This window comes from Humulus lupulus, chromosome 8 (assembly GCF_963169125.1).
Source record: "Humulus lupulus chromosome 8, drHumLupu1.1, whole genome shotgun sequence".
In the NCBI taxonomy this organism is placed as follows: Eukaryota; Viridiplantae; Streptophyta; class Magnoliopsida; order Rosales; family Cannabaceae; genus Humulus; species Humulus lupulus.
The window spans coordinates 57,987,045-58,059,133 of NC_084800.1; the positions used below are offsets into that span (position 1 = coordinate 57,987,045).

At 35.9% G+C, this 72,089-nt stretch overlaps 2 protein-coding genes and 1 long non-coding RNA gene across 7 annotated transcripts in view; all 3 read left to right on the top strand.

Moving 5' to 3' along the window:
* Positions 1-19,721: 19,721 nt before the first annotated feature.
* On the top strand, positions 19,722-21,091 carry LOC133793816 (uncharacterized). The gene is made up of 2 exons (XR_009874963.1): positions 19,722-19,779; positions 20,936-21,091. It is a non-coding gene; the product is annotated as an uncharacterized LOC133793816 (long non-coding RNA).
* A 39,158-nt stretch (positions 21,092-60,249) lies between these two features.
* Positions 60,250-64,290, top strand: LOC133797387 (protein NTM1-like 9). 2 transcript variants are annotated; one of them, XM_062235268.1, is made up of 5 exons: positions 60,250-60,524; positions 60,642-60,898; positions 61,254-61,367; positions 61,459-61,698; positions 64,065-64,290. In XM_062235268.1, the coding sequence occupies exons 1-5, from the start codon at positions 60,347-60,349 to the stop codon at positions 64,101-64,103; spliced, it is 828 nt and encodes a 275-aa protein (XP_062091252.1). In that variant the 5' UTR covers positions 60,250-60,346; the 3' UTR covers positions 64,104-64,290. The 2 variants fall into 2 exon arrangements, with proteins under 2 accessions (XP_062091252.1, XP_062091251.1); XM_062235267.1 differs by lacking the exon at positions 64,065-64,290 and adding an exon at positions 62,348-63,115.
* A 2,393-nt stretch (positions 64,291-66,683) lies between these two features.
* Positions 66,684-72,089, top strand: part of LOC133797388 (NAC domain-containing protein 77-like) — a 14,353-nt gene continuing 8,947 nt past the window's right edge. For all 4 annotated transcript variants that reach the window (XR_009875637.1, XM_062235269.1, XM_062235271.1 and 1 more), the window contains exons 1-3: positions 66,684-67,017; positions 67,121-67,368; positions 71,931-72,089. The exon at positions 71,931-72,089 is cut by the window's right edge and continues 36 nt beyond it. Coding sequence is in view for 3 of the 4 variants with exons in the window: in XM_062235269.1 (XP_062091253.1) it covers positions 66,978-67,017; positions 67,121-67,368; positions 71,931-72,089 (447 nt within the window). In the remaining variant the exon portion in view is untranslated. The remainder of the gene's footprint in view (positions 67,018-67,120; positions 67,369-71,930) is intronic.

The following is a 72,089-nucleotide window of genomic DNA, read 5'->3' on the forward strand; positions in this document are numbered from 1 at the left end:
GACTGTACTATAAATAGACTTTCTTCAATTTTAGGGAAAACATTGTCCAATAAGTCATTTATTATTGAGTAGTTTGTGATATTTTATATATTTTTATTTGCTCTACATTTGTATTTTACTTATTTGGTTATTGAAAATCGTACTGAGAGAAGAACACTTAGCCAACGTTTTTAATAAAATAATAAAAGCTTTTTTTTTTTGTCACGCAATCTTTCACTTGTGAAAATAAAACTTGAAAAAAAGAAAACTAAAGTGCCAAGTTATATGTACGTATCTTATGTAATAAGGGAGCAAAGGAGCAAAAACTAAGTGGGAAGCACTAGTGAATAGAGTGATAAAAGTGACTTAAAGGTTCAGTTATAGTGATTTGATTTACAAAAGTGAACCAAGTAAAAGTCTCGTTCATAATTTTGATCGAATCTCTCCCACTTATTTTCCAAGAAATTCAATGCATTAACTTCGTTGAATCGAATCTGTATCTGAAGAGAAAAAGACAAGACATGGGGCCCTCCGAGTCCGAGTCGCAACATGTTATCACATTTGTGTTTAGTCATTATTATTATATATACACAACATCAAACTATATACTTGTACAGGATAATTATAGTAGGGAGGTTCCTTTAAGCTCTAATGGTGGTGGAACTCAGTATTTTTTATCTGTGAATTATTTTCGGAGTGATTTTTTTACAGTTCTGAAAACTAAGGTCAAACATCTTGTTGTATGCATGATTACTTTTTTTTATACGCGTGGAAAACAACATGTTTGAACCTAATTTTTGGTACTACAAATTATTCCAAATTTTTTGAAAATTTATAAGATACTCTAAACAACTACAATATACACAGTCATAAAAAAATTGTGCCAAAAACTGTTTATAAATCAAAAACACTGAAAAGCCACACCAATAAAATTTAAAATGAAACTCCTATATGAGAATTATCCTGTTTATACATGCCCTTTCAAGTTTCAAGCATTCCAAAATATTTAATCTATAGTGAATCAATCTAAATTGTTAAATTTTGAAACACTAAATATATATATATATTCAAAAGCGAATGTATCACATATTGATTGGAAAAAGCAATGTGTTAGGATTAATTCCATTCAAAAAGTTATTATGGCAATTATCCATGATGTGATTTTAATTAGAAATAAAAGAAGTTAAAGACAAGATAACTAGAAAAAAGCAAAAAAATAAAAAATAAAAAAGAAGAGAAGAAGAAGATAAACTAATATGTTAATTAGTTGGCTCATATTAAGATGGATTGATGGGATGACACCTATGAAAATGAAACCTAATAAGTGGGGAACATAACTGAATGAAACATAAATGAAGAAGAATAATGATGAAAGATGATTAAAAGGTGAACTAGTTGGAATAAAAATATGGATTTTTGTTTTGGATAATGACAAATTAAATAAGCAGTGTTGGGCCAGGGTTAAAATCTTACACTTGGGCACCAAGTCTCAAAAGAACTCACGAGGAGTTTCTAGAATTCACTAAAATATCACGAATACAAATTCAAATATAATGAAAGAATAATTGTGACTTTTTAAAAAAAAAAATTGTGATTTGTTGAATTTTTTTGTGATAATTTAGTACATATTCTGTATTTTCAATCATATATACTAAGCTGCATCATTATAAATTTTAATAACTAGCATATATGAGCATGTATACTGTTGTAATATTTTATATGGACCGACATAATTATACGTTGCTCACGTAGTGTCGTGATTAGCATGTAAAGATAAACATATAATCGGTATTGCATGCTATTACCATCGGGCCATAATGGGATGGACATAATATACTAACACGCTCGGGGCCCATGGACACACTCTCAATGTCTTTAGGCCAGCCTATTGGGCTAGGACAACTAATTCTCTCATTGGGTTTCTAGGCCCAATAAGCCCATTATGTTTTATAAAAGGGGTTACACCTTTATTATGTGTGTGTGGACAATAGGAGTTTAGAGGAAAATGAGAGAAAGAGAGTAGTGTTCATCTACACCCCAAGCACGTCTTTGATCTTTGATCTTTGATATGTAGGTGGGTGAAATGTGATGAGCATAATCATGGAGAATGATGGTTCATAAACTTGATCACAAATGTATGTAAAACTTCTTTTCTTATTATGTTTGATGCCTTAAATAAGATGATTTCATTGTGCAATATTGAGCATGAATATGTTTGATCAATTCTTGATTATTGTTTGATGCTCAATTAATTTCAACAATTGGTATCAGAGACAAGTTATTTGATTTTAAGGCTCATGAATACTTTATCAAAATTTTGAATGCATTTTCAGATTTTTTTTGGAATTTTATGACGGTTGATTATCCAAAATTCGAAATATATGATTTTAACCAAAATAAATGATGGATTAAGTCTATGTATCAAATATATAATTTGTGGGTGGTGTTTTTTATGGTTATTGGACTTATATTTGGCCATTTTTGGAGTGGTTTTCAAGCTTTTTTTTAGCTGAAAATAGATTTGAATAAAATCAGTTTTCAAGTAGTGTTTTGGCCAAATAATTATTATGGTTCAAAAGACAACGAAATTTGGAGCAAAACCCCTCAAACGGCATAAAAAACGGAGTACCGGAGGTCAAAATCCGACTTGGTCGGAATCTGGGTCCGAAACGGGTCAAGTTCGACCCATCAGGAGGTTGAAGACGATAAAAAACGACGTGTCTTTTTTCAGGCTCATTGTCATTTTTCAGTTTTTATGTCGTTTTCTAGAGGGTATCGTTATTTGGACTTCATGTCGTTTTTGGAGATTGTTGTTGTTTTTATCATTTTTTGTCGTTTTTGGGCTTCAGCAAAAAAAAAAGAAAAAAAAAGCCAGGTGCGTGTAGGGTCCAGTTTTGGACTATTTTTCACCATTTAGTTCTAATTTTGTTTTCCCACTTAATTGTGTGATTATATTTTGGGTTTGGTCAATATTAACAATTAATTGACACATAATCACATAATTAAATTAAATTAAAATTATTATCTCACAATTGATCTTATATAATTTATTTGTAAACATGATTATATTTATTTGAAATTTATGTCTTATGTTTTGTTTTAAAATACTTGGCATTATGTGCAAATATGATTATGTTGTTGTGACGTTAAATGAGTGCTTATGTACTCACCTATCGTGAGTTTAAGCATGTCAATTTGTCATTCATAATAATTGTGAGATTAATACAATTTGAATGTTTATGTGCTTGCCTATCGTGAGTCTAAACATGTCAAATTATGGAGTTTAAAATTATAATCTCACATAAGACCCAATAATCGAGCAATATGTTATACCAAATTTTGTACATATGCCTTATAATTTGTTTTTGAGGATTCATGATTATGAATGAATTATTGTTGGCATATATTTGGTTTATTTACAGAATTATTACCTATTTGATTTATGCTCCTTTTTTTTAATTGATTCTTTGACATTTATGGATGCTTAGTTGGGATTATTTGATGATTATGAGATTATAATATATGACGAACATGTAATTGAATGTTCTATGGATATTCATATCGTGATTGTGATTATCGTCACATTTGTTCTAATCACAATAAATACTAAGATCCATACATGCAATTTAGTCACCCTGTCAATGATTTTATTGTTGGGTAGGATGCTTAGATGGTGAAAGAAACACATTGGATGTCATGAACCGCACAATCTTTTCTACCCTATCGGTAGTGGATTAATGAATTTGGTTGTGACATGTGAAGTGGTTATCCTTACCTGCGTAAGAGTCATATGTTTTGTTAGAACGACTCTAGCATGACATGATCGTTTATGTTGATAGAATTTGGAAAACTGAGAAAACGAGCAAATAGCGCGATCCTTGTTTTCACATGCATAGTGGCACTGCTCATTGATATTTTCTCTTAGCTTCAAACAATCCTAAAATCTCTACCGTTTAGTTATCAGATGAGACAATAATATGTTTTGACATAACAATATCTCATTGTAAAGATGGACTAGGCCTAAAATTAATAAATCTTGAAGTCGCATTGTTTAAATAGATGTCAAGTTACTCCATGATCAGTGGGAGATTGAGAATATTGAGATGGGTGTTAGTTGGCTGTAGTGAGGTATATATGTGTTAATCGATCCTTCTATGACAACTTTATGAGGATGAGATCGCTTAGGAATCTCTTAAGGTATTGAAGTGAAACTTTCACGTGTATTGATAATGATGAGAAATCAATTTTGAGATTGTTCCATACATGATTGTTGAAGGCAACCTCGAGTGTTCTCATGTATACGCATTCCCTATTGTGATATTCATCATGGGCATGCTGGATTGGTAATTGAATAGTCATCCTTATGGTATCAAGGATGTCTTTGCAATCGACAAATCAACATTATGACGCTCAATAGTTGGTTTTAGTGATATCGATTGAACAGGCTGCATGGATGTCAAAATCCTTTATAATGGTAGGAGAAGCTATTTTGTGATTAAGTGTCTAATCAAATAAACACCTACAATTTCCTCTCTCATACATGCAGGTATAATGGTAAAAGGAGTTATTTTGTAATTAGGTGTTAGGTGGACACTGCATCCTCATTCATAGATGTAGAGTGAGTGACGTGTTATGAGGACATGGTTTATACAATACAACTGTGATATTTCGTTTCAGTGTCAAGAGTAGTTTACTCTATTGTGAATTTACTGAACTTATGTGATAAATGTCGCAGTCATATCTTTCTCTCGGAACTTGCGAAGTCTTGTTACTCCATTAATGAAGATGACGTTCCATTTGTAGTGAGAAAGTTGTGGAGTCCTTTATTTGCATCATGACACGCATTTATAGATAACATTTCAATAACTACACTGGCAAGGCTTACCTAACCGTGTGTACTGAGAACATACTTCTTATGTGGATTGTTAGGTGCCAAAGATGTATTTAATCAGTGAGAGTTACCGTTTTCATATATGATAGACATGTTAAGGATTGTTATTTATTGTTGAATACATGCATATTGTGGATCACTCTTTGGCATTATGAGTGCACACTCGTTTGGTAATGATATAATGATGCGAGCCAATGGCTTAGTCTAGATATCATGTTTGGGTGGATCCATATTGGGAGTTATCGCCATGCTTTATGAATATCCAATGTCTCGTTATGTATCATATTTGTATCCTATCGATATGATATGATGCATAATTGGTTTTATAGACATTTGTGGTTCTTGAGATTCTTGTGTATAAACATTATTGTTCAGTGAACACTTGTTGGTTTAATTATGTAGTCAAAGTGGGAGAATGTTAGAATATTTTATATGGACTGACATAATTATACGTTGCTCACGTAGTGTCGTGATTAGCATGTAAGGATAAACATATAATCGGTATTGCATGCTATTACCATCAGGCCATAATGGGATGGACATAATATATTGACACGCTCGGGGCCCATGGACACGCTCTCAACGTCTTTAGGCCAGCCCATTGGGCCAAGGAAACTAATCCTCTCATTGGGTATCTAGGCCCAATAAGCCCATTATAGTTTATAAAAGGGGTTACACCCTTTTATTAAGTGTGTGGACAATGGGAGTTTAGAGGAAAAGGAGAGAAAGAGAGTAGTGTTCATCTACACCCCAAGCACGCCTTTGATCTTTGATGTGTAGATGGGTGAAAACAGTGCACCTGATGCCACGTGTCAAAACATGTATGAGCATGATACAACGTCCTATGAAAGTGTTGGTTTTCTTACCAACACCAATCTCAAACTTCATGCACACAAACACAAGCAACTGTGCAGTAATCTCAAGAACAAATTCACTTAAACTAAATCAAACAATAAGTAAAAGGCAACACCAAAATAGAAGTTCAACTCTCCAATGAAGAAAGTCTAATCCTCTTTCTTGAACTCCTTAGAATTGAATTCAGTTCTTGCACTATCAATCTCGAAAGCCCTAAGTTAAAACACTGAGGCAACTTAGAATTAAGTCCCTCGAATACAACTCTGTACAACACAGAGTAATACAACAATGGTTCTGTCTTTATATCAAATTCTCTCGATTTCTCTCTCTTTCCTTCTGTCTTACAATGATCCCATTTGTCTTACCCTTGCAACAAAGATAAGAGCCTTAAATAAAGGCAAGCCAACTTGAACCAACCGAAATAACAGACTTGTCATAACACGTGCAAGAAAGAACAGTAACTCAACTAACTTAACTGACTAGCTCCAAGACTTGTCATGTGCAAGAACACGTGGCAAGAGTTAAGTGTGAACTGATCCAACGAATTCCACCTCAGATCATACTTAACTCGTGAACATAATTCAATTTAGATGCCACAAGAGTTCACGATCCCTTTCTGATATCCTTAAACAATGCCAATTCTCAATAGAGATTTGCATTAGTTGAACTTGTTCATCGGAAGCTCCTTAATTTACATATGAGAAGGGTTGTCATCAGTAGAGATGATTGACCTAAAACATGTATGTTTTAAATATTTATAAATCGCAAGCGCACGAATCGTTCATATAGAATAGTGATCGTGTAAGCAAGGATGTCGAACCAAATGAGTTGTCTAAAATTGAAATTAAAACTATTTTAAACCAAAATTAATAAATTCTAACCTAGTTCCAAAGATTAATGAGAATTTGTGACAATAAAATCTAATAAGAGACAATAATAAAGAAATTTAAGGCAATAAATAAAAATAAATTAATATTAGAAATCAAGATGGTAAAATAAGATTATTAAGGATTAGAATCCACAAAATATAAGTTCAATAATATTTATAAGTACATTAATTCCCAAGTCTTAGTGATAGTTAAAATAAATCAAACTATCATTTTCCAAATAGATTTATAATTATAAGTACAAATTACTTATAAAAAGATAGGATTTTTCTTCACTTTTTAAAATTATAATTTCAAAGCATTTAGTGTAAATCAATCTAATGATATAACAAATAAATCAATGAACATTATTTATAAGGCAAAACATAATATTTTTGTTCTAAGCATGGATGTGTACAATTTAATGACACATTTTACACAAATGATATTATGTTTTTGCACTAATGAAGAACAAATTGTAAATATGTGCTAACAATCCAAAATACATGATAATTAAGATGAAAAAAGATATTTGAAGAAGAAAATTCCATAAACTTTGTTGCACAAAATGGGAAATCAACATACAAAATAAATACTATCTAGTTACATATTGTTTCATCATCACCTTAATAATCTTAAAAAATTAGAAACTCATAACTAAAATAGCAAATACAAACTAAAAATTACAAACATAAATAGGAAAATTTGGAGGAGAAACCTCCAAATTTTTCCTCTAAAAACTCATAGGAAAAATGACCAAAAAGAAGAAAAAGATGAAGAGAATTGAGAGGTTTTGAAAGTGTAGAACTTATGGTATGGTAACTTCTTCCAAAATATGCCACCCAAATGGTCTTGAAAATTCCCTATTTATAGCCAAAATGAGAATATTAAAATAATCAATTTAAATTAATTAAATTAATAATAATATGACAAATATGGGTAAATTATAGGGTGTAATAATGATGTTTTGGGGTAAAATGTGTATAAAAGTTGGGTAAAAAGTTGGTATTTTTGGCAAAGGGGACAAGTAGATAAAATGTATTTGTTGGGCTAAAAAAATGGGGAAAAGGCAGCTGTTGGGTGGCTGGGCCAGGTGCATGCGGGCTGGTGCCAGGCGTGGCTGGAAGCAGCAGCTGGAGGTGGCATTGGGCCTTGCTTGCTGTTGGACCGAAGCTGCTGGTGGAGGCTTGTGGAGTGCTGGCTGAATGGAGATGAAGGAATGCAGCAGGCGGCTGGGAAATGGCTGGGCTAGGCGCGGGTTGGGCCTGGCAGGGGAGAAACCGTGGGCTGGTTGGCAAAAATGGTGGGCCGGCTGGGTGAATTGGGCCACACGGGCTGGCTGGGAAGTGTGCTTCGGAATGTAGTAGACGGCTGGCATGGAGAAGCTTCTTTGGCTGGGCATGATGGGCTGCTGAAGAGTGGCAGGTGGGCTGGGCCGAATGGAGGACCTGGGCTTCATTTTCCTCCATTTTCTTTCTTCACAAATACTACTTTTGATTTCCTTACTTTTTCCAAAAATACAACATAATTCCTACAACATAAAAATAAATTAAATCACAATCAAATATTTTCAATTATAAATAAAACATATTAATTATTTAAAAATATTTATTATAACTTAATTTAATGTAGCATTTAAGTTCAAAAGAATTATATTTTTAACTTCTAACTTAACAATATTAATTATAAATAATTAAACTACAACATATTATAATAAAATATCTATAAAAACATATAAAAATCTAGAAAATTACAATAAGACTAATAAATACAAAATTACTTAAAAACTTAATAAATTACTTAAAAACTCAATAATTAAGCAACAATTAACACATAAAAAGTGGTAAAATAACTCTATTTTGTAGAGTTATCAAGAAACTTTATCAATTTTCACGAGCCCTTGAGTCACCTTTTCCCTTATAAAGATGTACTTGATGTTAGGGGTGTTCGTGGTGCGGATGGTGTGATTTTTTGCCAATTTATTGGACCACACCGCATATGCGGTTTGAACATTTTTTCAAACCGCAACTTACACCGCATAGACCTCAAACTGCATCGCAAAAATATAGTGCGGGTGCAGTACAGTGTGGGCAGCTTATATCTATCAACATATAATTTAACAATTAAATTTATAATTAATAAAGATTCATAATAAAACTTATAACCAAAGATTGTTTAACAAAACAATAATTATACAACAAACTAATATGCTTTTAGCAAATCAATAAAAAAACAACAAACTAATAACAAAGAAAAAAAAAATGTGATATAGAAGTATATTAAGGAGGAATATGTTTAGGTTGAAGTAAAATATGTGTTAGCATCTTGTGAAGCATAATAATTTTTTAGATATTGTGTATATTATAATATATATAAGTACATGTGTGCATTAAGAATGTAGTAAAATTGAAAAAAAATATAAAAAAAATCAATATATTTAACGGTGTGGTGCGGTACAGTTTGAACCGCATTTATTAAATTAAAAACCACAAACTGCTACGCATTGCGCGGTTTGGCAAAAATGCCAATTGCAACCACACCGTAAAGGGTTCCAAATCGCAAATTGTAGTGCGGTTTGGTGCGGTGTGGGTGGTTTGATGAACACCCCTACTTAATGTCTATGCGTTTGGATCTGTCATGGTACATAGGGTTTTGGCATCAGTGAATGACACTTTGGCTATCCATGTTAATGAAAATAATGCCATTAAATAACCTTAGTTCTTTTAGGATCACTTGGATCCGAAGACACTCTTTTATAGCTTCAGTAGCAGCCATAAACTCAACTTTAATTGTGGATAAAGCAACCACATATTAAAGTTGAGATTTCAAACTTACATAGTTTCCACAAATTAAGAGTTGGAAAGTTGAAGTTGATTTTCTAGAGTCCTTGTCCCCAGCATAGTTCGAGTCACTGAACACTTTAATAGTGACATTTCCACTGCTTTATTTGTAAACCAAACCCTCATTTTTCGTGCCAATTAAGTATCTCAGCAGCCATTTCATTGCTAACCAATGCTCATTCCCTGGATTAGCCATGTACCTGCTCAAACAACTAATATTATGAGCTAGATCAGGCCTTATACACACCATCATGTACATGATCGAACCAACAATAGTGGCATAAGGAATTTTCTCTATTTCTTTCTTCTCTTCCTCTATAGAAGGACATTGCTTGTTTGAAATTTGATACTGAGTAGTCATAGGTTATTTGGTCAGCTTGGATCCTGTCATAGAGAATTTTTCAACCACTTTGTTGATTGATAACACGACTTCCTTTTATTCTGTTCCTCTTAATATCCATGCCCATCATTCTTTTTGCCTTTCCTAAATCTTTCATATCAAATTCGATCCCTAAAACTCTCTTCAAGTTATCAACCTTAGCTTTGTCTTTGCTGATCAGTAACATATCATCTACTTAGAGTGGAAGATATTCTGAGTTCTCAATTTATCCCCTCTGTAGTATAAAAAAGTATCATGTAGACTCTTCATAAAGCCTTGTTTTATCATGAAGCTGTCGAACCTTTTGTTCCACTATCTAGGAGACTGTTTCAACCCATACACAGACTTCTTCAACCTGTAAACAACATCAGTGTCTGAACCCTATTTGTATCCCTTTGGTTGTTCCATAAAATAATCATCTTCAAGCTATCCATGCAAGAAGGCAGTCTTAAAATCTATTTGTTCTAATTCAAGATAATACTGAACTACAATAGATAGCATGATCCTATTGGTCTTGTACTTGACAACAGGGGAAAAGATTTCATTAAAATCTATCGCATCCTTTTGAGTAAAACATTTTGCAACCAGCCTAGCCTTGTATCTTGGTTTATCTTCATTAATTCCTCCATCTTTAACATTGTAAATCCATTTGCTAGAGACAACATAATGCTTCTTAGGCCTAGGGGCAAGAATCCGTGTTTCATTCTTCATGAGTGAGCTTATTTCCTCTTGCATTGCTCTCTTCCATTAACTTGAGCCAGGCCCATTCATAGCATCTTCGAAAGTGTCTGATTCCTTTTTGATAGTCTCCATAGCTGAGTGAAAGGCATAAACTATAATGTCCTCCCAAATGTTGAGACTACGTTTGTTTATGAGTCTTGGCTCTCTCCTTTGTTTATCATGTGCATTGTTTATCATGTGCAAGCTGATAGTTTCCAAGTTTAGTTTCATCTATTTGATTTCCAATAGTTTCTTCACCAATTGCGTCAGTAAGAGGTTCCACCTGAACCAAGTATTCTTCAACATTTGAGATTTCTGTAGAGTCAATGCCTTGTTCCACCTGAACTGAATTTGGATTCACGAGCATATGTTCTTTTCCTATAATCTTGTTAGTTCTACAAGGAAAATCATGTTCATTGAAAATTACGTCTCTACATATAATGATTTTAATCCCACCTTTGGATTTATCCCATAGTCTATATCCCTTGACCCCATGTGGATATCCCAAAAATATGCATTTGTTTGATCTTGGTTCTAACTTTCCTATATTTTGATGTGCAAAGGAAGCACACCCAAAGATCTTAAGGTGAGATAAGTTTGGAGCTCAACCTGTCCATACCTCTTCTGGAGTTTTGAGACTAAGAGCACTGGAAGGACATCTGTTGATTAAGTATGCAGCGGTCATGATAGATTCACCCCAGAATCCTTTTGGCAAACCTGAGCTCAAAAGCATGCATTTTGCTTTCTCCAATAGAGTTCTGTTAATCCTTTCGGCCACCCCATTTTGTTGGGGTGTGCTTCTCACATCCTGTGTCTTGATATACCATTATCTAAACAAAATGTGTCAAATTCAAGATTACGAAATTCTAAACCATTGTCATTCTAAGAAATTTGATTTTTCTACTTGTTTCATTTTCAAAAGGTTCTTCCAGTTTTTAAAAGCTTCTAATGCATCACTTTTATGTTTTAACATGTGTACCCAAACCTTCCTACAATAGTCATCAACAATAGATAGAAAGTATGCACTTCCCCAAAAGTTAAAACTTTTTCATGCCCCTATAAATCAGCATGCAAATATTCTATAATATGTATGCAGCTTTGAAACTCACTCTATGTTGTTTTCCTAGGATGCAATGTTCACAAAATGATAGATCAATGATCTTGTCCTTACCAAACAATTTCCTTTTATTTAGAATTTACAAACTTCTCTCACTAATGTGGCCTAGTCGACAATGCCACAAATCAATTTGTTTTGTTCTCTACTTGCTCATTAGCTATTGAAGCATCACCTCATAATGCTTCTCCTTTTAGGTAGTAAAGACCACCTTGTTTTTCACCCTTTAGAACTACAAGTGAACCTTTAATCCCTGAATTTCCTTTGAATTCATAACCTGCATCATCAAACAAACTTAGAGAAATCAAGTTTCTTGCAAGTTTATGAACATACCTCGCATCTTTGATTTCTCTGATTGTTCCATCATTCATTCTGAACATCACATTTCTTATTCCTTCTATGGGACATGCTTGGCCATTCCCAAACACAACTTTGCCAATTTTTTGATTTCACAAATCTTTGATCCAACTCTTATTATTGGTCATGTGAAATGTGCATCCAGAGTCTATGATCCACTCATTTTTCTGAGATTATTCTATTGAGGTCAAAGCATCTGGGCTTATTTCAATCATGAAGACTTCACCATCTTCACATTGTACAATGTAGTTTGCCAAGCTTTCTTGATCCCTTTGATCTTCTGGTTAGTTCATAGCAGTACTTCTTGATGTGACCGATTTTTCCACAATGATAACATCGTCTATTGGTTTTAGCACTTAGGGGTATGCAAAAATTATCCAATCCAATTAAAATCGACCGATCCAATTAGAACCAACCACCAAAAATTGGATATCCAATTATGATTGGATCGGATTGGTTGTTGGATGATATATGCAAAAATCCAATATAATCGAACCGATCCAATTATATATATATTTTAAAAATATATTTATTTATTTATGATTATGCTTATAATTTATGTTATATTTGTATGGTGTTGTATTATTTTGAACAAATTAGTCATTATATTTATAATATTATGAATTATTTGAACAAATTAAGCTAAATTAATGTTAAAAAATATTGGATGGATCCAATCCCATCAAATACATAACTAAGGGGGCACATCCAATGGATAAAATCGATCCAATCCAATGGATAATTGGATCAGATCGGTTGAGACAAGTTAATTTGATTGGATATATTGTAAAAATTCAACATCCAATGGATAATTGGATCGGATCGGATGGACCTAAAAACATTGGATGTGATCCAATGAACACCCCTAGATCTACCTCTTCTTTTTGTATTGTGATTTCTACCTCTCCCTCCATATGGTTGATTTTCTTTATTCTGAAAGCTTCCTCTAGAATAATAAGCCTCTGAGTTGATCTTTTGCAGTTTTCTCGTTTGCTTTAGAGACAACTCCTTCGAGTAAATTGCTCCAATAATTTCTTCAAGAACTAGAGTATCCTTTGAGTAAATGATGGTGCATTTGAATTGATCATACTAAGGAGGTAGCGAATTAAAAAAGTAGATAACCTTGTCTTCTTCTTCGATCTTCACTTCTAAGCTGCTAAGATCATAATCCAATTTGTTAAATTCATTTAAATTGTCATCTAAAGACTTACCATCATCCATCTTAAAGCCATAGAACTTCTATTTAAGATAGACACAACTAGGGGGACTTTTGGTCATGAACATCTTCTTGAGTTTAGCCCACATTGCAAATGCAAATGTTTCTTTAACAACATTCCCGAGAACCTCATCTTCTAGACACATAATTATGGTGTTCCCAGCTTTCTTAAGGGTGTTTTCCCAATCCTTCTGCTCAGTTCCTTTTGGTTTCTTTGAATCCTCTGATAAAGTATCATCAAAGCAAAGATTTCCTAGATGAGCTTTCATCTTCTCTCGCCATAGGCAGAAATCGTTCTTGCCACTAAACTTCTCGATATCAACTTTGACAGTAGTCATCTTTTGAATCTTTGACGAAGTGCTTCTTCAAATTTTTGTCTCCTTTCTTGTTTGAATCTTGTTCTTGATGTCACCTACTTTGAAATTGATCCATGCTCGAACCTAGCTCTTATACCACTATTTGTTTTCTTACCAACATCAATTTCAAACTTCCTGCACACAAACACAAGCAACAATGCAGTAATTTAAAGAACAAATGCACATAAACTAAATCAAACAATAAGTAAAAGGCATCACCAAAATTATAGAGGTTCTACTCTCCAATGAAGAGAGTCTCTAATCCTCTTTCCTGAACTCCTTAGAATTGAGTTCAGTTCTTGCACTATCAATCTTGAAAGTCTGAACTTAAAACATTGAGGTAACTTAGAATTAAGTCCCTTGAATACTTCTCTGTACAACACAGAGGAATACAACAATGGTTTTCTCTCTATATATCAAATTTCTCAGTTTCTCCCCTCTCCTTCTGTCTTACAATGATCATCTCTTGTGTCTTACCCTTACAACTAAGAGCCTTAAATAAAGGCCATCCAACTCGAACCAGCCAAAATAACAGAAAATAAAGAAAAACAAGAAAGAACAGTAACTCAACTAACTTAAGTCAACTCAAGTCAATCTGTTAGCTTAATGAAAATCACCTGTGCAAATGCTCCATTCCGCTCACGGTTCTTATCGCTCGTTGTGCTTAGACTCAACAATACCAACAGACAACAGCGAGTAACCCAACTCACAAAAATAGAACAAAGTTGGGAGAGAAAGAGAAAGATGAGTGGCAACACACTAATGTGGCCATCAGATATGTCTAGGTGGCACATATTTAGACCGCCCGAGAATGAGCTCATCAAGTACTTAAACCTGAAGACTCAGGGAATGGATTCCAAACTCGATTCTTACATTGCTGAGGTCGATATCTACAAGTGGGAGCCTTCATAACTACCTTGTAAGTGTGTGTGTATATATCTATATTATGCTTCCTTTATCTGTTATGTATATCATTGTTTTGTGTTTTTGGGCTTCTGGGGTTGATCGCAATTAGCTATGTCAAAGATGGAGTCGAATAATGAGGAGTGGCTGTTATTATGTCATCCATATTACAAGAACAACCATAGTGGCAGGTCAAACAGAATGACTAAAACAAGGCGGGCGCTCGAAGAAAACTGACAAGGAACACAAGATTAAAGGTTGCAATGGAAAGAAGAGGATTTTGGTCTTCCACGAAGGCCTTTATCCTGGAAAATGGGTAGATTGGGTCCTCCAGGAGTATTATTCACCTCAACCCAATATTGTCTGTTCTCTCTAGGTTTATTTCATATCTTTTTGTTTGGTTACATGTTTATGTTAGTTGTCTCAGCCACAACTTGTGTAATTTACGACTTTTATGATCTATGTATGTTTTCCCTTGGCATTAAGTAGATTGTGGGATTCTTTTTCCATAAATTGACAATACATGTATACCATGACATTATACTCTCACATTGTTCAAATATGCAGAAGCCGACCTATGTTGTTTGTTGCTTGAAGCGCAAACATCATGAGAATGGCCAACGATGAAGATACTCCAGATTGCTACGAAGGTGAGTCGAGTCCAAGTAGTGATGTGGCTTATGATCCTGGAAACTTATTAGTGTCTACTGATACAACTACAACGGTAAGAAAGAGATGCATACGAGCAATGCAACTATTTCCTACATTTTACAATATAAATTTTTTCATGTAAATCATGAGAAGTGAATCCAAGCCTAAGTGCTTGCTTGTTTATGATTCAAATTCCAGGTAAATTTTCAAGAGACGCCAAAAATTAGTTTCGATGGATTAGTGTAATGCCCTGGTTACCCCAGAACAGTTACGGTGAACGGTGAACTAGAAATTTAACTCGCTACCCAAGTCCTTTGGTTAAAAATGTGCTCCTAAGTGTTATTAACAGGCTAAGGTGGAAAACCAATGAAAAGGAAATGATATATTTTATTTAGAACATAAAACTGTTCATGGGCCCATAAAATCTTTTACAAGTTATTGACAACTCAAAATGGTCATTACTGTTTCAAATTTACAAACCCGCCGACCTAAGCGGCAAAAATAGGGTAAACCCCCTAGTTCCTCTGAGAACTCCTTGGCCATGGTGGTCAAGCGGCCACATATGTACACATCACCATCTAAGCTCTCCACTCAAGGCTGGGTGAGCTTTTCTTTCCCTTTACCTGCACCACATAGCACCCATGAGCCAAAGCCCAGCAAGAAAACACAATATAGCAAACATATAATATCAAATGATGATCATAATAATCATACAGAACTTATAGCTATGAACAGATGAGTGAATATCACTTGAGGTTACAATAACCATGAGTGAGCTTATAGCTCTAATCAAATGAGTGATTCAACACTTGAGGTTCTGGTAAACCATATTGAGTGACTAACAGGTGATAACTCTAGGATTTAGAGTTATTTTTATGATCTTTGAACTTGTTTTTAAGTTGAAAAGAGTAATGAAAGTGTGTTTACTGTGAATTTGTTTAATTTTTACCCTTTTGTTCTAGGTAGCGAGTCCATATTATGAGTCGGTAATTTGATGTATTATTTGTAAATATTTTATGTGAATTTCTGTTCTGTGTTGTTTTAGAAAGGAAACTTAAAAATGCCAAAGGGAATTAAAGGGAGCAGAAGGAAAACGGGGACTGAAAGGGGAGCATTGCTGTTTCGATGCTGTAGGCCAATCGCATAGCAATCCTGGGGAGAAGGCAGATGACGTGGACAAAAGCCAGCTGCATTTATTTACTGATCTCAGCGCCTATGTGGCACCCATTTTAAGAAGTAAGTCAGCTGGCTGAGGTGGCAAGAGAGGGACCAAAGAAGGAAATGAGCTTTCTAATTAGGGTAAGGAGAGTACCCTAAAAGAGAGGACCCATCCGTAATATAGGGGAGTACCATTTTTTGGAGATTTCTAATTCTTACCATCACCATTAGAGAAAGAAAAGTACAGAGAAAAAAGAGGAAAAACAGGGAGGATACACAGAAGAGGAAGGTCAACAAGGCTAACGGCTAGGAGGATTTAGCACAACAATAATCCTTCTAACTATTTCTTCTATCCTCCTCATTTTGTAGTGTATCTTCTTATTATCTAATTTGTGAACTGAGTATTATGGATGATTTCATTTCAGCTGGTTTTGTAATCTTGATTTCAGACATGAACTAATTTCCTTAAGATTTGGGTGGCTATGAACCCTATATGATGAAGTATTGATTCAATGCATGAGTTTAGTAATTTTGCCATTGTTCATTTAAGTGTAATTAATGCTCAATGATTGTTGTTTACTGGCCATAACTAACAATTAACTAGCTAGATCTGATTTTGGAAAGAATTTGTCTAGCTGAATCCACTTAAATGATGCAAGAGAAATACCATTTTAGGTAAATCTTAGTAGTAAAATAGGAATGTTTTGCTACCTTGTATAACTTGAGATTTGGTGATTTAATGACTGTTTTGCAACCTGATTTAATATAGGAATATGTTGAATTGAGTTGTGAAAGTATATCAGTGGGTTTTGGAAAAAGCTTACTGGTCTATTGTGAAATCGGTTAACTCTGTGCTTGATTGCTGAACCATTGCTATAACAACTGGGCAATTTATACAGGGGAAATAGCCATCCAGATCTAATTGTTCACATAGATCTTCTCTGAATTAATTTTTTCTGATTTCTTCATTTTATTTTAATTGAAATTACGTATACCCATTAAATTTCAGATTCATATTCCAATCATGTTCTTAATTTTGTTATCTTTTTTTTAAATTGTTCTTTAGTTGATTTTGCAATTATTTAATTTAAAATCCCTGTGGAGACGATACTCATTTACTACTATATTACTCGTTGCCGACTGTGTATACTTGCACATTTTAATCGAATCAATTTACGCAACAACAGGCAAGTCACTAACTTAAACATATGAGTGACTGCTGGGTAAGTCACTAGCTTAAACAGATGAGTGACTGATGGGTAAGTCATACAAGCACTTTTAGTTTTCATCGAACTTGAGGTCGGTCCGGCATTAATGCTCTTGTTGAGTCATCTAATGCAGATGTCGTTTAGATCTAATCTTTATTGGCTTGCGTTAAACACGCTAAGGCCGTTCCTGACTTATGAGTCAACACTATGTGACCAGTGCCCAGTACCACTGCTGAACTTGACTAATAAGTCCCAGCTTCACAGTTGATACTGACACTTTTGCCAATTCTGACTAATTAGTCAGTACCATGCACAAGTGAGCAAGATTTGCTAAGCATTCAATAATCAATCCATGTCCACATTTACACATTCAACATGGCTCATGAATAACCATGCATATCACATATGGGGTGCAGTTTTCTTACCTCTGATTCGAGTGAGAATGAATAAAAGAACGACCCTTGAGAACTGTGTAATATCCAACATTTTTATAATACATTTATTTATTATAAATCAGAGTTTTAATACATAAAATGTACAAGTTTACAAATTTAAGAAATAGTAATGGAAAAATAGTGTTTAAAATATGATTTTATGTTTTTAATGAGATTAAAGAGAGAGAAACTTGAGTAGTCAAGTATTGGACCCAAATGTCATATAATTTTAATTGGGGATTTTTATAAAATTAAGAAAGTTTTGCTAAAGGGCTTATTTGAAAAGAATTTTAGTATTTTGGGTCCAAGTGTAATTTTTAAAAATAATTTTTTTTTTAAAAAAGAAAAGAAAAGGCTTCAGCCTTTCTTTTTTTACCCGAACCCCTCTCTCTCTCTCTCCTCAGAAAATCTCTCTCTCTCTCTCTATCTTTCTCTCTTGCGTGCGTTTGCCCGACCACCAAATGTCCACCGGCGGTCACCGTTTATAGCCACGCGCTGGACCGTTGGATTCAGAGGCCTCCGAACTATCGACCTACGCGGGAATCTAGAGCTCACTCGCCGATTAAACACCTCAACTGGTCGGTTTAAGTTCGGCCACCCCGCGACTTCAAAGTTGCCATTCGGCCACCTCGGGCATCCGTTTGCCGATCCGTAACCACCATCGTGTTCCTTGTGTTGTGGGCTTCAAAACCCAATAACTGGTTCCTACATCTACCATAGTTGGGTGGTGGGCCCACCACGAGCCACCGTAGACCGACGGTCGAAACTTAGTGTTCGAGGTTTTGAAGTACGTTTTGAGTCTCAGAAAATCATCGTTTGACTTGTTGTGGAACCCGATCACTTTGGTATAATTTCTTTGACCTATATATTGTGATTTAATTGTGATTGGTTAGAATAATTGTTATTATGTGTATTTATAGTATATAATTATATATTCTTGATATATGGAATATTTTTCTGTAATTATACTGGCTGTCTGGGATTATATGTATTTTTGATACATGTTTTGATTTTGGAATTGTCCACTTTATAGCCATTGTGCTGTCCAATTTTCTAGAAAATATTAGATATTAAATAAAGTATAAAAATACATATTTAATTGATTTTATATTAATATGGAAATTATTATGATTAAGTAATTTTAATTATTATTGTTATTATTTTGTTAAGTAAATCAATAATACAGATTCATGTATATATATATATATATGAAAAGTGTGATTTATAGTAAACCTATTATTTAACCATTATTATTGTATATTAATATTTTTGTTAATATTTGAATATTAAAATAATATCAAATATTAGTTTCTTACAGTTATTGATATTTGTAAGACCAGTGAATTTTGGAGAAAGCATATTTATTATATCACTGGAATTGATATTATGACTAATTAATAATAATATAAATATTTATATTTATATTATTATCATTATATTGATTATTACAACTTTATGTTAAAAATATGATTTCTTTTATAAAATGACTATTTGAATATATACATTCATATACGTATTGCTATTGAAGTATTTTGTTATTAATATTGAAATAAGTTTATTTATAGACGATAATTATTATTGTTGTTGGGATTATTATTATTATTATCATAAGAGTACATTATCTTATGAGCAAGGTTTAAAACATGGTTTTATATGAAGAGTTATTTGCATTACGTTGATAATAATTATTATTATCATTTATATATTTTCTGGTATTGTTAATATACATTATCAATAGTGTATATTTACGATTTTGATAGAATTTAATAAATGATGTGCCTTGAATAGGATTTGTATGGATTTGATTGATTGACTCTTGGCGAGCAATTTTAAAATAAGCTAAGGACCTAAGGTAAGTAAATCTCACCTTTTGTGCTTAAGTGTAAGATGCATGACTACATTGATTGTGTACATCTGATGAGTTAAGTATGGTACGATGATGATGCATATGATAAGTATGTGAAGAATGGTTATATGAACACCATAAGGGTGTTGTGTGATATGTAATTGATGAATTCTGTGATATGTGAAAGATGTCTTACTTGGTTAAGAATGATATGAATTATGTGCAAGTATGTGTTCTTATGTTGGTGGATATGTGGATTACTTTATGTTCATGATTTGTTATATGTTATGATATATGAAGCGTTTAAGTTTTTAGGCTGGAAACCTTAGACCTGAGCCATAGCTCTACGTTAAGGTATAACAACGCCACCAACCCAAAGCTTCATGTATTATGACTAAAGATGTTTTGAGTTATATGAGATGTGATACAATGCCTTGATTGAATACCATCAAACATGAATCATGAACATGAACATTGACATTTCAGCATCAGCATGTATGCATGGCATGTACAGTTATGTGATACATTATTATGTGATATAAGACCATGCATATAAATATGAGGAAAATTGTGAAATGCCTTGAAAAGTCTTATGTAAAGTTAAACATTTTAATGACACAAGGCTTAAGCAAAGTGATAATAAGATGTTTAAAAAGGGTGCCACTGTTTTGATGAAGCAATCAAGTAAGTTCAGTAAAGAAGACGGAAGTCTATAAGACTTATAGTGGCTGCCCACTAGTGTGGGCTAGGTCAGAGTTGACCATTCAGATATGTTTGCCATGTTTCCGTCTTTCTCCTCCATATGTGTAATAAGTATGGCAGCTATGGAAACGATGAAATGAGTGTCATGATAAGCCTAGCTGTGATGATGGCTAGCCGGAGGAGAACCCATGGGATTCTATATGATATGTGTAACAAGCCCTGCAGGCATTGGCCGAATCAAACAGTGTGCACAAGTGATATTGGGCCCATAAAAAAGTGAAACTAAAAGAAAGAGCATAAAAGTAAAGTTTGAAAGTGCATGAGCAATAAATGAAATGCATAAGTATATAAGTCAGCATATTAGTATGTGTGCACTACAAACTCACGACATTCATGTGTATGTGTATGCATGAGATTTGCTTGCGTTAGCTCATTATGTTATTTTCCAACATTTTTCCAGGTGTGGCTTTAGCTGTTGAGCAACTTGTGGAGCACAGACTCAGTAGCAATGCAATAATGGTTTAGAGTTTTCATATGGCTGCCTTAAATTTAAAGTATTCATACGTGTAATAATTTCTACTAATAAGTTTATATAAAAGTTTTAAATTTTTCTGTATTTCTTCGTATCATTTTATTTAATTCTTTTGGTCAAGTTCCTAACATACTCGTAAACTCTAGAATTATGAGTATGTGGCGAACGTACCCTACCTTAGGGACGTTACAACTATCTGACTTTTAGCCCTTTAGCGGTCACCTAGTCATAACCAAATATGGGACACCATCAATAAAATGAACAACAAAGGTTCCTAAACCAAGATCTAGCCTCCGGGACATCAATCCCCACTAATCCGGGTAGTAGGAACAATCCCGAGGCCTAAAACCAAGTTCTCGAGGTCAAAACACTCAAACGGGCTCAAAACCACCCAAGAGCCGTGGCCCTAGCACCTTGAGCCACGGTCCCCAGCCACACCAGGAGCAAGGGTCGCGGCGCCCAGTAAGGCCAAAGTGCTCCACCTGCTTCTTCGAGCTAGGGCCGCGGCCCCCAACCTAGAACCATCCACAAACTCGGTTTCCATCATCCCAAACCCTCCAAAAACATACCTAGACACTTCCAAATCCACAAATCAAAGTTCCCAATGATCCAAAACCATCAAATCTCGAGGCTCAAACGAACCAAAAACTCAACGATTCACAAAATCCAATTCGAAGCTTAGAAACGCTAAAAACTCAAAACTTAAAACTTAGATTACCTTTGATTGGGTTGTTTCTCGTCAAATCCTTCGGTCAAGAAGCTTCTAATTTTTCCTAGGATCGCTATGCCTCGATCCTCGCTTGATTCCGACTCCTAGAACTTGAGATTTCTTCGAAAATGTCTCGAATGGTAAATTGAACTAACAGGAAAGAGAGAAAGTGTTTTTCTAACGTGCGGTTCTATCTGATAAGCTACTTCAAGCTTAAGTAACCTCAAATAAAACCTAGTGCTCGGGGTCCCAAAAACACCGTCGGGGACATTATAGTCAAAACTCCCAGAATTTCCTCTTGATCCCAATAACTCCCAATTTATCATCAAATAACATTCCCATTACTTAATATCCCAATAAAAGACATCGTTATGACAAAACCACTAATTAATAATATTAGACCGTCTCATGCCGAATAGCTTGAATATATCTCCATAATAATGGGATCTCATTCATAACTCACAATATGCACCAAAATACACAAATATGCCCTCAACGGGCCAAATTCCCGAAACACCATAATAATCAAATGTGGACTCACATGTGTAGATGTGAATCCTACAATTGATTAGACGGGCACTAGCAACCTGTCAAGAACAAAGAGAGAGACGAGAGTTCAATTGGGAGCACGGGTGAGGTGTCAGCTAAAGGGACTCCGACACTCAAGTTAGTCAGGCTGTAACGAAAGATGATTGACAACAATAAAACTAAGATGTAAATAATGAAGTAGTAATTGATGGATGAGTAATGGAATGGTTGGAGTGATGGTGGCGATGACAGCGGGACTGAAAGGCAGGGTCAAGTCCGGTGAGGTCAGATCAGACTGACTAATTGGTCGTGCTTGACTGGATCATCCAGAGAGAGAATATCCTTGTTTCAATAAGAAAGTAAAAAGAGAGTCAAGTGATTGTTCGATCCTCCCTTCTCAACCCCTGAGGGTCTTCTTTATAGTCGTTTTCTTCTTTCCGTTCTCCCTTCGTCTATCTCGCCCATCCAACTCATTCTTAGTGGTTCCTTTCGATTTTTATGGGAGGATGGGTGTGCATTTTGACTGCTTCAATGTCCCTGATTGACTGAATGCACCTGGAGTCAGGTCTGGGTACCAGCTAGCTCGTTTTGGATGGCTAAGCCCATTTACATAGGTTTTGGGCCTTGCTTGCTTATTTGGCCTGCCAAGCTAGTTTGGCTGACTAGATGGGCTTTAATTGTAGACAATTTTTGTCCAATACAATTTGTCCCTCACTTTGTAGTTAGAATTCATTCTAGCTAGAGAGTTTATAATGTCGAATTCTATGCACCATGGGACCTTAAGGCTATTTGGCCAAACGGGGTGAGTGTCCAAGTAGCAAGGTGGATGAGTGGCCGAATAGGCCGAGGGGCTAGGTGCCAGATGGCTAAGTGGCCGAGTAGGCCAAGTGGCCAGGTGGCCGAGTAGCTAGGTGCTAGATGGCTGAGTGGCCGAGTAGGCCGAGTGGCCAGGTTGCCGAGTGGATGAGTGCCAATGGCTCAGTGGCCGAGTGGGCCGAGAGGTCAAGTGGCTGAGTGGCCGGGTAGGCCGAGTGGCTAGGTGCCAGATGGTTAAGTGGCTGAGTGGGCTGAGAGGCCAAGTGGCTTAGCGGTCGAGTGGCCATAGTGGCCGAGTGGGCCGAGTGCTCCTCCGGGATGGCTGAGTGCTCCGCCAAGATGGACGAGTGCTTCGCTGGTGTGGCCGAGTGATTCGTGTGCTTAGGCTGAGTGGCCTGCCGATGAGGCTGTGTGCCCAGGGGAGATGGATGAGTGGGCCGAGTGCTCATCCGGGATGGCCGAGTACTTCGCTGGGATGGCAGAGCGCTCCACCGGGATGGCCGAGTGCTCCTTCGGGATGGCTGAGTGCTCCCCCGAGATGGCCGAGTGCTCTGCCAGGGTGGCCGAGTGACTCGTGTGCTTGGGCCAAATGGCCTACCGATGAGGCTGTGTGCCTGGGGGAGATGGCCGAGTTGGCCGTGTGCTCCTCCAGGATGGCCGAGTGCTCCGCCGGGATGACTGAGTGCTCCACCGGGGTGGCCGAGTACTCCGCCGAGGTGGCCGAGTGCTCCGCCGGGGTGGCCGAGTTACTCGTGTGCTTGGGCCAAGTGGCCTGCCGATGAGGCTGTGTTATTGGGGGAGATGGACGAGTGGGCCAAGTGCTCCCCCGAGATGGCCGAGTGGCCTACTTCTCGTGAACTTCATCTGTCTATGAGACTTTTTAAGTGTTTCCTAGGGAAAGTTGAGTACCTTTTGGTAGGGCCTCTTGATGGTTGACCATTTCTTTTTTCACCCTTGAATTCATGGCCTTATATGGCCAACTGGGGAGTTTGTGTTTGATCTTTTTGTAGTGTTGATAAATGTAATTTTTTTTGTTTTAGCTACTTTAGGATAGTATTCTTCACGTATGTGCGTCTGATTTATGTATGTCTGATCCATATAGTTCTCTCTTCTGACTGAGTGGTCTATCTGACTGACTAGTAGAGTCTTAATTCATTCAATAGGCATATCTTGCTTTAAGGGTCCTTTCAGATTGACTGACTGACTAACTGGTCATTCTGTAATTTAATTGGTATAATAGTCCGTCTGTCTGAATAATACGAAATCTTTGACTTGTATATCTTTGATGTTAGGTTCGTCTATTTGACTAATTGTTGACAACTTGTTTTTTCTTAATTTTGCCTTAATGAATGGTTCGTCTGACTGATTGATGAGTCACTTGGTGGTTCTTACTTGTGTGTCTAGTTGAATGTTTTGAAAGCTGAGGTAGCTTCATTGGAGAATCAGATGTTAGTGATTGGGCTGGAAGATGAGATCTAGTGTCATGATATAATGGCCAGTGGATGGTAAGAATGATAGCTGGGATGTTTCCAGGTACATCGCAAACTTTGAGGAATTGGAGAAGATGATGGCTGAAGAGACGGCCTGGCCGAAGAGTTAGCCACTTCTTTTGGCGTCATGACTACTCATGACCTAGTTGTGGATGACTGACTCCTCCTTTTGTTCAAGTTCTCTGTTGGGGGATGACTCAGTTTATCCCATCTTATGAATTTTTAGTTGTTGTTTGGACTTTTTCTTTTGTAGTGTTGTAAAAACGAGACTTTTTTTATTTTTTTGTTGTATCCTGACTGGTTGTAGCTTATGTTAGCGTTCTATAAGTTTTTGTATCGGATGTTGGTTGGTTGTATAACTTATGGAGTATTAGTATCTTATTCCCCCATTCTAAGTATAAAGTTACTTAGTCAATTTATACTTAGATTTGTTATTGATCTGTTCATAGTATATGTAGAAAAAAATGGTTGTGATAGGGGGTTGCGCTCCGTGGAGCTGCCTACATACCCTTTGCAGGGATCAAGCCCAAATGTAGTTCTGACACTTCCTGCATGACAGTGTCAGTATGTTGCTTGAATGAAGATCTTGTGAGATCATTGCTGAAAGAAAATGAAAGTAGACTAGATTCAGTTAGAAGTCATACTGTTTTAAATGGATAGCGTTCCAGCTGTTGTTGATTTTGCGTCCCTCTTTAGTTTGTAGCCTCTATGCTCCATGTCTGACTACCTTTGTGATTAGGTAGGGACCTTCCCATGTTGGGGCGAGCTTACCTGCTCCCGCTTCCTTAGTATTATGGAAGACTCTTCGTAGTACCCAATCTCCTACTTTGAATGTCTGAGTGCGGATGTTCTTGTTGAAATGTCTGGCTATGCTTCGTTGATAGGCTAAGATTCTTAAGAGTGCTTTGTCCCTTCTTTCGTCGATGGTATCGAGTTCATGGCACATGTTTTCCCAATTTACTTCGTCTGTCGACAGCTCATATCTGGCTGTCAAAACTTCACTCTCGGTAGGGATGACTGCCTCCATCCGTAGGCTAATGAGAAAGGTGTTTCTCCCGTCGAAGTCCTAGTTGTGGTTTGGTAAGACCAAAGGACTCTTGGTAACTCGTCAGCCCATCTTCCCTTAGCTTTTTCAAGGCGCTTCTCTATGTTGTTCATGATAGTCTTGTTGGATGACTCTGCTTGTCCATTTGCTTGGGGATACCTTGGCGTGGAGAAGCTGGGCTTGATATTCTAGAATCTGTAGAAGTCTTGGAAGTCGAAACTGATGAATTGAGAGCCATTGTCAATTACGATCTCTTTCGGTACTCCATACCTGCAGATTACATTCTTCCAAATGAAGCCCTTTACTTCTTTGTCTCTGACTTGGTGGAACGAGTCTGCTTCGATCCACTTGCTGAAGTAGTCGGTTACTGCAAGCATGTACACCTTTTGTCCTGGTGTGGTTGGAAATTTGCCTACTATGTCCATCCCCCATTTCATGAATGGCCAAGGGGATGTGATTGAGATGAGATGCTCTAGAGGTTGGTGGGATATTTGAGCGAACCCTTGGCATTAGTCGCATCGACTTGCATAGTCAGAGGAATCAACTCGCATAGTTGGCCAGTAGTAGCCTTGTGCTAGGGCACGGTGCGCCAAGCTTCGTCCTCCAGAGTGGTTGCCGCACTTTCCTTCATGCAACTCAGCCAGTATGTATTTGGCCTCTGCAGGGTTAATGCATATCAAATATGGACTTGAAAAGGAACGTTTATAGAGTTCACCTTGTATAATAGTGAAGCGAGCTGATTGAGCCTTGACCCGACGTGCTTCGTTCTTATCTTCGGGAAGTATGTCCTGCTCCAAGTACTCGAATATTGGAGTCATCCATGTTTGCTTGTTTGAGATGTCACTAACTTGCTCTTCTTCATCTTTCCAGATAGCTGGCCATTGGAGATATACTACAGGTATTGTCTTGGGGTCGGTTGTCTGGATGGAGGATCCAAGGTTTGCTAATGCATCCACATGACTATTCTTCCCTCTTGGTACTTGGTTGATAGTGAACATGTCGAAGACCGACTGCAACTCTTTAGTCTTGTTGAGGTAGGTTGTCATCTTGTTATCCCGGGCCTGATAGCTACCTTGCATTTGGTTGACTACCAATTGAGAATCACTGAAGACCACGATCTTTTTGACTCCCATGTCTTTGGCTAGTCCGAGTCTAGCTATCATTGCTTCGTATTCGGCTTCATTGTTGGTAGCTTTTAACCCGCATCAGACACGTCTCCTTGGGGTGAAGTCGGGACGAGTCCGAGTCCACTTCCTCTAGTGTTACTTGAGCCGTCTACTTGCAACTTCCAGATTCCAGCTGATTGTTCCTCGGTCAGACATCAAAGTTATTTTTCTGCCTGCACATGCATGTTAGGTGTAAAATCTGCAATGAAGTCAGCTAATACCTGAGATTTGAGGGAAGTTCGTGGCTTGTATGTTACTTCATACTCGCTGAGCTCTACCGCCCATTTGGTAAGTCTGCTTGACAATTCCAGTTTATGGAGGATTGTTTTGAGTGGGAAGGTGGTTAGGACCGTTATTGGATGGCACTTGAAGTATGGGCGTAGCTTCCTTGCTGCGTGGATGAGTGCTAGTGCAACCTTCTCCAATTGGCTATATTGGGTTTCAGCATCGAGCAAGGCTTTTCTTACATAGTAGACAGGAGATTGCTTGCCTTCCTCTTCTCGGACTAGGACCGCACTAACTGCGGTCTCGGATACTGCTAGGTAGATGAATAATGTCTCATTGTCTTTTGGCTTTGAGAGAAGAGGCGGGCTGGTCAGATATTGTTTTAGTTGGGTTAGTGCCTCTTCACATTCAACTATCCACTCAAAGGTTTTTTATTTCCTTAGTGTGTTAAAGAAGAGGTGACGTCGTTCTGATGACTTTGAGATGAATCGGCTGAGTGATGCAATGCATCCAGTTAACTTCTATACGTCTTTTATGCACGTTGGGGAAGGAATCCTTTGGATTGACTCTATCTGTGCTGGGTTAGCCTCGATTCCCCTTTGAGTTACTAGGTACCCAAGGAACTTTCTTGCAGTCACACCAAAAGAATATTTAGTTGGATTCAGTTTCATGTTATATTTCCTAAGAATATCAAAATATTGTTTTAAATGGCTGATATGGTCCTCTACAATGAGGGATTTGACGAGCATGTCGTCTATGTAGACTTCCATCGTCTTCCCCAGCAAGTTGACAAACATCTTGTTGACTAATCTCTGGTAAGTTGCTCCTGCGTTCTTCAATCCGAATGGCATGACCTTCTAGCAGAATATGCCCAAGTTGGTCATGAAGGCTGTCTTTTCCTGGTTGTCTGGATGCATCTGGATCTGGTTGTATCCTGAGTATGCATCCATGAAGCTTAGCAATTCATGACCGGCTGTGGCATCTACCAGCATGTCTATGTGTGGTAATGGGAATGAGTCTTTTGGACACGCCTTGTTGAGGTCTGTGAAGTTGATGTAGACTCGCCATTTGCCATTCTTCTTCTTTACGATGACCACGTTTTCCAACCAGTCGGGATAATACACTTCCCCTCACGAAGCCATTATCAATGAGCTTTTGAATTTCTTCGTTAATGGCTTTGTTCCTTTCAGGAGCAAATTTTCTTCTTTTTTGCTTCCTTGGTGGGTAGTCTGGATCAACCTGCAATTTATGGACAATTACTTCGGGGTCAATTCCAGTCATGTCCGCATGGGACCAAGCAAAACAATCATGATGGGCAGATAAAAAATTAATGCGTTTAGTTCTGATGTCGGGGTCCAATTGTGATCTGATTTGGACTTTGTGATCTGGGACGTCTAGATGTATCTGAACTTCGTTAAACTCCATGTCTGGTTGGTTCATCTGGGAGTCAGTCAGTCTGTCTTCCTGTAATTGCTATAACTGAGCGGGTTTGGCCTTCATGGTAGTTTGGTAACATGCTCTTGAGTCTTTCTGTTGGCCTTTGATTTCTTTTACTCCTCATTTAGTTGGGAACCTTAGAACTTGCTGGTATGTTGAAGGGACTACCTCCATTTCATGTATCCATGGTCGACCTAGTATCACGTTGTAAGCAGACGGAAAGTCTACTACCAAGAATCTTGTGCATAGATTGACTCCTTCGGCATAGACAGGTAGCTCGATCTCTCCTAGTGTGTTCTTTTGCTCACCCCTAAAATCGATGAGGATCGTAGTCTTCTTTATGATTCTTGATTCATCTATCCCCATTCCCCTGAGAGCACTTAAAAGTAAAATGTTAGCTGAACTGTAATTATTAATAAGTATATGTTTAGTAAGACAATTACCAATGTAAAGTGCAATAACAAGAGCATCGTGATGCGGTATAAGGAGTTTGGTTGGCTCTGTTGTTGAGAAACTGATGGTTTGAGCAGGTAGGTTGATGGTATTCTTCTTTGTCTTGCTGGACTCTCCTTTGATCCAGTTGGTCTGCCTGGCATGTCTTTTGGTTGCTGAATGGGTGACATCGCTTACCTCAGAGCCACCAGTTATTACGTTCACTGTCCGTTCATGAGTAGGTGACTTCGGCGGGGTTACTTCTCTTCGGACGACTGACCTGTCTACCTCCTACTGGAATGTTCTTTTGCCTTTGTCTGTGAGCAAGTTAGTCAGGTGACCACATCTTAATAGGTTGGATACTTTGAGTCTTAAGGCAATGCACTCATCCGTTCGGTGACCGTGGTCATTGTGGAACTCACACCATTTTGTTTTGTCTCACTGGTCAGATGGAGTTCTCATCCTTTTCGGCCATTTCACTTTGTCGCCAAGTCCTTTCAGTATGCCAATGACTTCGACTGGTGAGATTGAAAGATTGTATTCTGGTATCTTTGGTCCATCTCGGAGACGTGTCTCAGACGACCGGTTGTACTCCCTCATTCTATTCTCTGATCTACTAGGATACGGGTATGGCTCGGATCATCTGTCACTCTGCTGTCTGTCTACCCTTGAGTCTCTTCAAGTGTCTTTCCTTGGAGAAGAGTGATAATAGTTAGCTTCATCCTCCTCCCATTTGATTTGTGCCCAGGCCTTGGCGAGAATGTCTTCCATCGTCTTGCAATGATACTTGGTAAGTTCTTTGTATAAGTCTAAGTCATAGCGAAGTCCTTTGTAGAAGGCTGAGATGGCTGTGTCCTGATTACAAAGGGTTATAGACACCTTCCCTTTGTTAAAGCGGCCTACGTACTCTCGTGAGGGCTCACCCCGTCGTTGAACTATGATGTAGAGGTCTTCTGTAGACTTTTCAAGTTTCCTGCTACTAGCAAACTGCTCAACAAAAGTGCAGTCAATTGTGCAAAAGTAGAAATATAATTATTAGGTAAATTAGTATACCACTGGAGGGCTGGTCCAATCAGACTAGAACCAAACCCCTTACACATGCATGCTTCCCTTATGTCGCGTGGGATGGCAACGGTGAACATTCTCTGCCGGTATTGTGCGATGTGATCATCCGGGTCAGACGTTCCGTCAAACATCTTCATATTTAGGAAGTTGAACTTCTTTGGCATTTCCACTAGTGCAATGTCATCTACGAATGGAGAGTCTGCATAACAACTTGCTGCACTCTTCTTAATTGAAGCCGGCATCCCAGGAATCCGTTGGATGAGCGTGATGGACCAAAAATGGGTATGTTTTAAATATTTATACTCGCAAGCGCACGAATCGTATTTATAGAATAGTGTTCGTGTAAGCACGAGGTCGAACCCGAAGGAGTTGTCTAAAATTGAAAAGAAAACTATTTTAAATCAAAATTAATAAATTCTAACCTAGTTCCAAAGATTGAAGAGATTTTTGAATAATGAAAATAAAATAAAAGACAATAATAAAGATATTAAAGACAAATATGTAAACATAAATTAATAATAGAAATCAAGATAGTAAAATAAAATTATTAAGGATTAGAATCCACAAAATATAAGTTCAATAATATTTATAAGTACATTGATTCCAAAGTTTTAGTGATAGTCAAAATAAATCAAACTATCATTTTCCAAATATGTTTATAATTTTAAACACAAATTATTTCTAAAAAGATAAGATTTTTTTTCACTTTTCAAAATTATAATTTCAAAGCATTTAGTGTAAATCAATCTAACGAAATAACAAATAAATCAATGAACATTATTTATAAGGCAAAACATAATATTTTTGTTCTAAGCATGGATGTGTACAATTTAATGACACATCTTATACAAAGAATATTATGTTTTAGCACTAATGAAGAACAAAGTGTAAATATATGCTAACAATCCAAAATACATGATATTTAAGATGAAAGAAGATATTTGAAGAAGAAAATTCCATAAACTTTGTTGCACAAAATGGGAAATCAACATACAAAATAAATACTATCCAGTTACAAATTGTTTCATCATCACCTTAATAATCTTAAAAAGATTAGAAACTCATAACTAGAATAGAAATTACATACAAAAAAATTACAAACATAAATAGGAAAATTTGGAGGAGAAACCCTCAAATTTTTCCTCTAAAAATACATAGAAAATAACCAAAAAGAAGAAGAAGATGAAGAGAATAGAGAGGTTTTGAAATGTGAAGAATTTTTGGTATGGTAACCTCCTAAAATATGACACCCTAATGGTCTTCAAAACTTCCTATTTATAGCCAAAAAAATGAGTTTAAAATAATTAATTTAAATTAATTAAATTGATTGAATTAAATTTGAAATGATGAATAATATGACATATATGGGTAAATTTATAAGGGTGATAATGAGTTTGGGTAAAATATGTAGAAAGTAGGGTAAAAAGTTGGCATTTTTGTCATAGGGGACAAATGAGCAAGTTGATGGGCTCAAGGGGATTTTGGTGAAGGCAATGTACGGCTGGGTGCTGGGGACAGTCGGCTGCAGGGAGTTGGGTCGGTTGGGCTGGAAGAGAAATGGCCAGGCGGGCCGTGTGGCTGAGTGGGCTTCACGTGGTTGGGCCTGGGCCCGTAGGGGCTGAAGGAGGAAGACTCGGTGGAGTCACGCTGGGAGGCTGATGTAACGCCCTGGTTACCCCAGAACAGTTACGGTGAACGGTGAACCGGAAATTTGACCCGCTACCCGAGTCCTTTGGTTAAAAACGTGATCTAAGTGTTAATATCAGGTTAAGGTGAAAAACCAGCAAAAAGGAAAGGGTACTTTTCATTAAGTAAATAAACTGCTCATGAGCCTTTTTAAAATGTTTACAAGCGGTTCGTAATACAAAAGAGTCGCTACAGTTCCAAATTTACAATCCCCGCCGGCCTAAGCGGCAAAAATAGGGTAAATCCCTAGTCCCTCCGAGAACTCCTTGACCGTGGCGGTCAAGCGGCCCTGTATGTACATCACATCGGCCCAAGCTCTCCACTTAAGGCTGGCCAAGCTTTTCCTTTCCTTTACCTGCACCACATAGCACCCATGAGCCAAGGCCCAACAAGAAAACATAATAAAACATGATATAATATCAACAACGATCATAATAACCATTCAGGACTATCAGTCCAACAAATAGGTGACATTAGCCAAAAGTCACATTAATGAGCATCACTCCCTCTAGCCATGTGACGATAGGGTCACCAGGGCTTAACTGATAGGTGATTTCTTTCATAAGCATGTTCAGGACAGGTGCATGGTGATTGGTCACCAACATAACCTTCCTCACGACTCTAGGGTCGAAACTATGGACAACGTCCCTTAGCCACGTGACAAACGGTCACCGGGGTCATATACCTTGGCTATAGTCATCTGGTCGTAGACCAGGCAAGCGCTTATAAGTTCATCGACCTTAGGGCCGGTCCCGCATTAATGCCATAGAGCCATTCAATGCGTGATCATCGACTTTAGAGTCGGTCCCTGACTAGTCAGTGTCTCAAACAGGTAATCAGTATTCATTAGCATTTAATATGCAATCCACGTTCACATATATCAACCAACATGCCTCAATATCAAGCCATGCATGTTGTATACCTGTACAGGGTGCAACTGTATCCATACACTGTTTTCTTACCTCAAGTTCGAGCGAGAAATATGATAAAGACGACCCCTGAGAACGATCGACCTTTTCGTTCCTTAGCGGTTACCTAATCACAACCAATTATAACCTCCATTAATGAGAATCCACAATAATAGGGTCTTAACCTAAGCACCATCCTCGGGACCTCGAAACATGCCCACACGGTGGGTAGAATCGATCCCGGGCCTTAAGGATTGAAACCCCAAGTCAAAAACCCTTAAAAACACTCAAAACGGGGTTTGGAAGGAACAGGGTAGCGCTACAGCGCTCAGCCCCTAGCGCCACAGCGCTCTACTCAGAACCTCCCAAAGGCCGAAAACCCTCCTGAGGAGCGCTATAGCGCCCTAGGGTGGGCGCTGTAGCGCTACCTCCAGCCCAAAACATCCCTGAACCGACCTTCTTCTTCTCCTTCATTTCTAACTCGATCTCCAAGCTTCCAAAGCCTATTCTTGATGCCAAATGAACCCAAAAACCATCCCAACACACCCCAAACATCACAAGCATGGGAACCCTAGCCAAAACTCCCAACAAAACCCATGAATTCACCCTAAACATTTCAGCTGCAAAACAAAACCAAAACAGAGCAAACCAGAGAAACTATGGTTAGAAACTTACCCAAAGCTTGGCTTATGAAGCTCTTCAATAGTGGAACACACTCCCAAACTCCCAAGGCTTGCTTCCCAAGCTAGAATCCTCAAAGTTGGCTCAAAAACCACAAAGAAAAATGAAGAAAAGAAGGTACGGGAGAACTCCTTTTTGCATACTTTGTTTTCATTACTTTCTTCAGCCAACAAGTGTTATATCTATCCTAGGGGTGAAATGTCCATTTTACCCCTAGGTCAATTAATACTTTCTAAAGACTCCTAAGGGCATTTTTGGTACTTTCCTCCTAACTCGTTAATCATAATTAACGCTCTCCAATTCCCGCTATTCTCGAAAATCATAAACACCAATAATTCACATCCCGTTACCCTTTATCTCCCGGTAACGCTCTAATCATCAAAATCACCCCGAGACTCAACCCAAGTCCCGACACTTAAACCTGTTGTGACTAAACCGCTAATTAGTAATCTACGATCGTCTCATGTCGAACAGCTCGAACAAACCCACATCATAATGTGGTCTCAACATATATCATCGACATGCATACAATTAACATTATATTATAATATAATTCTCATAAACACGTATAAACACATTAAATGGCTTAATTAAACAATTATGGCCCTCCCGGCCTACAAATCCAGCTGTTAACCGTAATAGGGAATCTGGGGCATTACAGCTGAAGTGCTCGGGTGAAATGCTTCAGCCATGTGATGAAGGCAGCAGCTGGACACGTGGCGGCAGTGGGAGAGAGGCTTCGTGGGCCTAGGCTTCGGCAGGCCTCCTTGGGCCTAAGAAGAATACCATTTTTCTTGTTACTTTCTTTCAAAACTACCCCCTTTCATTTGATTTCCTTGCTTTTCAAGAGCCCCAAATGAAATAATTTTCCTACAAAATAAATTATAAACTAAATCATAATAACATATTTTCACTATAAAATAAATCAAGTTAATTCTTTGAAAATATTAATTATAACTTAATTTATATTTAACATTTAGTTTCAATAAAACAACATTTTTTTTACCACTAACGTAACAATAATAATTCAAATAATTAACTACAACATTTTACAACAAAATAATTATAAAAACACACAAAAGTATATAATATCAAAATAAACCTAATAAATTCAAAATTACTTAAAAACTTAATAAATTACTTAAAAACTCAAGAATTAAGCAACAATTAGCACATAAAAAGTGGTAAAATAACTCTATTTTGTAGAGTTATCAGAGCGCCTCCATCTCTGCCAACTTTCGAGCCAACTCGGGATCTTGGATTGGAAAGGAGCTTGCAGTTGCTTGACGGACTGGCTCGCTCATAACTGGGTGATTCAATCTGATTGTCTACTGCTCTGGTATATTCTGACCAGCTCCAATGATGGTCTAGCTGGCTCCAATGGTAGTCTGACTAACACTTGGAACCTGCTGCTGTCCAGGTCCAGTGGCTGGCTGACCAGTGGCTAGCGAACTAGATCCTGGAATCTATAGCTGTCCAGCTGCATCGGCTGACTAACTCTTGGAATCTGTTATGATCCGGGCGCAGATGAATGTCCATGTTCAATCATGGTTACCTGTTCACTTATATTGACAATAGAATTTTGAATGTTAGACATGGTGGGTGGAGTTTGATCATTCCTTACCGAGGGTGATGGAATTGTCTGACTCGGTCCATCACTGTTATAGATAGGGGTGAGGTCACCCAAAGGTTGCATAGGGCTAACTGGGCCTCGGAAGTGGGATGGCTGAACCTCGGTGGCTTGAGAGGACATGGCCTCCATTCGTACGAGCATGTTAGCATTCTCAGCTTCGAGCCTCCTCATTTTCTCGCGTTCTTCATTCATCTGGGCCATAAGAGCAGCGAGTTGAGCAGACAGATCGGGTGTCTTAGTCAAGTCTGACATGGCTCTCAAGTGAACTCCTTGATCTTTGTTGATCGTCTGATTGCTAGGGCCCCACGATGGGCGCCAAATTGTAGATGTGATTCCTACAATTGATTAGACGGGCACTAGCAACCTGTCAAGAACAAAGAGAGAGATGAGAGTTCAATTGGGAGCACGGGTGAGGTGTCAGCTAAAGGGACTCCAACACTCAAGTTAGTCGGCCTGTAACGAAAGATGATTGACAGCAATAAAACTAAGATGTAAATAATGAAGTAGTAATGGATGGACGAGTAATGGAATGGTTGGAGTGACGGTGGCGATGACGGCGGGACTGAAAGGCTGGGTCAAGTCCGGTGAGGTCAGATTAGACTGACTAATTGGACCTGCTTGACTGGAACGTCCAGAGAGAGAATATCCTTGTTTCAATAAGAAAGTAAAAAGAGAGTCAAGTGATTGTTCGATCCTCCCTTCTCAACCCCTGAGGGTCTTCTTTATAGTCGTTTTCTTCTTTCCGTTCTCCCTTCGTCTATCTCGCCCATCCAACTCATTCTTAGTGGTTCCTTCCGATTTTTATGGGAGGATGGGTGTGCATTTTGACTGCTTCAATGTCCCTGACTGACTGAATGCACCTGGACTTAAGTCTGGGTACCAGCTAGCTCGTTTTGGATGGCTAAGCCCATTTACATAGGTTTTGGGCCTTGCTTGCTTATTTGGCCTGCCAAGCTAGTCTGGCTGACTAGATGGGCTTTAATTGTAGACAATTTTTATCCACTACAACATGCATGCATATAATATCATATTATAATATAATTCACATAAACACTCACATATTCATTTAATGACATAATTAAACAGTTAAGGCCCTCCCGGCCTACTAATCCAGCCATTAAACCGCATTAGGGATTTCGGGGCATTACAATTAGCATCTATTGACCTAGGAGAATCTAACTTTGGTGCAACAACATACATTACTTATGATAGCTCCAATTTGACAGATTCATCAAAGAATTCATATATATATGGATGACCCAGTTAGTAGTGACACATACACTGCAAAAGTCAAAGAACGGGTCAGCCAACACCGTTCATTAGCCGTTGGAAAACTAATCCAATAGCTAATTAACTTCTATAACTAGGAGATTTTGTAAATTCACTCTATTACAAAGGGTTATAACGATATTCTCCTATAGTTTTTTATTTTCCCATATCAAACTCCACAATAGTAGTAAAATTTACTATTGAGAAATTAGGGAGAGACCACCCAGCCTTACTCCTCAGTTGTCATATACCCTAAGCTATTATCCACAAAGACCAATATCGAACAGGGTATCATTATAGGCTGTAGTAGGAGAAAGGAGAGCTGTTCTCATAGACAAAATTTGAGCTGTCTTTGCATTCTTCCTTCTCAAAATTTCATACCTTTCCTTACTTTTGAAAGAAAATTGAAGTAGGACATTCTTTAACTACTCTTTTCATAATTTCAATAGTAATTATTTAATGTACGTAGTAATTTCAATAGTTTTTTATTGTCCTTTTGTTTGTTTTTTCTTCTAAATAACCTCATTGACACTTAAGGTATTCCTTATAATACTAGTGAGATTAACTTTGCAATGTTCTGCACTATGAAGTCCATAATATACCATTTTCGTTCATAAAATTTTGCAGAAGACAACTAGTTCTGACTCTGAAACATGGCAACCAAGTGGCTAATCTACTTGTAGATATTAATTTTTAAATTAAATTTTCCAAAATAAATAAATAATAAATTATTTAAGGAACATGTTACTCACTCTTGTATTTTACTAATCAAATGCCACAGAAACTTTATACACACAAAACATGTCCACATTAATTAAATGTAATCTAATTATATTAAAAAATAAGAGTGGCAAGTATGTCCATGCGCCAATTTAGATCTTATTCGGCATCTCTCGTTTAGTTTATTATTTAACTTAATTAAATGTAATCTAAATATATTAAAAAATAAAAGTCAAGTATCATGTATGGAAAATCTGTCTTTTAATTTAACTAAATTAGGTCTAATTTATTAAAAACAAATAAACTTTCTATCCCAAAGGTAGTAATCAATCATCCGACAAAAAAAAAAGTAGTAATCAAATATTGGTTCTTAATTTTGAGGAAGAAAAAAAGAAGAAAGAAATTAAGTTAGATAATATATATATATATTTTTTTAAAAAGTGAAACAATTTAAATATAAATAATAATGCTTTTAAAATGTAAAATCTTTTAAAATTTAGATAGTTAGTAGCCTGAGTCCCTAAACTCAGTCAACATTGAAAGGTCTATCTGATTACTTTAACAGTGGAACTGGAAATAGCCTACTGTGGTATTATAATTCTCATAAAACAAACTTAACTGCTAAAAGTTTCTATTATTGGTAAGCCGTTGGTTCTGTTAACAACCAAAAGAGACAAGGTAAATGGGCAGTAAATTAACTCCTTCATTCTTATACGGATGAAATTGTTACAAGAAACTATGGCCAGTAGTCAGTTCTCTGAAGAGGATACTGTGGAATAATTCTCCAACGTGTCAAGACCTTTTAATCGAAGATTACCAACCTGTCATGTTGAGTCAAAATGCGTGGGTATAGTTTTTTTCTTTCTACCCTGACTATTGTGAGTATATATATACCAGTGTGCTATGGTATTGTAAGAACACGGTTTTAGAGATTGACGTTAGTTGAGAGAACTTTGTTGAGAAAAAAGTTTTCAGAGATTGACTTGTAAAAGGAGAGTTGAGCGTGCATGGGTGTATTTGAGAGAACTCATCTGGGTTCTGGGTTTATGATTTGTATTTGTGAAGATTGGTCCTCATTTTTAAACATGCCATGTCACTCTTTTCTCATTGGTTACATATCTCTAGCTCCTATTTTGTTGTTGTTGTAAACCTTATATATATATATATATATATATATATATATATAGTCTTGTTTTTCTCTTTGCTGAATGTAACGCAACAGAGTGTATTTTTTTAGCTTGTATTGTGAGAGAGAGTCTTAGCACTAGGTTGGAGAGAGTTTCCCAATAAGTGAGTTGAGAGATCTCTGAGTATATGTTTTGTGTACTCTGTTTTGGGAAGGGCCTGGTTAAGGATTTGTAACAAAGAAGCTAGTGTGGTGTGACTCTCTAGCAAGGGATCTACAGGATTGTAAAGTTCAGATTTCTATAGTGCACAGAACTACCTCAAGGGGAATTCAAAGAGGATTAGGCTTTCATTTTGAAAATTGATGTAATGACCCAAATTCACTAATAAGGCTTAAGGGCCTTGATTAGTGTGCCAGGAGGACATGATGGGAATTATGTGTGATTTTTGTGATTAAGATGCATGATTATGATTTTAAGCATGTTATATGACTATGTGTATTATGTTATGTGATAATTATGATATGTGAATAGTACCATGTGGGTGCGGTGATTTCAATGTGACGCACGTGCCGAGACGGTCCTAGCGAGCTAGATAATGGTAACTGGTGATTTGGTAACTTGTGTAACTGTTAGTAACCATAGAAAGTAACAAGTTTTGTTGGATAAGTGGTAAAACTGTAAAGTAGGTAAAAGACAAGTGTACCCTTGAGGTTTAGTCAGAAAAGGATATTTGAGGAAGGCTAAAAAGGTCTTTTGGCAGTGGTATAGATGTCTTTGGCTGAGGAAAAAGGATATGTACGATTCATTTATGCTAAGTATAACTGAAGTTAAGACTTGGAAGGCTAGAAAGATCAAGAAGGGAAGGGAGAATCAAGAACCTAGAAGGCAAAGTGGAGGAGGAGTTGAACTGAGTTCTTTGAGGCTAGTGTAGGGCTTAAGGGTGAGGAATCAAGCATATAGCAAGGTTTATACTGAGGTAAGGAATTGGTTCCTGTTTTGTTAAGTTCTGAATTTGGTTTTTTGAAAGAATTAAGAGATAGCCATGGTTTGTCTTGCATGGAATTCAGCTGGCTTGTTAAGGTGGAATTCAGCTCAAGCTTGGATTGGAGGAAGCTCAAGTCGAATTTCTGATTGAGGTAAGGGTATTAAGTAGGTTTGCAATTTCGTAGCTGTTATGGTTTAGGGATTTAGAGGACTGGTTTGTATTTTTCTCAAGTTTTAGCTTAAGTGTTAGAGTCTGAATTTAAGTGTGAATTTCTGTGGGTGATTGTGTGGTTGAGCTGGATTATAGTGTTTATAGGTTGTTGGTTGGTCTATGTGGGGTTTTAAATAGGTTTTGGGGCTTGGGTATGAAGTTGGGATGATTTGGAGTGATTTGGGTTCGGGGAAAACGCAGGGGAAAAACCCAGAATTCTGGGCTCGCGATGGAGCGCCGCGGCGCAAGGCTGTTTCTGGGCATGATGGGGTTTCTGACTTGCTGGGCGCCGCGGCTCAAACTTACTCGGCGCCGCGGCCCTACAGGGCTGCGCCGCGGCGCTAGGCCAATTTCAGGATGTTGGAATTTGCAATTTTAAGCTTTTGCTCCGGGGGGTTCGGGGAATGTCTTCGGTGCGTCGTTTTAGGGATTTGGGGGTTCCGAGAGTATAGGATTGGCTCTGGGGAGGTAGCTTTGGATTGATTAGTGACAAAAGATTTTTCATTTGTGTTGTGATTAGGACTTTGGAGAGGCTCGGGATAGAGGACTGTGCTCGTGGCTTCGTGGCAGCGGAAATCAGTAAATTGAAAGGTAAGAAAACTGCACCCGAATGTATGGTTGCGAATGGGACTAAGTGCTCCCAAGAGTTGTATTGTGTCATCGTTGGTATTATGCCAAGGGACACGTATAAGCGGTCTAAGAGTACCGTTCATGATTTTAGCGCACGGGGCGCGGATTGGCCACTAGGAGCCAGAAACAATAAGATAACAGAGGGAGCAGCCTGTGAGCGCTAGCCCTGGTTATCATCTGTGCATTACGCATTATGAGTTGAGATGTTTAGTATGTGGTATACTTGAATGATGATATACTTTGATTTATGAGATGCTATATGAGTAAATGACTTGATTGCTAGTTGTTCAGCTCTGTTATTGCTGTGTTTTCTTGCTGGGCCTTGGCTCACGGGTGCTTCGTGGTGCAGGTAAGGGCAAGGGAAAGCTGGACCAGGCCTGAGGTGGAGAGCTCCGAGGTGTGATGTACATAGCCAGCTGTTCGATCACCACGGTCGAGGAGTGTGTCAGGACAGAGATTACCTAACAGCTCGTTTTTGCCTTAGTATGGCCAGTCAATGTATTTAAACTTTGTAACTTTTGTATATGGCTTTTAAACTGTCAATTTTGGGATCCCCTGTACATAAACAATGTTTAGTAATGAAAACGTAACCTTTGAGACCAAAATACTTTTAACCCTAGTTCCTCTACTATTCCAGTAACACGCTTTTACTTTAATGACTTGATTAGCAAGTCTGGCACTTTATAAACACACAGTGTAACGGTCTTGGCTATCCAGGGCGTTACAACTTGGTATCAGAGCGTCCTAGGTTTATGGGTCCTGAAGACTGGCTGGGTATGTACATTCGCTGCGGGAGACAAGCTCAACTCAGGGTTTGGTAATTGTATATGCATGATTATGTGTTTAAATGATTTGAGTGAGATATGAATGTTGATATCTGTTTGATGAATAGGGAGCATGAGATTCTGATAGGGCCTGGCCCTTGATTATTGCATGATGCTATTGAGGCGTGCTTATTAGCATTACTGTGCATGTGGATGAATATCTGGATAAATTTCTATACTTGTTTGTTTGTGAATGATTGGAGTTTCGGTGGTGGATTGTGGAGAGATTTTTACCCTGTCATCATAGCCTAATTGCCGAGTCGTTGTTTGCAGATTGACTTGAATAGTTATGCGTTCAAGGAAATCCACACGACAAGCCGGCAGGTCAGGGGATAGAGAGGATGACCAGGGCCCAACCCCTCCGCCAGTCCCTGAGAACTGGCAATAGCTAATGGCAGAAATGCAAGCTAGGCTTCAGAGCCAAGATGAATTGATCAGAATTCTGCAGCAGGCTCCATCTGGGAGTGTTGCCCCTGCTGGACCACCGGCACTGGTACCTGTGGTACAGCCCATTGATGTTGGCAATAAAGTGGAACCGTTGTATGAGCGGTTCAGGAAACAGCAGCCCCCGATCTTTGAGGGTGGACCAGATCCACTAAAGGCTGAGCAGTGGATGACCCTGATCACCACCATACTTGATTTTATGAAAGTGGAAGGGCATGATAGGGTGGCCTGTGCCACCTATATGTTGAGAGAGGATGCCTTAATCTGGTGGGAGGCAGCGTCACAGACTAGAAATGTTGCTGCAATGACTTGGGAAGAGTTTAAGGATTTGTTCAATCAGAAGTACTATAATGTTGCCATCAGGGCTGCGAAGGTGAATGAATTTGTGGGGTTGGTGCAGGGCAGTATGACTGTCACAGAATATGCTTTGAAGTTTGACAGACTTGCAAAGTTTTCACCAGATCTTGTGCCTACTGATGAGACCAGGTTAGACAGATTTGTTAGAGGGCTAAATGTCATGATAGCCCGGGATGTAAGGATTACTACAGTTCCTGGAGTGACTACCTATGCTCAGGCTGTGGAGAGGGCTTTGACTGCTGAGGAAGCAGAGAATAGGATATGGAGGGATAGTGCAGCAAGAAGGGAGGGCCGTAGGCCGGTGCCTCCATATTCAGGTTCTAGTAGAGGTGGAGGTATCAGTGATTTGAAGAGAAAGACTCCTGAAGCCCCTAACGCTCCTAGGTTTGATAGAGGAGGTCGGGGTACTCAAGGTGCAGGAGACACCATTTGGGCGAGTGTCAGGCTAAGGCCTGTTATGTATGCGGGGTGGTGGGACACCTCAGAAAAGATTGCCCAACAGTGAAGAAGGGCGAGGCAGGGAAGGTGGACAGCTTGACTCCAGCTCGAGTGTTCACTTTGACGCAGGCAGAGGCCGAGGCTAGTCCCTCGGTAGTGACAGGTCAGCTTTCTAGTGCTGGCACTCCTTTTACTGTTTTGATTGATTCTGGTGCTACGCATTCATTTGTATCTGATAGGGTGATTGATAGATTGTGTAGACCTAGTGAGTTTAGTGCTTCAGGGTTTGGGATTATATTGCCTACAGGGGAGCTGGTGGTGTCTAGGAGATGGGTTAGGGCACTTCCAGTGTTAGTTGATGGTAGAGAGTTGTCAGTAGACTTGATTGAATTGAGTATGGAAGACTTTGATATGATTCTAGGTATGGATTGGTTGGTTAGATATGGAGCTACCATTGACTGTAGAAAGAAAATGGTGACTTTTGAGCCAGAGGGTGCGGATCCCTTTGTTTTTGTGGGAGCGGTGCGTGGACCCCGCGTACCCAGGATATCTGCGTTGAGAGCCAGAGATTTGTTACAGGGTGGATGTATGGGCTTCTTGGCTAGTGTGGTGGATACCACCAAAGTTTCACCAGTTGGACCGGAGGAGACCAGACTGGTTTGTGAGTTCTTAGATGTGTTCCCTGAGGATTTTCCTTGGTTGCCGCCGCGTAGGGAGATTGAGTTTGTTATTGAGTTGGCATCAGGGACAGAGCCAGTGTCGAGGGCACCTTACATGATGGCACCAGCGGAATTGAAAGAGTTAAAGATACAACTGCAGGAACTTCTGGATATAGGGTTCATCAGACCTAGCTATTCGCCATGGGGTGCTCCAGTTTTGTTTGTTAAGAAGAAGGACGGGACTTTGAGAATGTGTATTGACTATCGAGAATTGAACAAGTTAACTATTAAGAATAAGTATCCCCTACCGAGGATTGATGACTTGTTCGATCAGCTGCAAGGTAAGATGGTGTTCTCAAAGATTGATCTTCGATCTGGTTATCACCAGCTGAGGATCAAGGATGAGGACATACCTAAGACGGCCTTCCGGACACGGTATGGGCATTATGAGTTCTTGGTCATGTCTTTCGGTTTGACCAATGCCCCAGCAGCTTTTATGGACTTAATGAACAGAGTATTCAAAGATTTTCTAGATCAGTTTGTTATAGTCTTCATTGATGACATCCTGGTGTACTCCAGTTCAGAGGCAGAGCACGAGTTTCATCTTCGACTGGTTCTTCAGAGGTTGAGGGAGCATCAGTTATATGCTAAGTTTAAGAAGTGCGAGTTCTGGTTACCTGAAGTGACATTCCTTGGACACATTGTAGGTGCAGATGGGATTAAAGTGGATCCGTCTAAGATAGAGGCAGTTAGGGATTGGCCGAGGCCAAGGAACGCCTCAGAAGTGCGGAGTTTTCTTGGTTTGGCAGGCTACTACAGGCGGTTTGTAGAGGGCTTCTCAAAGATAGCAGCGCCAATGACAGAATTGACAAGAAAGAATCTAAAGTTCATTTGGTCAGACAAGTGTGAGGGCAGTTTCCAGGAGTTGAAGCGACAACTTATTACAGCGCCGGTGTTGAGTTTGCCTTCGGGAGAAGGGAAGTTTGTGGTATACTGTGATGCGTCGAGGTTGGGTTTAGGCTGTGTGCTGATGCAGAATGAGAAGGTGATAGCTTATGCATCACGACAGCTGAAGGAGTATGAGCAGCGGTATCCTACTCATGATTTGGAGCTGGCAGCAGTGGTTTTTGCCCTGAAGATTTGGCGGCATTATCTTTATGGGGAGAAGTGCGAGGTATACACTGACCATAAGAGCCTGAAATATTTCTTTACACAGAAGGACCTGAATATGAGACAGAGGCGTTGGCTGGAGCTGGTGAAAGATTATGATTGTGATATTCTTTACCATCCAGGGAAAGCCAATGTGGTGGCTGATGCACTGAGCCGCAGAGGTCCAGGTCAGTTATATAGTGCTGTTCAGATCTCGAGGGAGTTGGCTGATGATATGGTTAGAGCAGGGATAGAATTGGTTGTGGGCCGATTGGCTAATATTACTCTACAGTCGACCCTGCTAGAGCGGATCAGAGAGGGGCAGTTGACAGACGTTCAGTTATAGAGGATTAGAGAGGATGTCTTAGCAGGAATAGCTAAGGACTATTCTGTTTCAGAAGTTGGTTTACTTCGGTATCAGGGGCGGATTTGTGTTCCAGCTGATGAGGGGATCAGACGGGAGATACTGGATGAGTCTCATACGACGCCGTACTCGCTTCATCCGGGTACCACAAAGATGTATCAGGATTTACGGGCTTTGTATTGGTGGGCCGGGATGAAGAGGGATGTGGTAGAGTACGTTGCCAGATGCTTAACCTGTCAACAGGTGAAAGCTGAGCACCAGCGACCAGCAGGGTTGCTTCAGCCTTTGGGTATTCCTGAGTGAAAATGGGAGGATATTACTATGGATTTCGTAGGAGGGTTACCCAGGACAGTAGGATTTCATGACTCAGTATGGGTGATAGTGGATAGATACACCAAGTCAGCCCATTTCCTTCCAGTGAGGTCAACTTATACTGTGGATCAGTATGCTGAGTTGTACGTGAAAGAGATCGTACGTCTCCACGGGGTTCCTAAGTCAATTGTGTCAGACCGGGATCCTATCTTCACTTCTAAGTTTTGGGGAGGTTTGCAGAAAGCTTTAGGAACTCAGTTGAAGTTCAGTACCGCCTTTCATCCTCAGACTGATGGACAGTCTGAAAGGACGATCCAAGTGCTGGAGGATATGCTCAGATCTTGTGTAATTGACTTTGAGGGTTCGTGGAGTAAGTACCTTCCGTTGATTGAATTCTCGTACAACAATAGTTATCAGTCAACGATTGGAGTGGCTCCCTATGAGATGTTGTATGGGAGGAAGTGCAGATCGCCTATCCATTGGGATGAGATGGGTGAGAGGAGATACTTGGGGCCAGATATGGTTCAGAGGACAAGTGAGGCCATAGAGAAGATCCGGGCTAGGATGCTCGCATCTCAGAGTAGGCAGAAAAGCTACGCTGATCCTAAGCGTAGGGATGTGGAGTTTCAGGTTGGTGATCACGTCTTTCTTCGAGTTTCACCTCTGCGAGGGGTGAGGAGGTTTGGTAAGAAGGGCAAGCTGAGCCCTAGATTCATTGGACCATTTGAGATCCTGGAAAGGATTGGTCAGGTGGCTTACAGGTTAGCCTTGCCACCATCGTTGTCTGGAGTTCATAACGTGTTCCATGTCTCCATGCTACGGAAGTATGTCTCAGATGTGACTCATGTATTGAGGCATGAAGATCTGGAGTTACAGGCAGATTTGGCTTATGATGAGCGACCAGTTCAAATCTTAGATCGGAAAGACAAGGTGTTGCGAAATAAGACAATTCCTTTGGTTAAAGTGCTGTGGAGAAACAGTAAGGTCGAGGAGGCGATCTGGGAGCTTAAGACAGCTATGCAGAATTAGTATCCGGAGTTGTTCAGGTAAATTTCGAGGACGAAATTCTCATTAGGAGGGGATAGTTGTAACGACCCAAATTCACTAATAAGGCTTAAGGGCCTTGATTAGTGTGTCAGGAGGACATGATGGGAATTATGTGTGATTTTTGTGATTAAGATGCATGATTATGATTTTAAGCATGTTATATGACTATGTGTATTATGTTATGTGATAATTATGATATGTGAATAGTACCATGTGGGTGCGGTGATTTCAATGTGACGCACGTGCCGAGACGGTCCTAGCGAGCTAGATAATGGTAACTGGTGATTTGGTAACTTGTGTAACTGTTAGTAACCATAGAGAGTAACAGGTTTTGTTGGATAAGTGGTAAAACTGTAAAGTAGGTAAAAGACAAGTGTACCCTTGAGGTTTAGTCAGAAAAGGATATTTGAGGAAGGCTAAAAAGGTCTTTTGGCAGTGGTATAGATGTCTTTGGCTGAGGACAAAGGATATGTACGATTCATTTATCCTAAGTATAACTGAAGTTAAGACTTGGAAGGCTAGAAAGATCAAGAAGGGAAGGGAGAATCAAGAACCTAGAAGGCAAAGTGGAGGAGGAGTTGAACTGAGTTCTTTGAGGCTAGTGTAGGGCTTAAGGGTGAGGAATCAAGCATATAGCAAGGTTTATACTGAGGTAAGGAATTGGTTCCTGTTTTGTTAAGTTCTGAATTTGGTTTTTTGAAAGAATTAAGAGATAGCCATGGTTTGTCTTGCATGGAATTCAGCTGGCTTGTTAAGGTGAAATTCAGCTCAAGCTTGGATTGGAGGAAGCTCAAGTCGAATTTCTGATTGAGGTAAGGGTATTAAGTAGGTTTGCAATTTCGTAGCTGTTATGGTTTAGGGATTTAGAGGACTGGTTTGTATTTTTCTCAAGTTTTAGCTTAAGTGTTAGAGTCTGAATTTAAGTGTGAATTTCTGTGGGTGATTGTGTGGTTGAGCTGGATTATAGTGTTTATAGGTTGTTGGTTGGTCTATGTGGGGTTTTAAATAGGTTTTGGGGCTTGGGTATGAAGTTGGGATGATTTGGAGTGATTTGGGTTCGGGGAAAACGCAGGGGAAAAACCCAGAATTCTGGGCTCGCGATGGAGCGCCGCGGCCAGTCAATGTATGGACAGAGATTACCTAACAGCTCGTTTTTGCCTTAGTATGGCCAGTCAATGTATTTAAACTTTGTAACTTTTGTATATGGCTTTTAAACTGTCAATTTTGGGATCCCCTGTACATAAACAATGTTTAGTAATGAAAACGTAACCTTTGAGACCAAAATACTTTTAACCCTAGTTCCTCTACTATTCCAGTAACACGCTTTTACTTTAATGACTTGATTAGCAAGTCTGACACTTTATAAACACACAGTGTAACAGTCTTGGCTATCCAGGGCGTTACAGTTGAGCCTCTATAAAATTTCTTCGCGTTCTTGTTATTTTCTTTCCTTTTGCATTATTGTTCTAGGTTTCTTTTTGCTGTTTTTTGTTTTCTTTCTTTATTGCAGGAAGAAGTTGGTGTGGGGATTTCAAATCCTTACAGTGGTATCAGAGCCAGGTTTGTCGGCAAAGATCAACTTCAAAACTAGCTGCAACAAAGTGAGAAGAACTGGATTCATCAAAATCTTCATTGGACACAGACAAGGAAGAAGAACAAGTTGAAGAAAAGCCTCAAGAACTAGGCCCAAAATCTCAAGAACGTGCTCAAGAAAGTGCTAGCTACGGAAGTTATCAAATCACACTACAACAAAAAAGGCCATTTGCGTCAGTTTAGCACTGCCACAGTTGAGTTTTTGCGTCAGTGTACTATGTGATGCAATTGTCCATGTCGCAAACCAGAGTGTCATTTGCGTTAGTGGGGCACTGCCACAAATTCTAGTTTGTGGCAGTGCCCCACTGATGCAAATGACACTCTGGATTGCGTCAGTGCCCCACTGCCACAAATGTTAAAAACGAGTATTTTTTGCGTCAGTTGGGCACTATCACATAAAGTATTAACCAGGGAAGTTACAAATGTTTATGTCAATTTCCCTGACCTGTTTTGATAAAAATAATCAGCAGCAGAAACAGAAAAACAATAGTATAAGTTTTTATAAACATTTATCTAGAGTTAACATTTGTGATCAAAACTATAAAAGTAATTCAAATATCAAAGTTAATATATGTCCTCTTGTGTTCTAAATTTCTAAGTGTCAAACCTACTTAAACTAAAATTTCCTCCCCCCCCTTGCTCATTTGCTAATTGAGATACGCCATAATTGATTCAGTCCACTCATCCCGTATCTCGTTGATTTCGTCAGCCGAATATGGACTCGTATTCGTAAACTAATTAGAAAATATTTAAAATAATAAGTTAGAAATAATCATCAAAATAAAATCATGAACGATAGTTTAAATGAAAATTAAAAAGCAAAACAATACCTCATTTTTCAAGCAGACCTTCGGTCTAGGCTGTGAAATCAAGTCTCTAGCAAATTTCATAATGTAAAAGCCACACTCGGTTGGCCCTGTCTGGTTTCGACACTATTACAACATAGTTATCCAAAGTTAAGTATTATATTTAGTAAGTTATTATAATAGAAATATGTCAAAAAGTTGAATACGATAAGTAATATAATTTACTTACCTTAGGAACACAAATTTATACAGCACATGGTATATACACAAAAATATTCAACTAATCAATCAAACATGCATAATTCTCAAATTACTAAATCCTAAAAAAAAATTGACCAGCATTTCTCCTATTTCTATCATATTTCCCAAAATTTAAATAAACATATTTCATCACATAAACACAACAAACCAATTAATCAATCAAACATGCATAATTCCCAAATTACTAAATCTTAAAAAAAAATTGGACAACATTTCCCCTATTTCTATTATATTTCCCAAAATTTAAATAAACATATATTCATCACATAAATACAACAAATCAAGTAATCAATCAAACATGCACAATTACAACCTTATATCACCACAACACACAGTCCCAGATCCTATCTCCACTATTTTATAATTCGTACATGCTACTAAGTTCAATATATTAATTATACATTAAGGTTTAAAATATTACCTCTAATATAAAATCCTCCAAAGCTTGATCTCACCAACAAAGTTGTCAACAAAATACCTACTCAAATATAACAATATACAAAAAAATAATAAAAAAGTTAACAAAATATAAAGAAAAATATCGTAAAGCTATATTGTAACTAAATAAACAATAAAATGCTTAAAGAAAACAAATAATTTGTTATATGTACTCATTTGTTTACTTAAACCCGAAATAATTTTTTTTAAAAAAAAAAAGTTAACAACTCACATAAATAAAAATCGACTATAAATATCCTAACTAAATCAATAATAAAATATAACTTAAAAAAACAAACAATTTTAATATATACCTATTTAACCAATTAAACCCAAAATTTAAAAATAATTTTAAAATGTTAACAAAATATAAACAAAAATTTACTAATAATAATCAAACTAAACATTTAATAAAATGAAACTTATACAAAATATATACATTAATCTATATATATACTCATTTACATAGTAAATTCGAAATTTAATTAAATTTAAAAAAAAAAGTTAATTAAACTATCTAAAAATTAAAAATCCGAAATATAGTCAATTTATAAAAAAAAAATTCACAAAAATTATATTTAAATCATAAAAATTAATAAAATTACACTTACTTGTGGTAATTGTGCAATGTGGGTTCTTGATGTAGAAAACCCCAAAAATCCAATAAAGATTATGGGTTTTCAAATTGTATCTTCAAAAAACAAAATCTATACAAAAAATTCCAAAAAAACTATATATAATTTTCATAAACATATATAAATCATTATTTTAACATTAAAATTGAAAAAAAAAAGGCTGAAAACGTACCTAAATGGGGAGAACCTCGGTTGGGTGTCGCTGGTTTGGGAGAAAAACGGTATGAAATTATGGTTTGAGTGAAATAGGGCTTGGCTGGGACGATGAGGGTTTTATTATAGGAGACCCAGTTGCGTCAGTGGCCCACTGACGGTAACGAGCGTTTGCGTCAGTGGGGCACTGACGCAAACAGTAAAGTAAAACACACGTTTTACTTTGCCGTTTGCGTCAGTGCCCCACTGACACAAACGGTCCCATTAAACAGCGTTAGTGTCTGTTATGACGCAATTGTGCCCTCATTTGTGGCAGTGTCCAACTGCCACAAATGCTAATTCTTGGTCAACAGCGTCAGTCAACTGTGTTGACTGCCGCGTTTGACTGACACAATTGCCCTTTTTTGTAGTAGTGTCATAAGCAATATGAAGCTGGACATAGAAAAGTTTGACAGAAATGGTGATTTTAGAATTTGGAGAAGAAAGATCAAGGGTATGTTAGCATCTCAGAAACTCATGCGAGTTTTGGAAGACCCAATTTCATGGCTTACGGGAACTACTGAAGACCAGAATGAAGAGATGATGGAAACAACTATGGGTATTATGATTTTTCATTTATCAGATGCTATAATTCGAATGGTAGATAAGGAGGACACCCCTGCGAAAATCTGGAACAAATTAGATGAGTTGTTTCAACAGAAAACTCTTACAAATAAGATTTTCTTGAAAGAAAGACTTTTTGGTTTCAAGATGAATAATAGTCAGACATTGGAACAGAACTTAGATGAGTTTGTAAGGATGAATATTGAGTTAGCAAACTCAGGAGATGGGGAAGCATTGAGTGATGAAAATCAAGCCATAATAATCTTGAATTCCCTGCTTGATTCATTTAGAGAAGTAAAAAGTGCAATTAAATATGGTAGGACTTCTATTACTTTGGAAGAAGTTATCTCAGCCCTCAAATCAAAAGATTTGGAACTCAAGACAGAAAAAACATCATCATCGAGCCTTGGAGAAAGTTATCTTGCAAGAGGTAGATCTCCATTCAAAGGAAATTGTGGGAAACACCATAGCAAGAGCAGAGGTAGATCGAGTTCAAAGGGTCCAGGAAATTCAAGAAAGTGCTTTCATTGTGGCAAACTTGGTCACATGAAAATGGACTGTTACTTATGGCTACAGAAACAAAAGGGTAAAAGTCAGAACTATGATGGGAGGAATCAAAACTATGAGGGCAAACAAGATTATGTTGATTCAGCTAACTTTGGAGAAGCCAGTGACGTTCTAATTGCTTCAACAAAGGGAAATTGTCAAGACTGGATTTTAGACTCTGGGTGCTCTTATCACATGACCTACAATGAAGAGTGGCTCCAAGACTTCAGAGATCTAAATGGTGGAAAGGTCATCATGGGAAATAATCAATCCTGTCAAGTAACGAGTATAGGGTCAATAAACATCAAGATGTTTGATGGAGTCACACAAACCCTTCAAAACGTGAGGTATGTTTCTAACCTTTCTAGAAATTTGATTTCTCTAAGTGTGCTTGATGATGCAGGTTGCACAGTTAAAATAGATCAGGGAACAATGAAAGTATGCAAGGGTTCAATGGTGGTCATTAAAGGAATTAAAAGGGATTCTTTATACCACTTGATTGGAGAAACTGTGACAGGATTTAATGCCATTGTTGAGACACCAGAAGATCACAAAGCCATCTTGTGGCATAGACGGTTGGGCCATATTAGTGACAAAGGTCTACAAGTTTTACAGAGGCAAAGTTTACTTGGAGGAGACAAAATACGCAAGGTTGACTTCTGTGAGAACTGTGTATTGGGCAAGCATCATAGGCTAGCTTTCAAAACAGACCAACATACATCAAAGGGAATTTTTGAGTATATACATGCAGATTTATGGGGACCTGAAAAGACACCAACATTCGGAGGTAATGTCTATTTTTTGTCTATTATAGATGATTTTTCAAGAAAGGTTTGGGTTCATCTATTAAAACATAAAAATGATGCCTTTAAAGCTTTTAAAAATTGGAAAATTTTAATGGAAAATTTGACAGATAAGAAAATTAAAACCCTTAGAACAGATAATGGTCTAGAGTTTTGCAATGATATCTTTGACACATATTGTAGAGAAAATAGAATTCAAAGGCATAGAACTGTAAGAGTGACACCACAACAAAATTGAGTGGTTGAGAGAATGAATAGGACATTACTTAAGAAATCTAGGTGTATGATGATTAGCTCAAGATTACCAAAAGGGTTTTGGGGTGAAGCTATTATGACAGCAGCATATTTGGTAAATAGATGCCCTTCTATAGCTATAGAACTTAAAACTCCAGAGGAAAAGTGGTCTAATAAACCACCAAATTTATCACATTTAAGAGTTTTTGGATGTGCTGGCTATGCACATCAAAGAGAAGGAAAACTAGATCCTAGAGCTATTAAATGTGTTTTCTTAGGATATCCAATTAGAACTAAGGGTTATAAACTATGGATAAAAGATGGAAAAGGGTACAAAATCATGATTAGTCGCAATGTCATATTTAATGAAGATTGCTTTCCATGTTTATCTCAAACTAACCCCTCTGCAGGTCAAGCACAAAATACCTCTAACACTACAGGCACAACAGGAATTTTGGTTCAAATGGAACCAAGTGCCTCTAATTCTAATCAGGTGGAAGATAGAAGTGTACAACCTGAAATCCATGCCCAAACTCAAGTTGAAGAGCTAACTGAACAAAGAGAAATAACACATGAATTGCAAACTACTCCTACAGACACTTACCAACTTGTGAGGGATAGAACCAGAAGAGAACCAAAACCTGTTCAAAGACTCTCATTAGCAGTTGTAGATGATATGATAGCTTATGCCCTCATGACTGCTCCTGAATTAGCAAAAGCTGAGCCAAATTCATATGAAGAAGCAGTAACAAGCTCAAATTCGAAGCAATGGGTTGCTGCCATGAAAGAAGAAATGGCCTCTTTGTACAAGAATAACACTTGGACACTTGTTAGTAGACCTGAAGGTAAAAATGTGGTTGATTGCAGATGGTTATTTAAAATTAAAGAAGGCATAAATGACAAAGAACCCATGAGGTATAAAGCTAGGCTGGTTGCAAAGGGGTTCACACAGAAAGAGGGAGTGGACTTTAACGAAATCTTCTCACCTGTCATTAAGTATAGACAATAAGGATCATGTTTTCTTTGGTAGCTCAATACAATCTCGAGTTAGACCAAATGGATGTAAAAACAACCTTCTTACATGGAGATTTAGAAGAAACAATCTATATGGAACAGCCACATGGATTTGAGATGTTTAAAGGCCAAGACAAGGTTTGTCTTTTAAGGAGATCTCTATATGGTATAAAGCAGTCTCCACGCCAATGGTATAAGCGTTTTGATGGTTTCATGATCAAGCATTGATATCAAAGGAGTTTCCATGATCCTTGTCTTTATTTTAAAGGGCAGCAAGTTAAAGATGTTGAATATCTACTTCTATACGTAGATGATATGTTGCTAATTAGTAACAATAGAGAGAGATTAAATAAGCTTAAAGCATTGGTTAAAACTGAGTTTGACATGAAAGACTTAGGTGTGGCAACAAAAATTTTGGGTATGGAAATCAAGAGAAACAGAGATCAACATACCATTTTTATAAGTCAGAAAGCTTATGCAAGAAAGGTGCTTGAAAGGTTTGTAATGAAGGGAGCAAAAGGTACAAAACAACCATTGACAAGCCAATTTCAGCTTACTAGTGCAGACTGTCCAACAACTGAAGCTGAAAGAGAAAGTATGACTAAAGTACCTTATTCAAATGTTGTTGGTGCTATAATGTACCTTATGATTAGTACAAGACCAGACCTTGCTCATGCTATTAGTACCCTTAGTAGGTATATGGAAAACCCGGGTAGAATTCATTGGGATGCAATGAAGTGGCTACTGAGATACTTGGTTAATACTGATGATCTTGGATTGATGTACAAGAGGCATTACAATCAGGTGGGAAATAATGGGTTCGTAGATTCAGATTATGTGGGAGATCGAGACACAAGGAAGTCAACAACAACCTATTGTTTTCTTGTAAGTGGTAATTGTGTTAGTTGGAAGTCACAACTACAATCTGTAGTTACGCTTTCAACTACTGAAGCTGAGTATATGGCTGCCACTGAAGCCATTAAGGAAGGACTATGGATTCAAGGACTTCTAAAGGAACTACAAGTGTTTAATGGGAAAGCTACTGTTTTCTCAGACAGTCAAAGTGTTATTCATCTATGTAAAAATCTAGCTTTCCATGATAGAACCAAACATGTTGAGATTAAGTATCACTTCATTCGAGAGAAAATAACTGAAGGTGTCATAAATGTACAGAAGATTCCCACTGAGGAGAATCTTGTTGATGCTGGAACCAAGATTTTGCCCCTGAGCAAGTTCAACTATTGTTTAAGCTTGCTTGGCATAGATAAAGGTTAATATTCAAGGGGATGAGCTGGGATCCTTGGGTGTTAGAGTTATTGTTCTCTGCCTATGCATGTTTCAAATTCAGACCAAGGTGGAATTTGTGAAGATTGGTCCTCATTTTTAAACATGCCATGTCACTCTTTTCTCATTGGTTACATCTCTCTAGCTTCAGTCTTCGGTCAAGTTGACTAAGCCTATTTTTGTTGTTGTTGTAAACCTTGTACATATATATATATATAGTCTTGTTTTTCTCTTTTCTAAATGTAACGCAACAGAGTGTGCTTTTCAGATTGTATTGTGAGAGAGAGTCTTAGCACTAGGTTGGAGAGAGTTTCCCCGTAAGTGAGTTGAGAGAACTCTGAGTATATGTTTTGTGTACTCTGTTTTGGGAAGGGCCTGGTTAAGGGTTTGTAACAAAGAAGCTAGTGTGGTGTGACTCTCTAGGAAGGGATCTACAGGATTGTAAAGTTCAGATTTCTATAGTGCACAGAACTACCTCAAGGGGAGTTCAAAGAGGATTAGGCTTTCATTTTGAAAGCTGAACCTCTATAAAATTTCTTGGCGTTCTTGTTATTTTCTTTCCTTTTGCATTATTGTTCTGGGTTTCTTTTTGCTATTTTTTGTTTTCTTTCTTTATTGCAGGAAGAAGTTGGTGTGGGGATTTCAAATCCTTACTGTATTCTTTAGAAATTGTTTGTTATCTTGGTAATTATAAATCCAAGATTTAGGTTGTAATCTTTATCATTATAGTGGAGCATAATAAGCCGAGCTCAAAAACTGGAGGTAGGACTATAATTTAGTCAGAACCAGGATAGTTTTGTGTTGGTACTCTATTTTTATTTTCTGTTCTTTAAATTCTTGCTGCTGTCATTTTTTTTTCTTTGTGTGTTTTGCTTGCAGATTTGGTTGTAAACGAGCAGGAGAGATCAATCGTCGAGATGGACTGAAGCTCAATGTTATTGGTTTTGACGAAGGCGAGGTTTCTGTAAGAGGAGGGGTTAAGAAAGTTTCAATTACCTGGAAACAAGGTAAGAAAGTCTATAGCAAATAAAAGAGAAGCCTTCTCTTTACTCTTGGCTAGACATCAATTCCAACTCCATGTAGTTTCTATAAAATGCAGGCAGGCTACAGAAGCTGCAAAACACAGTATTACTTATATTCACAGGACTGGAAACGGCCCAATGCAGCCAATAACAGAGCTAATTTTTTTCTTCGTATTCTTTATATTAAATTAGTAAAAGAAACTATTTTTTTGCTTAAGAATTTTTAAGTAAAATAGTGAGAAATCCCCTAATACTCTTCTTTTTTCTTTTTAAATGCAATTAGCCCCTTCAGAATTTTTTTTGGCTTGGTCGCTGATTGCAGTAGCAATGTGTAGAAGAGAATTGGAAGCAAGGTGCGCGTCAACAGTGAGCCGTAAGTGGAAGAGTTTCTTAACTTTCGAGGAAACATTAGCTTTCTTCAACTGTGATACAAGTGCTGCACCATCGGTTTACGCACTTGATCAGCATGGTCCTAGCCCTAGGCAGTGGAGGACCCAAAAATTTTGTTAAAAATGGGCGAGAATTTTAAAGAAATATTAAGAGGATGCAGAAATATCAAAATATACAATTTTAGTAAATTATAAAATTTAAGGAATATAAATGTCAAAATTTACAAAAAAAAAAAAGAAAGACTAAATTGTTATGTTTAGAAGCTATAAATGTCAAAATAATTAACTGGGTCTGCCGCAGCGGTCGTGACGACGACGGCTTTGTTCCTTGTTGTTCTTATTCTTAGGGAACTGGTGTTATTTGGAAGGTGGTGAAAAAACTCAGCACAAATTAAAACTAGTGTTCTTTTTGCCTATTGTCTAAGTTTTCTTTTTATTTTGTCAAATGTAGGTTGTGTTTGGTAAATTTTTTTAGGGTGTTTGATACCTTAACTAAAAAATTGTTTTTTGTTTTTAAAAGTTAAAACTGTTTTTTGAAAACAAGTTGGGGTGTTTGGCGTTGTTTTCATAAAACAATTTTTAAAAACAAAGTTACAAAAGACAGAAAATTTTGAGAACAACAAAAAATTGTTTTCTGTTGTTCTAAAAAAAATTTGTTTATTTTTTTTTCTAACATCATTTATTTATTTATTATTATCTAACATCATTTATTGTCACATAATTTTCTCTTTCATTAGTTTCTCTCTCATTACTTAATATATCATCATTTTCTCTCTCATCATGTTTTCTCTCTCGTCATTTCCTCTCTCATCACTTTCTCTCTACTCACTTCTCTCTCTTCACTTTCTTTCTCATCACATTCTCTCTCATTTTTCTTGGATCAATTTCTATTTCTTCAAATTTTCTCTCCTTACTTTCTCACTTCTTATTTTTCATCATTTTTTTTCAAATTATTTTATCTCATTATTTATTACAAATTTTGAAAATATTTTTCTCTTTGAAAATATATTTGTTAATATTTTATTTAAGATTTAAAAAAAATAAAACTAAAAAATTGTTTTTAGAAAACATTAACCAAATACCTCTTGTTTTTTAAAAACTACAAAAACTGTTTTATGTTCTCATTTCTAAGAACACAATTTTGAAAACAAAAAACAAAAAACAATGCCAAACAGGTTGTTTTTGAATTTTTTAAATACAAAAATATAAATGTGTTTGGTAATTATTTTTATTTTTTAATTTTAAAAACAAAAAATAATAATTGTGTTTGATAACTTTTATTTTTATTTTTTGTTTTATAAAATGAGGTGTTGATTTGAATGAGAAAATAAAAGAAGAAACGAAAAATAAAAATAATGATTTAAAAAAAAATTAAAAGTGAAAAAATTCTATTTTTAAAATTTAATTAAAATTTTTAAAAATAATAAATAAAAATAGAGTTATTAAATACTGTTTTATGTTTAATTGTTAAATTTTTAATTAATTAAATAAATAATTATTTTTTAAGTGTTACTATACAGCACTTCAGTGATATAATAACCTTAATGTTGTACTCTGTATAACAATCATGTCATGTATATATTCTCCAGTGCCAAAGTTCATGAACAATGTATTTATTATACCATTTTTCATCTTTATATTTTTGTTAAATTTTCACACAATATCTGTATGTATAATATACTAATCTAATATTAGTTTTCAAGGACAAAAATACCATAGTATTAAAGTCTTATTAAAATTAGATAGACCTGGTTAGATTTGGTCTGAATGAAATCCACCTCCATTAATCTGTGTGTGTGAAAATTCTATATATACAAGAAACATTTTTTCCTCATAGAATGGTTACTCTATTTACACTCTAATTATAAGTTCACTTTCTGAATTTAGTCACTGGGGAACATCATGGCACTACTAGTAGTGGAAGTAAGGTAAGAAAACTCAAGTCTTCTCTCTAAACAAGACTATGTATATAGAAAAGAGGCTATATTGAATCCAAAAATTTATATCTTAATTACTCTTCATTTCTATATGATTTTGCTTATGTTTCTCATAAAAAGTCTACAGTAGGCTTTCAAAATGGTTGAAATAAGTAGGGTTGTGCAAAAACTTTTACAACCCGCCCAACCCGAATAAACCAACCTGAAAAAACCGCAAAAAAACACAACTCGAATAAACCGATCAAAATTTAAACTGCCCAATTGTTACATTGGGCGGGTTGAAAATAATTATCAACCCGCCCAATATAGCCCAACCTGCCCAATTAAGAATTTATTATTTTTAATATATTCAAATAAATATATAAATTAATTAAGTTTTGTTTTAATTTTTTTACTATAAATTTAAAATATTGTTTTAAGCTTAAAAATATAAACTTCACACTATTAGTACTAGTATTTAAAAGAAAAAAATTTCAAAAATGTTAAAAAAAAAAATACCACTTTTGTTTGAGCGGGTTGACCCGACCAACCCGCCAAAAAAAATACCATTTCGGTTTGGGCGGGTTAACTCGACCGACCCACCCAAATTATTGGACGGGTTAAAATTTTAAGCTTAAAAATATAAACTTCACACTATTAGTACTAGTATTTAAAAGAAAAAAATTTCAAAAATGTTAAAAAAAAAATACCACTTTTGTTTGGGCGGGTTGACCCGACCAACCCGCCAAAAAAAAAATACTATTTCGGTTTGGGCGGGTTAACTCGACCGACCTACCCAAATTATTGGACGGGTTAAAATTTTAAGCTTAAAAATATAAACTTCACACTATTAGTACTAGTATTTAAAAGAAAAAAATTTCAAAAATGTTAAAAAAAAAATACCACTTTTGTTTGGGCGGGTTGACCCGACCAACCCGCCAAAAAAAAAATATCATTTCGGTTTGGGCGGGTTAACTCGACCGACCCACCCAAATTATTGGACGGGTTAAAAATTTTTTCTTTTTAATTGGGCAAGTTACGGGTCACTTTTGCTAACCCAATTATGACATTGGACAAATAAAAATGTCTTGTAATTTGACCAATCCGCCCAATGCTCAGTCCTAAAAATAAGCACTTGAAGTCAACAATCACCAATTAGAAGAGTTTCTTCAACTTTGTGGAAAATATATTCCAATAAGTCATTATTGATATGTGCATATCGTCTTACGTTATTAACGGAGCAGAAACTATACATATTAAGTGGGGAGCATAACTGAAATAGAGTGTTAAAAGTAACTTAAAGGCAACAACAAATTGTGATATAAATTCAGTTATTATAGTGATTTGATTGATTGCAAAAGATAACAAAATTCAGTTCTATTCATATGGGTTGGTCTGGCCTGAAACGTGGGTGCCAAGTAAAAGTCTCATTCACAATTTATCGAATCTCTCCCACTTATTTTCCAAGAATTCAATACATTCACTTTTTTTTTTTGAGTCGAATCTGTATATGAAGAAAAAAGACGATACATGCCAATCCCAACTTGTTATAACATATGTGTTTTGTCCCCATTATCATTAATTATCTGCCCTTTCAACAGAAGGTAATGGTTTATTAAAATCTTTAAATTAAATTAAATTAAAATAAAATCAACCACATCTATATTTCAAACTTAGATAACTAAACACATTAAGAAAACAAGCAATATTTGATTTAGAAATATAATTTAATTTAGTTTAGTTCAAAGTATAATATAATTTAGAAATATTGATTTTAATTTTTTTTATAAATTATATTTGGATTAAAAACTATTTATGTTGTTTAATTTTTTAATTATTGGATTATATATAATTAATAAATTTCAAAATCAATTTTAATTAATTTTTAAATTTTTAAAACTATTTTAGTTTATTTTTTATAATTTAAAATCAATTATCTGAGTGCTATAATTGGGGGAAAAACATTTTGTCCTTAATTATATGGGCCTTTTCAAGCTTTCCAAAATATTACTTATGGTCTTTGTAATATTTTTTATGATGTTAATTATTAAAATTTGAAACACTATATTTTAAATATCTCAATATATATAGGCATTATCCATGATTTAGTTTTAATTTAGAAATAAAAGAATTAAAGTCAAGATAACTAGAAATAGACAAAAGAAAAAGATAAAACAAAATGTTAATTAGTGGGGAACATAACTGAAGAGGAATAATAATGAAAGGTGAGACTTAAGTGAACTACTTGGAATATTCCCTCTAGAAAAAATTACTTGGAATATAAGTAGGGATTTTTAATTCGGAAAATAACAAAAAATTAAATAAATGTTGGGGCCAAGGCTAAAAGCTATACTTGGGCAAACAAGTCTCAAATTCTCCATTTCCATTGTGGAGCCACTCATTTGGTTTATAGGCTCAATCAAGTAGAAATACTCATTTTGTATTTATCCAATAAATGAATAAACTTTCTTCATTTCATTTGGGCATTCAGCAATTTTAGTTCCCACATATTCAGTTTATCTAAGTGAGACTGATTAATAACAAAAAAGCATCTCCTCAAATTTTAGTAATCTATACCATCAATTTTTTTAAAAAATATCAAACACAAAAATGGAAAATAAAATTATTTAATAAAGTATAAAATTATCTTAATTTATACATAAAAAGGTTCAGGGATTTTTATTTGATTTAATTTTGTTAAAATGATATTTTTCATCTACAAAATCCAAAGAAAATAAATTCGATAATTAAAAGTGATCTTATTTAATTTTGATTTTCATATTTACCTTTATCTACTTGAAAAATGACAGTACCACACTTCCATTCATTTGACACATGAATTGATTTCAATACTTAATCACCACTCTTTAAGGCTGCATGGACAATAAAATACTATGCTTAAATACTAGTTTTTTTTTAAAGAAAATATAAACACTTTTATTCAAACAGGTACTGGGAGAAGAGAATGTACTAGTGTGAGGACGTTACACTGTCCCACAAAAAAAAAAAAAGCCAACGTTGTTTCCATCCCACTTTCCATTGATCAGAGTATCCAACAAGGGCTTGAGCTGATTGGCTCCTTTCCATGAAGCCACGTGTCAAAACATGGATGAACATAACAACTTCTCAAGCAAGGGGAATCCTTCAAAAAAAACTTGTACAAATACCCCATTCCACTCCCGGTTCTCATCGCTCATCGTGCTTAGACTGAACAAAATCAAAAGAGAGCCAAACCCAACTCACAGAATCAGATCGTACTTATTATTCGTTGGTAGAGAAGAGAGAAATGAGTGACTACGTACCGGTTTGGGTTCGTCCACCATGTCCATTCTTCAAATTCAAGCCCACCGAGGAGGAGCTCATCACTCACTTAAACCTGAAGACTCTGGGAAAAGAATCCGATCTCGATTCTTACATTGCCGAGGTCGATCATATCTGCAAGTGGCAGCCATGGGAATTACCTCGTAAGAGTGTTTACATATACATATTATGCTTTTCTTTCTGTGTTCTGGGTTTTGGGAAGTAGTATAACTTTTATGTACATCCTAATTTTTCTGTGTTTTGGGGTTGATGAAAATCAGATTTTTCGAAGATAGAATCGAAGACGGAGTGGTGGTTCTTATGCCGCCCAGATTACAAGAACAGCCATAGTAACAGGTCAAACAGGACGACTAAAACAGGGTACTGGAAGAAAACGGGTAGGGAATGCAACACCAAAGGTTGCGATGGAAGGAAGAGGATTTTGGTCTTTCATGACGGCTCTTCTTCAGGAAAACGAACCGATTGGGTCCTCCACGAGTACTATTCTCTTCAACCCAATGTTGCCTTTTCTCTCCAGGTTTATTTCTTATCTTTTTAGTGCTCTGCCTATTCTACGCACTGCTGTACTCTTCCTTGATGTTTTTGTTTGGTTACAAGTTTAAGTCTATGATCTATGTCATTTAGTATTTCATAAAAATTTTGAATTGGGGGTTGTGACCTCTTTGGTCAATACAATTGAGCTTATTACAAGATTTCTTTTGTTTCTTAAATGAATGACATTAAAATTATAATAATAAACAGGTGATTCTCATCTCATGTTACAAGCACTATTTCTTCAATAATAAACTCATTACTGTCCCTTGGAAAATTGACAGTACAAACTTCTACACTTACCGTGAAATTTTACTCTCTAAAATTGTTCAAATATGCAGAAGCCAGACTATGTTATTTGCCGATTGAAGCGCAAACATCAGGAGAAGGGCCAAAATGAATGTGAAATGGCATCTGATCTTGGAAACCCATTAGTGTCTACTACACCTACAACGGTAAGAATGAGCTCTTTCCTGCATTTTACATACTGACCTTTTTTTTTTAATCCAAGTCTAAGCCCCTGCTTGTTTACGATTCATATTCCAGGTTAATGTTATATCATCCCCACAACAGCAACGCTCACCAGAACTGTGCAACACAGAGGCGTTGCCTGATGAAGATATCTGGGCTCTAATAGATATGCCAGAATTTAGCTGGAATGAATTAGAGAAATGTTTAGTATCTGCTGAGATTACATATAATAGCTCCAACATGAGAGATCCATCAATGAGTTTACATGATGGTCCACTTAGCAGAGACACACAAGCCGTAGAAATCAATGAACCGGTAAATCATCACCGTTCATTGGCCGTTGGATAAATAATCCAATAGCTAATGAACTTATAAGAGAATATCACGAGAGGTTTTGTAATAATGTGAAAAAGACATTATTACAAATGATTTACAATGATATTCTCCTATAATGTATATTTATATTTATATATGTATATTTCTCTTTTCATTTTCCTAGATCAAACTCCACAATATTTGTAAACTTAGTTATTATAAGATATTAGGGAGAGACCACCTACCTAGTCTTATTCCTCATCAATAGTCCTATACCTTAAGCCAATATCCACAAAAACCAACAATAAACCTGAACCATATAGCCAGCACTACCAGTTCTCGATCAGCAAAAGACCTAAGAAGCAACGAAGGGGCTCAAGTCATGATGATGAGCACCACCAGCCCATTCAGACATCACCGAATTGAGTCTCGCATCGAACATGGTATCATTAATTATAAGATGTTGGAGAAAGGAGAACTGTCCTTGTACACTTAAATGATTTATTTCTGTTCTTCTCAAAACTTCATACGTACCTTTCCTCACTTGTGAACTTATTTAACATTTTTTTTCTTCGTTTGTTTAAAAAAAAAAAAAAAGAAAAAGTAAAATAATAAGAGGCTTACACTGCTTCTCATTTCTGTGATGTAGTATATTCAAACATGGAGAGCTGAAGTCCATTTGGTTCGCTTCTTGGCCCAAAGAAAATCCCGAGTGTCTGAGTGGTTTAGACATCAATTGAAACTCTACATTATCTTATGGATAAAGATTCCATACAAGAAACAACTGTTCCCATTATTCATAAGAGTTTCAAAGTGGATGCTTCTTCTGCTGGCTAAGCGGCATTCAAAGAGGAGTTCGGCTGTTTGATTACTTCATAAGGAGTATCATTAAGTTTTCGTAGCCGATTTATAAGTGCGTGTTGAAATACGCTAAAGATAGTACAATTAGCCATCGCGGCAAGTACTAAGCCCCGATGAGCTGTAGGGCGCGACAGTCACCGCAAAACTTAATTAGGTTACAAATTATCTTTACCAGTTTTGAATTGACTGCTTGATGTCCGGGAAAGGCTACGAAAAGGCTGTTTAGTTCATTTCCTAGCTAGCATGCATGCAACAACTTGCTCTTGCCGTGGAAGCAGTTCGATAGGGATGCTTATTTTCCCTACGAGGACGGGACAACGTGGGACCCGCCCCTATTGGGGTGGGGAATCCCGTTTAAATAGGGAACGGGACGGGGATGAGATAACTTTTAATCCCCGAATGTTAAATAGGTTGGGTATTTGCTCCCTGCTCCGACGGGGTTCGTTTAAATTTTTATATATTGTTGTAATATTTATATGTATTTTATATATTTCTTATGTGCTTTTGTAATATAGTAGTAAAATTTTTAATATTTTAATTTAAATATAATTTATGATTTTTATTTTAAAATTTTAATTTAAAATTTATTTTTTAAATAAATGGTTCCCGCGAGGATTTTCCGTCCCAATAGGGGATTCTCCTTCCCGTCCTCGACGGGGAATAAGTGGAGATGGAATGAAGATTAGAAATATAAATGGGGACGGAGACAGAGTGAACACTCCCCCGCCAATTCCCCACCTCGTGTGCATCAGTAAGTTTGGGCAGTATGCCGTTAAAAAAGTATATAACTCTACTCATTTTCAGTTAACAATATCTAATAGTGAAAAAACGTTTCATCTGCTTCAATAACCTGGAAAAGCAAGAAACTAAAGCTAGATGATCCAAAACTAAAGCTACATATTAATGTCTTTAAGTTAGTTCAACGCGGTGTGACATAACAAGAAAAAATGTTTTTAATGATACCAAAATTGTATAATAAAAAATTTACCATAGTCTTTAAAATAATTATCTATTGTTTTTTTTTATTATTTGAAAATAAGCAAATATCATTGATACTAGAGACTAGTTACATAGGTCAAGGAAACGTTATAATCCCAAGTGTAATATACCAGTTTAAAACTAGTACTAGAGATATAGATAGAATGAAAAAAAAAAAAAAAAATAATAATAATAATATAAAGATATTTTTTTGATTGGGAGGGGATTTAAATTTGAGGCCTCTTTGTGGTCATAGGCTAGGAGTACTCAAGTTCCAATAATTCCCCTCACACAATGTCAAAAGAAAAAAAAATTGGGGAGGAGGACTAAGAATATTATTGACCAAAACATATTAAGATAAGTGCATAATACAATTATTGAAAAAGTTAAAATAACTAACTAAAGTTATCCACTGAGAACTAGAGTATTATTAGACACTTTTTCATAATACAATTTTTTTTTTCACTTATCAGAAAATTCTACTAAAACATTATTATTATTATTTTAATATGTTTTTCTATATGCAGGCCAGAGCAGCTACAAAACACAGTACTTGTTCTGATTAGGAGCCTGAACAGGGAAAAGATCTACTGCAAAAGACTAACAAATGTGGGAGTTTGAGTCATCATGTGATAAGAGTTTGTTCTTGAATTTGTTTTAATTTGTTGGGGGAAGTGGGTACTGGCCTGTATTTCTTAATTGTATGGAGTTTATCAAGAGATGATTACATACTTCTCTCCTTGTTTCGATTAATGGTCTTGTCTTGTATAAACTACTTGTCCATATAGATTGTATGCATGGCGCGCGTTCGTGTATATATTAACTCGAATGAATTTGTTTTGAATCGTAATGTTTTATTGCAAATATTCTGTAGATTATAATGGATAAATATTTTTTTTAAAACTTACCATTCCAAAATTGATGGTACTTAAAGTTATTTAAAATTTCAGGAGGCATTTGCAATTTGCCTCCTAGGTTTTACTTCTAATGGCTGCTGAGCTATAAGAGTTTAAGTTCATCTCCCATCACAATTGCATTTTAATCTATGTTATAACTTTATTTTTTCACCTTTCTCACTTTAAATTATTATTTCATCTTCAATTACAATTTCAAATTTCAATTCAACTTTTACTTCAAAAAATAATATTCTTTTTAATCATCAATAAATAATTTATCTAATAATGATCTTTTATATTAATAATAATATATAATTAAGTAATAACAATTTTATGTTAGTAAAATAAATATAAAAAAAATATTAATTGATTTAACTTAAATTTTTGCTACATTATGAAAAAAGTAAACATTATTTATTTATTTTTTTAAAAAATAAACATTAAATTTAATATAAAAAAACTACAAATAATAAATAGGGAGACACTTGGATGCAGTCACTTTTTTGACTGCATTGGTGCAGTCAAATGGCTTTTTTTGTCACTTAAATATTTATTTTTCAAGTTTTTTATGACAGAATACGTTATAGTCAAGACTTGCTACAAATTTTCAATAAATTTAAAATAATTTTTGTCATAATTTTTATTTGGCCCCCAAAGTTTACTTTTTTAATCATTTTTTTTTCATTTGCCCCCTCAATATTTGTTTCTGGGTCCGTCCCTGCATATAGATTGTATATAAATATACTCGAAATTTTTTCTTTTGAATCGTACGTATAGTTTAAGTGCAAATATTCTAGATAAAAATTATCAACAACAACACACCACCACATCCGCAAACTCTCAGTTAATTAAAAAGTAAAAAAAATTAATTACCATTCCAAAATTCCATATTGGACCCAAATTTATAGGACAGGCTTATTTATCTAAAATTTAAATAGTGATTGACGGTTATTTATGAAATAAAATTGAAACAAGTTGTAAAAGATTCCCACCACTGAAAAAAAGATAAGAACATATAAAAACAAAAGTGCAATCATAAAGTTTGATGTATAAAGTATTAGTATGCGGGGAGCATAACTGAAGAATAAAGATGACTGTTGACTAAAGGTTAATAAATTGTGGAAAATGAACAAAATTGAAAGAAAGTGGGGATGATTCTCCAAACGAGTGTATAACTCTTTAAAATTTTCTAGGTTTTTTTAATTAAAAAAAATTAATTAAAGTTCATTTCTCTTCTTGTAGAAGGGAAAAAGATGGGTCCCATTATCCCTTTCCCTGAGCATGTGCCTAGCCTAAGTGGGATGGCTAGAGTTAAATATAACTTTGTATATATGATTATGAATATTTATTGGTTTCATGTGTATCTCAAGTAGTGTATCTTAAGCAGCGATGAAAAATTTTCCCACGGGACGGGACCCTGTGGGTACCTGCTCCTAATAGGGTGGGAATTTTCTGTCAAAACAGAGAATATGGTAAGGACGGGGACTATTTTCCATCTCTAAATGTTAAATGAGGCAAAGACATATATAACACTTTCTGCTTCGATGTGCCCAGCTTTATTTTTTATTAATTCTATAATATTTTTTAATTTATTTTACATATTTCTTAATTGTAATTTTGTAGGATATCAGTCCTTTTTTAAAAAATAATTATTTTATTTTATACATATTTAATATTTCGAATGATTAATATAGTATAATATATATTAATTTTAAGTAATTTATTTTTGTTTATTTTATTTTTAAATAAATGTGTATAATTCTCCGCCCAACATGTATTCCCTCGATGAAGAATATGCAGAGATGGGGTTAAAATAATAAATAGAGATGATGCGGGGAAGCACTCCTACCAATTACTGATCCGTTTACATTCCTAATCTCAAGAAGGATTTATCTGTTACTATAAAAATGGGTCCCATTATTATTATTTTATTAATTTTAAAATGTTTGCATAATTATTTTCTAAAAAAAAAAAAAAATTGTTTGCATAATTCCACCAAAGCAAAAACAAAATGTACATTATTGTCCAAAGCAAAAACGTCAAAGTAGATAAAGTTATCATTTTACGCGGTAAATGAGACTAGGCCATGCATGTAGAGTCTATTTCAACTAAGGAGGTTGGTCCCACTCATCCGACGTGGCACAACCTCATAAGCTGAGTACAAGACATCTTCTTAGAGAAGCTAAGGGGAAGACTGGTGAAAAATGATGATCTTAGTTAATAAGAACACCATGTCACTACTCCACTCATTGTGCTCACACTGAAAAAAAAAAAAAAACACTACGCAGAGAGCGAAACCCAAAAGCCACAGCTCTGGGTATTCTAGGGCTTCATCGGGAGTCATTAGTAGTACCCGGGAAGCTTTTTTTTTTTTTTCCGCCATTTCCTCAAGTCACGCACACAAATTTGGTAGCTAGAAGAGGAAAAATGAGTAACAACCCATTCGCGTTCCTTCCAACGGAACAGCAGGTGATCAATCACTTGGTGCTGAAGATTCTGGGAATGGATTCCGAGCTCGATCCTTAAATTGATGTGGTCGACAATATGTTGGAGTTTGAACCTTGCGAATTAGCTGGTATCAGTGGTATGTTTGTCTGTATGCTCTGTTTTTCCTTTTTCTGGTTTGATAATAAACATATGTATATGTTTATATTAATTTTTTGGGAGTTATTTGATGAAATTTTCAGCTAAATGGTCGAATAAAGACGAGTGGTGGTTCTTGTCACGGTCATTTTACAGGAACTCGACCTCCCAAGATAGACATAGGAAGACTAAAACAGGGAACTGGAAGATTACCGGAGAGGGAAAGAAAATTGAAGATAGTATAGGAGAGAAGTCATATCTTACCTTCTATATAGGTAGTGGCAAGTCTGCCCAAAAGACCGAATATACAATGCAAGAGTACTATATTCCACAACATGACCACCATCATCAGGTTAAGTTTAACCCCTTTCTCTTTATTTCATGCTATCATTTTTTTTATTTACCGTAATTATCTAAAAGCTTCTTAGATATTTGGACTATGGGTGTTGCGGTGCCTTTTTTTTTTGGCTAATTTATTGGAACACAACTATAGTTAGTTTGAATAATTTTTCAAATCACAATTCGCACTACCACGACCTTTTTAGGTGAGGTGTAGGTGGTTTATAACCCTACTAAATAATTTAATAATTAAATATTATAATTAATAAAAATTCATGATAAAACACATAATTAAATATTGTTTAACATAACAATAATATATAACAAAATAATAAATTTTTAATATAACATTAAAAAAATAACAAACTAATATGGAAAAAAAAATATGATATAGAAGCAAATAGTTTAATTAAGGAAGAATAGATTTAGATTAAAATAAGATATGTGTTAGCTTTCATGAAATATTATAATTTGTCTATATTGTGTATATTATAATATATAATGCATTAAGTTTAAATATAGTAAAATTGAAAAAAAAAATGTATAAAAAAATTAATATATATAACGATGTGGTGTTATACGGTTTGGTTTGAACTATATTTATAAAATTTAAAACTGCAAATTGCACCACACTGCGCTATTTGGCAAAAATGCAAACTGCACCGCAAAGGGTTCCAAACCACAAATTGCATTGTGGGTGGTTTGTGCGGTGTGGGGTTGATGAACACCCCTAATTTGGATTGTACTCTACCAGTTTTTTTTTTAAAAAAAAAAGAGCTCAAGTTATTTATTTTCTTTTGTTAATTTTCTCTTTTATATATATATATATATATATTCTATATAATAAGTGTATAGATAACGGAAATTCTTAGTTTTAACGGTTTTTTATTTTTGTTAATTTTAACAGAATATTATTATATTTAATAGTAGATTGTAAATATGATTTAAACTTAAATCAAATTAAATAAATAAATAATTAAACAAATTAAAATATGATATTTTATAATAACAATTATTTAAAATAATAAAATCATAAGTTTTATAACTTAAATAAAATTCAATTAAACTTAAATTTAAACTACACGTATTAGAATAATATTATATTAAACATATAACATAATATGCTTTACTATCAACTAGAAACAAACTTCTTTTTTTTTTTTTAAAAAAAACTAGCAACAAACTTAAATTTAAAATCTATCTATAATATTAATATTATAATAAACATACATAATTTCTTGTTCTCACTACAAAATTAAAAAACTAGAACAAACATAAACTTAAACAAAAATTAATTAATTAATTAAAATATGATATTTTAAAGATATTTTATGTTAATTTAAATAATTAAATCATATTTATTTAAAAATATAATAAAGTCATACATATAATTTTTTTTATCTTATAAATTTATGTAATAGTTTATTTTTTATCAAGTGATTGGAGTTCTTTTTTTTTCATCAAATTCACCAAAAGACATTGCGAGTTATATTAGAAACTAAGCATAGTTGATGTACGTATACTACTATACACTATGCCTTTTTCTATTCTTAAATATTATTGATATAAATATTTATATCTATAGACATTTCTTTTTAAATATTATTGTAATTTATATATGTGTCATGTAGTCATGTAAATATATATCTATATCAATATTGTGTTTAAATGTCTTATATATAGATATTATTGATATAAATATTTATATATACTATAGAACTGTAATTCATTATATTATATATTGAAAAAAAAAAGTGAACCGATTTTTATTAAAATTACAAACAATGTTTTGCCATAATTTTTTAATACATTTATGTCATACAATATATTAAACATATTTTATTTATTTTTATGTTGTTTATTTATTTAAAATTTATATGATAATTAAAAAATAATAAAAATAAATACATGTTTGAATAAACATGTTTATAACTTTAAAACTAAGCAAATGTGCATTGCACATTATTTTAACCTAGTATATATATAAAGTGTGTAGATAACAGAAATTCTTGGTTTTAACAGTTTTTTATTTTTTTCTCGTTAACTTTAACGGAATATTCTTATATTTAACATAATATTCATATTTAACATAATATTTATATTTAACATAATATTCATCTATTTAACCGTAAATTGTAAACATGACTTAAACATAAATAAAATTTAATAACTAAATATTTAAACAAATTAAAATAGGATATTTTTGAGATATTGACTTAAACTTAAATAAAATTAATTAAATAAATAATTAAACAAATTAAAATATGATATTTTTAAGATATTTTACAATTATAATTATTTAAAAATAATAAAATCATACGTTTTATAACTTAAATAAAATTTAATTAAACTTCACATATTAGAATAATATCATATTAAACATATAATATAATATAATCTACTATGAACTAGCAATAAATTTAACTTTAAAATTCACGTATATTATTAATATTATTGTTGACTGCGTTTTTAGCCAACGACGTGAGAACGTCAAATACGACGAACCTTCAAGAGAATGTAAACGACAACAGACTGTATAAACAAGAAAAGTAAATAACACAGAATTTTTATAGTGGTTCAGCCCCGATTGTCGGTAATAGCCTAATCCACTTAGAGTTGTGATTTATAAATCTATACTCAAGATCAGATGGACTATGCCAACTGAGTTTCTTCAGTATAAATTGTGAAAATACAAGAATTCTCTCTAATTTCAGCACTTTCTCTCTCTAGAATAGACAGACCCAATTTTATCTCTCTAGAAAGAATAAGCAGAAGGGACCCTCTCTCATCTCATAAGCTCTCTATTTATAGAGATGGGATCCTCAACTGATATCCCCTTATAATAGGGATATTTTACTATATTTATTATATTTATATTACAAATAAACATTCAACATTCAAAATGTAACAAACTCCCCATTTGTGGGAAGAATGAGAGATTCCCGCGCATGTTGTTGAAGTTGTATCTGACTTAGTCTCCTCTAGCTAGTTGGTCCACCTCCTACTCGCTACCCATGCAAGGGCTGGTTGAACGTGCATGGTGGTAGGTTGAACGTGCATGGTGGTAGGAGATGCACTTCTCTCCTCTAACATGCACTCTCCTCTAGCATGCCATGTTCCTCCTTGAACCAATCTCCTTGGCTTCTCCTCGGACTAAGGTGGTCCGAGGCAACCTCCTTGGCACCTCACCTTGGACAACATTGAGGCAACCTCACCTTGGACAACATTGAGGCAACCTTCTTTAGCATCTCCCAAACATGTCCGATCGAACATTGTATAGACTTTCCTTATGAAAGTCTAAGTCTCCATTCTCTTGCATGAGACTCCTCCTCCTTAGCTATTTACCTTGGACACGTTCGAGCCAACACATAGAAAACCTTGGGAGGCTTGCCTCCTACACACCCTTGGGGTCTCCTAGGACCACACCCTCCTTGGGGTCTCCTAGGACCACATCCTCCTTGGAGTCTCCTAGGACCACTCCCCTTAGCTCTCCTAAGAGGCACTCTCCTAGATGCATTCTCCTTAGCCTCCTAGGATGCATTCTCCAATTTTTGGGTATAACAATTATATTAAACATATAACATATAATCTCTTCTTAATACTGCCAAATTAAAAAACTAGAACAAACATAAACTTAAACAAAAATTAATTAATTAATTAAAATAGTTGATGCATGTATACTACTCTATACTATGATTTTTTCTATTCTTATTTTATTTATATTAATATAATTAATAAATATCTATTTTTAGTTAGTTTTAAAAGTATATTTTGTTAAATATTTAGAATATTCCATTAAAATTAACAAAACAAACCGTTAAAAATCAAGAATTTCTTTTATCTACACAATTTTTATATAGAAGAGATATATATTTGCTTCTACCTAATATATATATATATAATTTTCCGTGTTTATTGAATCAGTCGATTTCGTTGGCTTGCAGTTTTAAATTCAATTTAACTATCTGTACTTGAAAATATTGATTTTGCTCGTATTCTTAACTTAACCAAAGAATATAATATTTAAAAAAAAAAACAAATTAGGATGTTTTGTTTGAATTTAAGTAAAATTAGTACTCAAGAAAGAAAAAAAATCTTAAACAATATAACATTTTCTTTTTTCTTGCTCTTGCTAACATGAAGAGTGATATACTCAACATTATTTTTCAGCACCGAGCAATTTTGTTTTGCTAGAAAGTCCCCAAATTTAAGCTAAAAATCAAAGTAAAAATGTTTTCAACCAACTAAATATGAAATCTTCGCATTTGCACAGTACGCTAAATTATTCAAACATCAAATCTTTAATTGCACAACACATGTAATTACTCAAACATCACATCTTTCAACATTAAAAAATGATTAAAAATGATTTTCCTTTCTTGTTCTTTCTAGTAAGAAGATGCAAGCTTTCTTATTAGATCAAGAAATTAAGTTGGTATGATACAATGTGGTTGTAACAAGTTGTGTTCCTTTTTTATATGCTAACTGACAATTAGCTATTCTAAAACTTGTAAGATTGACAACACAATCGTCTACCCGTTGAAAACATAACCTTTTTAATCTTCAAAAATGCAGGAGTACATCCTTGTCATTTGCTGCATGAGGTTGAGGAAGCAGACGAAGAAGAAGAAGGCGCCCACTCGTGTTACTTCTCGCTCAAAGAAGACAGGGCGGAAGGCCTATGCTCCACGCCACGAGGAAGGTGAACCTAGTGGAAACAATATCACTTCTGAT

Excerpts from the sequence above, each read along its gene's own strand:
- LOC133797387 (XM_062235267.1), top strand. The coding sequence starts at position 60,347 with ATGAGTGACTACGTACCGGTTTGGGTTCGTCCACCATGTCCATTCTTC. Across the intron at positions 60,525-60,641 it reads GCAGCCATGGGAATTACCTC|ATTTTTCGAAGATAGAATCG; the intron begins GTAAGAGTGTTT and ends GATGAAAATCAG. Across the intron at positions 61,368-61,458 it reads TGTCTACTACACCTACAACG|GTTAATGTTATATCATCCCC; the intron begins GTAAGAATGAGC and ends TTCATATTCCAG.